The sequence below is a fragment of the Ostrinia furnacalis genome, unplaced genomic scaffold (genome assembly GCF_004193835.3).
Source record: "Ostrinia furnacalis isolate ACB-3 unplaced genomic scaffold, ASM419383v2 OfSCF2106, whole genome shotgun sequence".
NCBI lineage: Eukaryota > Metazoa > Arthropoda > Insecta > Lepidoptera > Crambidae > Ostrinia > Ostrinia furnacalis.
This window is the reverse complement of record NW_021132345.1, coordinates 411,791-483,879: the sequence shown is the minus strand read 5'-3', so window position 1 is coordinate 483,879 and position 72,089 is coordinate 411,791. Positions and strand designations below refer to the sequence as shown.

At 36.1% G+C, this 72,089-nt stretch overlaps 4 protein-coding genes across 4 annotated transcripts; 3 read left to right on the top strand and 1 right to left on the bottom strand.

The window, feature by feature from the left end:
- Positions 1-40,453: 40,453 nt before the first annotated feature.
- On the top strand, positions 40,454-49,282 carry LOC114354681 (gamma-taxilin). Its single transcript, XM_028307189.1, has 7 exons — positions 40,454-40,619; positions 41,359-41,694; positions 42,020-42,217; positions 43,005-43,289; positions 45,256-45,429; positions 46,726-46,857; positions 48,105-49,282. The coding sequence occupies exons 1-7, from the start codon at positions 40,551-40,553 to the stop codon at positions 48,954-48,956; spliced, it is 2,046 nt and encodes a 681-aa protein (XP_028162990.1). The 5' UTR covers positions 40,454-40,550; the 3' UTR covers positions 48,957-49,282.
- A 1,549-nt stretch (positions 49,283-50,831) lies between these two features.
- Positions 50,832-54,252, top strand: LOC114354690 (probable serine/threonine-protein kinase DDB_G0281745). The gene is made up of 2 exons (XM_028307202.1): positions 50,832-52,334; positions 52,588-54,252. Exons 1-2 carry the CDS (start codon positions 52,318-52,320, stop codon positions 52,862-52,864), a joined length of 294 nt encoding a protein of 97 aa, XP_028163003.1. The 5' UTR covers positions 50,832-52,317; the 3' UTR covers positions 52,865-54,252.
- A 197-nt stretch (positions 54,253-54,449) lies between these two features.
- Positions 54,450-56,699, bottom strand: LOC114354687 (piggyBac transposable element-derived protein 4-like). Its single transcript, XM_028307198.1, has 2 exons — positions 56,165-56,699; positions 54,450-55,984 (listed from the first exon to the last, which is right to left on the bottom strand). Exons 1-2 carry the CDS (start codon positions 56,332-56,334, stop codon positions 54,520-54,522), a joined length of 1,635 nt encoding a protein of 544 aa, XP_028162999.1. The 5' UTR covers positions 56,335-56,699; the 3' UTR covers positions 54,450-54,519.
- A 673-nt stretch (positions 56,700-57,372) lies between these two features.
- Positions 57,373-58,928, top strand: LOC114354698 (uncharacterized). The gene is made up of 4 exons (XM_028307211.1): positions 57,373-57,600; positions 57,846-57,959; positions 58,014-58,172; positions 58,504-58,928. Exons 1-4 carry the CDS (start codon positions 57,579-57,581, stop codon positions 58,875-58,877), a joined length of 669 nt encoding a protein of 222 aa, XP_028163012.1. The 5' UTR covers positions 57,373-57,578; the 3' UTR covers positions 58,878-58,928.
- The last annotated feature ends 13,161 nt before the right edge of the window (positions 58,929-72,089 follow it).

Below are 72,089 nucleotides of genomic sequence, written 5' to 3'. Positions count from 1 at the left end.
CAATAATATTGAGTTCTCATTGGAAGTAGAGTTGTTGTCTTAGGCCCGCTTGGCCGACTTTGAAGAAAGGAGTTATGCTCATTACATCTACTTACTTGTTTGACTTGAGTATTTTTGTTTGTGTTTTTATAACCAGTTTTTAGTAAGAATTTAAGCTCTCTTAGGTTGGGTTGCACCATCTTACTTTGATTTTAACAAACCTGTTATTGTTAAAGTTACGGTTAAAGTAAGTTGGTGCAACTCAGCCTTCAAGTTTATTTACTAAGGCTGGGTTGCACCATCTTACTATAACTTTGACAAAGGTCAAAAATCTGTCAAACTCCATACAAAAAACACCGGTTATAGTCAAAGTTGCGGTCAAAATAAGGTGGTGCGCAACTCAAATGTATCAATTTGTGAAAAAAAAAATATTTAGATTCTAGAAAATTATAAATGTAGTTTACCAGATATAGTGGGTTTATTTTACTTTAACCCATGATAAGGCCCAAGAATAAAAAAAAATCAACAAATAACATTGTGCGTTTGCAAGATGAGAAGACAGATTTAGATTAAGGTAAATTACAATCATTACCATTGCGTGCATATTTATTGTTTCGAACTATTTTGAATTTGAATTACGAATTCATTTTTTTTCTAGCTTACGCGAGCGCAGCCAGTATCGAATTCAATTTGAATATTATTTTTTCTCCACGCGTCGAACGAGCATAGAGTTTACCAACCAGCGTGTAAAGCGATACCTCCTTCTACGTGATGTCTATGCGTTGTTTTGTGTGTCGGATAATATTTTTATTTTTTGTCATCGAGACTGCGTGGAGCCTCGTTTGTTTATGGTTAGATTGGGCTTGTGGTTTAGTTTTTTGTTTTATTGGCCAGACCGGTTTAGATGAATGATGATATTAAAATGCAATATTTTATAGAATGAACTTCGTTTGTTTCAGACAAATGACGTCTACTGCTGGACAAAGGCCTCCCCAAGGATTTCATTGACGACCGGTCCTGCGCTGCCCGCATCCAAGTATGTCCCGGACTTTCACCGGATCGTCGGTCCACCTAGTCGGAGGCCCATGTGTTAATATTTAGAATACATTTTGAGGATATAAAAGCAGTGCTATAACGAACTATCTGTTACCAACTTTATTGATTTTGCGCTCCAAAATGGCTTATTTTCTTAAATGCCCTTACATCTGCTACCCATAACTGAGCGGGGTATTTACCCCTAATATTGACCTGCTCACTGACGGAGCGGTCAAGCTGAAAATTGTCTCTATATTTGCGAATTTCAAGCACCGAGAATACAGGCTGTTAATTTTAATGTGCCATTTTTGTTGAAGTCGCGTTACAGTCGCGGAATTAAAAGGTTCGTCACCTTAGTGTCGTTTTTCGCTTGCACTAGGTACTGTAAGAGTCAAACCTGCCAACATAACAGTACAAGAAACAGTGCTGCTAACATTTAAATAAATATGACGTTTGCTAACGAATAAGGTTTTGCTTGTTTATTTTTCTATCCCATCAGTGCAATGCAATGATGACATTGACCAATTGACAATAGTTTTTTTTATTTAATAGAAATAATAATGACAGGTTGAACCAACAAGGTTAGTTTATTTGGGGCTAGCTGGCGCTGTGTGAAATTGTCCAAAGATTTATTTATTATGTATTATTATTTATTTATCAATCATAATATTCTTCTTGACAAGATAAATCGTCAAACAACTTTGATCTGAATAATTTTGAACTTTACTGACGAACAGGTAAAGATTATTTTCTCTAACTCGAGATTGTTCTGTAACATAGTTTCAAAAGGTAATATGTGCTCGCGATTCGTTGAAGGAATCAATTTGAAAACTGACGAACCTTTTCATTCCGTGACTGTACTTACTAAATTGATATTTCATATTATGCTTAACTCCAATAATTACAACTACGTATGATATAATAGTGCTCAACTTGATCTATTGGTGTCTGTACCTAAGCACAAATTTAGCTGCGGAAAACAATTGTTTTTTTTTTTATTAAACTCAGATTGAATAGGGCTCGATTTCCAGAACGACAATCAATCAATCATCTGGTGGATAGTGATGATCAGGCCGAAGGTGGAAGATTCAGAAAGGTCACAGGAGGAATTTGTGCTAAATAATGAACTACTGAAGAGAAGTAAGTACCTACTCGTAGTAAACAAAATTTAGTTCTGCTAAGTGTGTACTGTACATTTTCTAATACAGTGAGAATAAAGTTGATCAAAATTATTTTAAAATACCTAATAGGACTTACACACCCTGTATAAATTAATTGCTCGTACGAAGCCAGCAAATATTGGTCCAAGCTGGGAGTTCTCGGCGAATAAGTTTGTATTGACTGTACTTTAATGAGGTTTGCTTAAGTTTAACTTACTTTTTTGTGTCCTACTGTACGGCAAAGGCTTGCCTCCCCTTTTTACACCATTTTGACGATAATTTAAAAGTTATAGTTATACCCAGTCTGATTGTTAAAAATATATTGTCAAAATTATACAGCTTACCCGGGGATTTGAGCTATTCCATTACTTTTTGCTGAATTAAAAGATTTTTTTTTAAATTCTACATAAATTTTTGAGCTATTTCTATTTTAATGGCCATACAGCTTACCACTTTAAATTAAATAAAAGAAAAAAGTCGTAGTACTCAGAGGTCACGTGACCGTCATTATGTGTTGACAGGTGATTTGACGCGAATTTAGACGTTCGGCGGCCATGATGCCACAGACAAGATTATTTTTTTACTTGACTGTGTGCTCTTTATTCCTTAGTAACATCGAAATAAGGTTTATAATCGCTGATAAGTTATTGTAGGGGGTGAATACGATAGTTTAGAGTTGTTAAGGGGTAAGTACGGTAACAAAGAATAATGTAGGAAGCCACGCGACCGCCATTGTTGTTGGAAAGCCCTTAATTGAATGGGAAAAATTATCGCTATAATAGCGATTAGGCTTTGTAAGGGCGTAATAGGCTTGTCGGATTTTCTCTTGACACGCCCTTATTGTGACATTATGACAGATAAACAGAGCATTGTTACTTCTTTTGTCCTACGTAAGATGTGTTACTACTATTGCTACTATTTCTAGTACCTACAATTTTCAAGGGTGTTATGGGACTATTCCCACCTCTCGTTCCCACCGCTGCAACTCCTGTGTAGCCAGGTTCTACAGCTTGACCGCCATAAAAACCCAACCAATGAAGGTCAATTTGTCCCGGGGGGAAAGTTAAACTGTCATTGGACCCGCAACGAAATTAATCAGAAGAACATAGGAGTTCGAAAGTAAGGTTCGACCTCACTTCCCTCCATTGCAAAGCGGATAACATGTGACAAACAAAGGTTCAAGGGTGTTAGAGTGAGCATAACTATTATGTTGTAAAAAATGTTACATTTTATAGATAAAAATTTCAACCATCTCTCACACTCTCTCCCCATCTATCTTTTTTCTTTAAAAACTTGTGATACCCATCAATCATGGTTCAGGAGAGCATAACTATTTAAAGGTTTTTATTAGTAGTTGATTTGTAAGAGCAAATCATTCATTTATATTAGGTACGATACTTAGATACATTGTGTGAACTAAGTAAGTACTTTGTAAACGAAAAGTACACTTTTCCAGTCCTAAAAACGTTTTTCTTATTCATGAGCAAACTCAACTCAATAAATTGAGCACACATGTAAAACAAAGCATAAAAATAGACAAAAGAAACTAGGTAGGTACACTTGTAAACAAAGTCATAATTTACTAAAATCTCTTTTACATTTGCCAGCGTTCAATGCGCACCTAAAATCCGCATTTTAGTGGATGCTATCTTGTCAATAGGCAGAATGTTTTTCCTGTTGTCTTACACAGATAATGGGTATTGGTACGAAACCACATTCCACGATACATTGTAGGCATTGTAGCCCAACATCTCCATTACGCGAGCGTAGGCGCAGATAGTGTAATGTGGACCACAGTATATTTGTAATTCAGTAATTTCAGCCAAAATTGAAATACATTTCTCTATGACAACTTCTCTACAATATTATTTTATCACTTTTTATTCTTTTTGACTTTCTATTACTTAATCCAATCCAAAAATCCATAGTTTTCATTGAATTTAGAAAGGATTTAGCACATTCATTGAAACATTTAATAATAAATTTCAAGACATCGAAACAACGCGATAAATTAGCTATACTTAATTGCATCTTAGAACTCCTTCGGGAGCAATTTATATTATATCCATGTGTATTGTACACCTTTATCTCCGCCATTAGATTATTATTTGGCTCGCCTACGCACACAGCACGACCTGCCCGCACCACGGTCGGACGCCGAATGCCCCCACCGCTGACTGGGCTGTGACGTATGCGCTCGAGACAAATGTCTATACACTACATCCCTTCCTTGTTTTAATTTGAAATAAATACAATTTATTATTTAATTAACTTTTGAGGCGCTTCTTTATTAGGCGCTTTGTTTTAATCATTTGATCATTATTGCTTCACTGTTTTACTATTTTCAGTATCCATAATATTGCTATTAGCTTCTGATTAATCACCCTCATTCTGGTCCATCACTTTCCATTGTCCTAGTACTCTTATTTTTTTTTTTTTATAGTTTTGTATGTATTTGAATATCCTCCTATACTTTTAGTTACTGTGTGTAATGTCGCGATTCAAACTCAATTTATTTTCTCTAGTCATATTTTTAACACGCTTTTATTAGGTCGACTTGCAAGTCTTTTAACGATCTATGTAATAAAGTCTAAGAATCTGAATTACACGCACTTCTGATGATACATCATGAAAATTGGCAATTAAATGTACATTTATATGACAATATAATACTATGGTTCCATCGAGCTGATCCGATGATGGGACTAAAAAGTGGCTGATGGAACCTTGGATTGCCTTTTAGTCAACATATCGAGTTTGGCCTCATTAGATTCGTCTTAAGATATTCAGTTTATCTACAAGCGTGTTTTTAGTTTTTTGAAACAATTATTTATGTAAACTTTATCCCCTGGTTTTAACTCGCATTTCTTTTTCTTTTCTCTTCCTATCTGTATATACCTTACATTATTCCTTCATTTCCTTGTCCCTATGCTTTGCCTCCACTGAGTCACTTGAGATGATAGCATAGATATAATACATCATTATGCTATAGACACTACAACCCTTTCCTTGTTTTAAAGAAAATAATTATTTCATGGAATAATAATTTAAATAAAATAAAAATAATCCACTTTAAAGTACCGTATTTAGTAATTAACGTTTTTTGCGATTTCATGCTATCAAAATCTAAAGGTAAGTTGATAGTTGAAAGTGGATAAAATATAGTTGGTAAATGTGTAATTATGCTCTATCACATTTTGTTAGTTTGCAAAGTGCTAGGTCTGCTTGAATTATTCCTTTCAAGGCTGCACTTTACTTTATCCCATAAAACCTCAATTTTAACACCTATCTCTTATGTGGGCACCAGGTTTGAACCAGGAACCCAATATTATTTCCAACTGCTATTATTTTTAGTATAAAAATATATTATTGAGTAAGTGCTCGACCGCTCATACCACAGCACATTCTTTTCCGTCTGGCAACAACGGCGCTCACCAGTTTTATCCCCAAAACGATGTTTTGTGGTCCCTTGTCATTGCACTTTACTAATACAGCGTACACTACAGGACCTTTAACAGTCATCATCAATATTTTATATTCAGGGTTGTAATAATCCCATGGCTCATGGACGTCATGGCTGATGTTGCCGTGGCTGGCCCTGGCGGGTTGCGTTTAATTTATCACAAAAGCATGTTGTCGGCTACCCACAGCTTCTTTAATATCGGTTATATTATACCCTACCCTACTTCTGTCGCAACAGCCCCTATAATGGCCTCGTGATCGTTGCCAAGTGAGGAATCCATTTTCCTACCTCGCTGACCAGGCCAATAAAACTTTGTAGTTCTGTGATGTTAGTCGGTGCTCCAAAATCATTATTAACTACAATATTTTTTCAGAGGGATGACTCCATGTTCGTGTTCAAGAAACTGAACTTTCGTATTAAGATATTCACAGTTTTCTTTTGACCGACAACATTATCTATAGTAATACTCGTATGTGACAAGTGTAGAATCTCCATCCAGGGTTACCTACATGGAATATTGCAGGAGCACATGTAATTCCATACATCATCAGCATGTTTATGAATGAATAGTCCCTTTCGAGTTATGTATGAGCTCCAGGTGACTATTCAATCTCTCCTCTCTAACTTTAAACAGTGCCTGATTTATTGTGGGAAATGTATGATTTTCTCACTTGATAGCTGAACTTTCTCTACTGATATTATATTATAATACATAATATAATATGCTTACAATTATGTGCCTGGATGCCGGCGGCGCAGGCCCGGTCCTTCTGGAAATCCTTGGGGGAGGCCCCCGTCCAGCTGTGGACGTCCTTCGGCTGATCTAGAGAAATGCCAACCAATGCGCTGATTTCGAAACCCAGTGTCGCGTTAGGAATTCATACACACAAGGTAATCAAAACAAAAACAATACTTCGCGAAGAGTGTGTGTCATGCACAGAATGCACACGATGCATTCAATACGACTATTCGTTGCCATAGTAATGTACGTACATAGCATACAGCACCACTACATACGCAGTCAATTACGAATTTTTTTTTTTTTTTTTTTAGTTTGGTTGTGCTCATTATCCACTCAATGTACTCAACGTCAGTACGCAACACAATATCAGTAGATACTCATTGTGCGAATAATATTTTGTACTACGCAAGCAATAAGTATAAACTGTTTATTTATACATAAAACGTCAACTTCATGGCACATTGCTGTCGCGAGCAATGTGTTCTGTTTGGCATATTGCTGCGTCACTGGCCATGCCTCCTTGTCACATCTCGCTTTAATTTTTTTTTTTTGTGATCTGATGATCCGTGATAGGGACCATAGGTGAAAGCCAATTGGATGGACTTTCAAGGCTTCCGTCACTCGCTAAAGGTCACGCGATAAGTAAATATCTATCGCTAGTCATGTGGTTTATTCGTCCAAGGTTGGAACACACAAGTGACAGAAGAAGAGGACGCCTGAGAAGTCGCGCGGCATGCTCCTTACTACGTATTATCTCTTATAAATAGGTATACATAAGCGTTTTAACAATTATACGTATTAATATCAATATTATTTGTATCTCAGAAAGTGACACTTACTAATAATCTGCATTAACCTCCTTTTTATTTCGTGAGATTCAAATATTACCTCAGACAGGAGCAAACTTGCAATGTTTAAAAGTCGTTATAAGCGCATAGATGCTATTCGAAGTTAACATCATTTGTTCCACCTGTTTTTTTTTTTTTTTTACTATCCCACGTTTTTTATTGCCGCAGTAATTCTGCCAATGTCAAGTGTTTAGGGAGACACATTCATAAATTAGTCTGCTTCAGTACCCCCTATGTTAAAAGTCACAGTTGCGTTGAAAATATAACTGAAACGGAGACTGTCTCCCCATCACAATCTAACTCTTCCAAAGAATAACATTACATTTAACTTAAGCAGCATCGTTTGTGAATACGGGCGTAAGTCTACTTAGCCGTACTTACTCTTGAAAAGAATGATTTTTCCATGGTAGGTACACTGATACAACTAAAAATTGCAATCAAGTCCTATCTACCCACTTTATGATGTCTTCGCAATTAAATGCCTCACATCACAATTTAATATGTCATTGCACTTGAATGCACCATCGCAATTTAATGCGTCACAGCAATTTAATGCGTCATAGCAATTTAATGCCTCATTGCAATTTAATGCGTCATCGCAATTTAATGCGTCATAGCAATTTAATGCCTCATTGCAATTTAATGCGTCATTGCAATTTAATGCGTCATAGCAATTTAATGCCTCATTGCAATTTAATGCTTCATTGCAATTTAATGCCTAATCGCAATTTAATATTCCCTTGGCTGATTTCATCATCACTAAACCTTGTTTGGATAGTGTAGATTTTAATATGTTTTTTTTTTTAAATAGAATAGGTATATCGACATTATATTATATTGACTGAACAATATTATTCACTTCAGTATTCAACAGATTGTATTATATAATTAATTATACAATATTCAGTACAATTTCAGTATTTATCTACTCTAATGTAACAATTTAATGTTCAACATATACTGCTGTTAACAATTTAATGGTCAGCATATTATTATACTGCTGATAACAATTTAATGTTCAACATTATAATGCTCTTATGTGACAATTTAATGTTCAGCATATACTGTTGCTGACAATTTAATATTCAGCATATACTGCTGCTGACAATTTAATGTTCAGTTTTTTAACTGCTGTTAACAATTTAATATCCAGCAATAATGCTGCTAACAATTTATGTTCAGTTTATAACAGCTGTTAACAATTTAATGTCCAGCATATACTGCTACTAACAATTTAATGTTCAGTTTATAACTACTGTTAACAATTTAATGTCCAGCATATACTGCTGCTAACAATTTAATGTTCAGTTTATAACTGCTATTAACAATTTAATGTTCAGTTTATAACTACTGTTAACAATTTAATGTCCAGCATAATATACCGCTGCTATCAATTTAATGTTCAGTTTATAACTGCTATTAACAATTTAATGTCCAGCATATACTGCTGCTAACAATTTAATGTCCAGCATATTCTGCTGCTAACAATTTAATGTTCAGTTTATAACTGCTGTTAACAATTTAATGTCCAGCATATACTGCTGCTTACAATTTAATTTTCAGTTTATAACTGCTATTAACAATTTAATGTCCAGCATATTATACTGCTGCTAACAATTTAATGTTCAGTTTATAACTGCTGTTAACAATTTAATGTCCAGTTAACACTTTGTTGGACTGTACAATTTAAGAATTACTTCCCAAAGACACTACTTATTCATATACATTGCCTTTAGGAGCAGTTTCAATTTTAAACGAATCAAAACTATGACGTCTGTAAGCGTTCTGTCGTATCATCCTTTACTACCTGAACGCTCGTGAACGTTACTGTCCATTATTGTGTTAAATTTAATAATTGCGGTTATGTAACAATTTGATGTTTAGTACTGTTCTTATGTGTCCAGTATATAGCTGCTATGTTGCTTCTATAATTTGTGTGCATAGGTTGATGTGTGCGTAGGTTGGTGTTATAGTTTATAAACGTTTCAAAAATAAATGTAAATGTATAATCCTTGCGAATTATTTATTTTGTTAATTCATCATCATCATCATCATCAACAGCCCTTTACAGTCCACTGCTGGACTATGAGCCTCCTCCACTATGGTGGAGGGATTTGTTAATTCAATTTATTTTATTATGTGATGAGGTAACGACATTTTGCCGTTAGTAAGCACCTTTAGATAGGTAATGGTATTGTGAACATAATCGTTTACATGTTGTAAACTCAAAGTGCCAACAGACAAATCTTCGTATGTTTATTCTAAATATTGATATAACAAGATAATAATCAATAACAGTGAAACGAGTTTTATTTCAAATAAATATTTCCATTCATTCATTTCTCGATTAAAGTAAATAGATAGTACTAACACCTGGGTTATAATTATACACCTACGCTTATGGTAATTCAATAAATAAATTGCCATAACACTACGATTTATTTTTAATAGTGACTATAGTCACCATACGCCATCGAGCGGAAAAGGTAATTTATTTTATATTAAAATATCACCAACATGTTTATGTCATAGTCAAAGGTCGATATGCAGTCTCTTCGCGGAATGACTGGTCTATCCTAGGTTTGACCAAAGCCTTCGGGCCAACACCGAAGTGAATTCTTATTTCGGCCTTAAACTAAGTCAAACCTAGAAGTGCCTAAACTGTTCAGTCAAACGTCGAAACTAAAATAATATGTTTCGGGCTTTGCCTAGTCAATCCTAGAAACGACTGGCAGACTCGGTCAAAAGTAGACGCAGCGTCAGAGGCCGGCAGCAATTATAGAAAACCGACCAAGTTCGAATCGGATTCACGTACGAAGGGTTCCGTACGACTCTTTTATTGTTATATGGCGAATGGGGATGATTTTTTAAAGTGACTATCAAACTAAATATTTTAGGAAAGGCATGAGATACAGCCGGGTTCCGTTTTTACCCTTAATCCTTTAAGGTACAGAACCCTAAAAATAATAATTTCAAGATCGGTTTAGAAACACTGATAAACTACCGCAGTAAAGAAGTTTAGTTATTCGTACTCGTACCTTCACCTAAAGAGAAAACAGGTCGGTAAAGTCTATGTACTAATAAGTTCAATATCAAAATGAAGTGTAGTTTAGTTTAAAGTCTTAATTGAGGTTTGACTAGTCAAACCCCGATTTCATTAAATTCAGTTTCGACGTTTGACTGACCAAATTAGTCTCTCCTAGGTTTGACTAACATTCTTTAGTCAAAGGCCGAAATGTTTGGGCTTTGACTAAGACTTCTAGTCAGACCTGAGAATTGACTAGTCAAACCTAGGAGCGCCTGAGCATCGAGGTTTGACTATAACATTTATACTAATCTAGATTTGTACAACAATTAGTAATTAAATAATTCATTTCCATGGCATTAACCAATTTTAAGCATAGACAAAATGGGTACTGCTAATTTGGTTTGAGTGTATTGCATCAAACATTTTAATTCAATCAATAATTTAAAAATAAATACCGTTATTGGATAGTGATCGATCNATTGCTTCAAGGCTCCACATCTGCCGCCACCATCATCATCCAGAAGGTTGATGTTAAAGTCACCAGTCAGGACTAGTCCTCCATACCCAGTGAAAGAGGCAACAGACTCGGCGACGGCGTCCAGAAATATGTCAATATCCTGCCAGGGCGGCCTATAAGCAGTGCCAATAACGATGGCCTGCCCGTTCACGCGCACAGAGATCCACATCTGCTCGACCGATCCCACAGTGATAGGGTGAGGACATACTCTTACATTTAGACTCTTGCGAACATAAAAACCGACTCCGCCCCCCCGACCCCTCTTCACATGGGCCGGTCTGGGAGTATGTTTCAGGCGGTAGCCCGCCAGCTTAGGAGCTCGCTCCTCCTCCCCCGGTCTCAACCAAGTCTCATTTATGGCCATAACATCTGGGCTCAAATCCTCCATAGCCGCTAGGAATTCATCATGCCTTGTGCACAGTGACCCAGCATTGAACAGTCCCACCATTAAGTTTTTCAACCCAAGGCCTGTAAAGGTTGTGGAATAATCAAACACCAATAGGTCAATGTAACTGTAGCAATCCCAAAACCAATGCCTCCACTGTACTTATATAGTGACTTACCATAAGTAATAAAAATGTGATTTGTAATAAAATAAAAATTAAATTGATANNNNATATACTGCTGCTAACAATTTAATTTTCAGTTTATAACTGCTATTAACAATTTAATGTCCAGCATATTATACTGCTGCTAACAATTTAATGTTCAGTTTATAACTGCTATTAACAATTTAATGTTCAGTTTATAACTACTGTTAACAATTTAATGTCCAGCATAATATACTGCTGCTATCAATTTAATTTTCAGTTTATAACTGCTATTAACAATTTAATGTCCAGCATATACTGCTGCTAACAATTTAATGTCCAGCATATTCTGCTGCTAACAATTTAATGTTCAGTTTATAACTGCTGTTAACAATTTAATGTCCAGCATATAGCTGCCATGTTGCTTCTATAATTTGTGTGCATAGGTTGATGTGTGCGTAGGTTGGTGTTATAGTTTATAAACGTTTCAAAAATAAATGTAAATGTATAATCCTTATGAATTATTTATTTTGTTAATTCAATTTATTTTATTATGTGATGAGGTAACGACATTTTGCCGTTAGTAAGCACCTTTAGATAGGTAATGGTATTGTGAACATAATCGTTTACATGTTGTAAACTCAAAGTGCCAACAGACAAATCTTCGTATGTTTATTCTAAATATTGATATAACAAGATAAAAATCAATAACAGTGAAACGAGTGTTATTTCAAATAAATATTTCCATTAATTCATTTCTCGATTAAATAGATAGTACTAACACCTGGGTTATAATTATACACCTACGCTTATGGTAAGTCAATAAATAAATTGCCATAACACTACGATTTATTTTTAATAGTGACTATAGTCACCATACGCCATCGAGCGGAAAAGGTAATTTATTTTATATTAAAATATCACCAACATGTTTATACTAATCTAAATTTGTACAACAATTATATAATTCATTTCCATGGCATTAACCAATTTTAAGCATAGACAAAATGGGTACTGCTAATTTGGTTTGAGTGTATTGCATCAAACATTTTAATTCAATCAATAATTTAAAAATAAATACCGGTATTGGATAGTGATCGATCCCAGCATTCCTCTAGTTAATTACGTTGCATGTATCTGCTGTATTTTACGTAATTGTATTACTGGATAGGTAATTAAACTTTTGCTGGTAATTTGATTGTTAAAATAGATATTTACCTAGCCCATAACATATTTTATGACTATGTCATAAATTCCTGTCATATTTCTATGCGCAGACCAGATTAACTTTCAGTATAAAATAAATTATTTTAATATTTTACTGATTATTACTTTTCCGCTTACTTTCGTGAGTGTGTTATATTAGCCACTTCTTAATGTAGGTACATGTTACTAACGTAAAATATTAAGAATCGTTTTACTGCAAAACACACACACAACAAAAAGTATTTTCGTTATTTCCGATCGATAAATTAATTTTAAAAACACCATCACTTATCTTTATTATTACAACGGGAATATCACTCTTCACACATTTACACTTTGGTGGCTGAGAAAATATAAAGTAAACACTTCATATTTAAGCACAATCTAAATAGATACTTTGTTTGAAATTAATAATGTTCCGTGAGTTAATTTATAACTTTAACTTATACGTGTACCTACTCACTTCTTTTTTTTTTATACACTCCTTTTTAATCCTCGTCGCCATTGTATTGTACACCTTTATCTCCGCCATTAGATTATTATTTGGCTCGCCTACGCACACAGCACGACCTGCCCGCACCACGGTCGGACGCCGAATCCCCCCACCGCTGACTGGGCTGTGACGTATGCGCTCGAGACAAATGTCTATACACTACACTTACCAACTTCAAAGGTTTCGGTTTTTTGATATTAAAATCTATTAAAACCATTGCATGATCACTAGTCCCAGTACTGTGTACTACTTGAGTAGCTTTACATCGTTCTGGAGTATCGGTCATAACTAAATCTAAAATGGTTTCCGTCGACTCTGTTACTCTTGTGGGCTCTTTAACTAGTTGGGTAAGATTATGCTGACGGCAAAAAGCGAAGAGGTCATTAGCTTGCGAGGAGCTATTGCTAAGGTCAATATTCAGATCTCCCAAGACACATGTGTAGTCACATCGTGCCATAGCTGTGGTGGATTCACTAAGGGAGTTGAGAGCATCAGCTACTCGAACACTTTCTGGCCTGTAGGCTGTCCCAATTGCAAGAGAAGCTCCAGGCAACCTGATTTCGAGCCACATCTGTTCAAGCAGTGAGGGTGGGTGCTGTCGCATTTTGCTATGAATATTTTTTTTAACATAGAAACCGACACCGCCACCAGACCTACCCTGACGCGCTCTGTGCATAAATTTGTAACCCGGTAGTGATGGTGCCAGACACTCATCTCCCTCCTTCGGCCAAGTCTCGTTGAGAGCTAGAACATCAGGTTGATGGCTCAAAATAGCCACCATAAAATTATCTTGTCCTGTATTTAGAGATCTAACATTCCACAACCCAAGTCGCAAACTGTGTTGCTTAGTGTTAGACATTTTCATTCGAATTAAAATGAAGTTTATTGTAAAAATTGTGTAGTGTGTTTATGTGTGCGTTTTGTGTAAGTTTGGTTATGTGTTGTATAGTTTGCTTGAAAGTCAACGTACATACAGTAATATGTGTTTCTGCAGGAGTACCGTAATCAAATTTCTTTACAAAGTACAGATAAAAAAGCGTTCCAAATGTATACATTGAAAAATAGCATATTTCTAGATCAAACATGAACTTTACCAAAAACCTTTAACAAATCCGATTCCGAGCGCAATAGATGTCGTGTTTTACCTTGGTCTTGTCTAGTAAATATCTTTCCATCTCTTGTCCAAGTAAATTTAAAATTTGCATCTCGCGCCAATGAACGAGTCCGTTGAAATAGTGCCCTATTGTGTTTAGTTAGTCGCTCATTAATATAAATAGGTGTCACAGGACTTGGCAGCTGCAGACCTTCGGTGTTGAGATCACGGCGCACACGGGCCGCATGCAGCAGGGAATCCCGCGTTGCACGGTGTACCAGCCGAACAGCTAAAGGTCGAGGTCGTGAACTATCAGTCATTAATCTTATTGGTCCAGCTCGTTCTACGCTTACAACGTCTCTCTCATCGAGGCTTACGCCTATTTTCTTCGCGATAGCCAATACTAAACCGAGACAATTCTCGTTACCCGTTTCTGGGCAGCCGGCTATCTCGACATCATTTGATAGCAAAGCTTGGTCGCGGATTGATATTTCGGTTTGCAAGTGAACTATCTTTTCCTCCAGAATGCCTACATCTGGCCTGCCCTCCAACTCCAGTACCTTTCCTTCAAGCTGTTCAATACGTGAGTTTTGTGCTTTGATGGTGTCTGTTAGAGAAGTGATAGCTTCACGCAGGCTTTTTGTCTGGCTACAAATTAGTTCGCTCATGTAACGTTTCAGTTCTTCAAGCATTGCGTTGTCACCGACTGGGGTTTCAGTATTATCTGTATACAGATGATCTTCTGTAGGGTCCGCAGGCAGGCGCGCTGTTTTTGAACGGAAAGTCACATTATTAGCATCACTGTCTATGTGACCCCTTGTGTTCCCGGAGGGTATCGCGGAAGAAGATGCCTGTTGTTCCTTTTCTGTGTTTCGAATTGGTGTGTTTGTGTTTCCAGTCTTTGGTTGTTTACTCATACATAGAGGACACTTCCATCTATCCTTGCGTTCCATTAGGTCAAATAGTTTTTGACTGATATTAGCACACTCCAAGTCGTACGTCAACCTGCAGCTCATGCACTGTATAACGTTTCTCCTGGGCAACGTGTTCTTGCACCCACCACATATTTTCTGTGCAGTACTCATGATGAATCAGTGAAAATACAAAAAGATTGATAGAAGTATTGATCTTATCTCTCTGTACCCACAACGTGAGCAATGGTTCGACGTGTGACTGTGTGGGATTCTGCTGCAGGCGTTTCCTCCTTGTCAAAGAAAAAAAATTTTTTTTTTCTTTCTTCATGCAGGTACTAGTTTGGTTTCCCTTAGGTACTTATTAATTATCACAAAAAATTAAAAAACATAATTAAAAAAAAAGCAAAAACAAAAATAAAGTTCATCAAGGCTCGAACCGGCAATCGTTGCGTACAGTGCGGGCAAAAAATCCAATCAGCCACGCGCCGTGTAACTTGAATGACGAATTGTCTGTACCTTATCGAGTAGTGAAGGCTATCCGTAGTTTTTGTAAACAAGTTCGCTTTGCACTGTCACTACAAGATGAGACACTGTCCGTTGAATCGACGAGTTGGAAGTTTTGATTGCAATTTTTACACACAATTCACACTACAGCTTGGAGCCAATTTCACAGTTCGCAGGCACGATTATTCCTGCTTCTAATGGTGTATAATTTAAAGCGTAACTCAGACTTTTTACTACATTTTGCAATAATAAATCACGGAGACTCTAATACACGTCTATTTTTGACGAGGGCTACCCTCCTCCTCCATAAAATCACAAAATCGAATATTTCTTCGAAACTAAACAAATACAACTAATAATAATAATAATAATAATAAAAATAAAATAACTTTTATTAACACACATTATACAATACAATACAACACATTTAAAAGAAAGAGACGAATGCATGTTAATAGGGCGCCTGCTCAGTTTTAGTTGGGACACCTTAATAGGGTATCCCGACACTGATTTTCAGCAGGAAGCCCTATCAGTTACTGCGCATCCCTACTGGCGAGCCTGGTGTAAAAAGAAAATAATTATGTTAATTTATAATATTTATATTTAAAATGATAACAGCACAGAGGGGATACGCAGCAACTATTAGTCGCGGGGTACGTGGACACGAATATTTAAAGTAATACTAATAATAAAATAACACAGACAATACGATAATTAGCAGGAATAATTATTTAAAACATTTAACATAAAATTTACAATAAAAAGTTATTTCCATTACAAAACAATACATAAAAGTCCCTGTTCATCATCATTCAAACGAACGAATCCTATGCCTTCTCCACTTCACGCGAGGTAACTCAAGGAAGATAGATAGTGCGGGGAAAAAAAAATGAAAGAAAAAGAACTGACTCATGTCAAACGTGATAGTTTGTCGTTCAAATAACGATTGAACAAAAATAACCTCCTACCACCGACAGAGTGAAAAATCACTTTCTTTGGCTACCACGGATTTAATTGTGAATTGTGATTGCTACCTTCCAAGCGGTAAATGGAAAAAATCAAGATGGTCCACGTAGTAATGATGTGGCAAGCATGTGTCCTGAGGATTACACCCAATGTATTACTTTCCTCTATGGGATTGACGTTCTCACACTAATAACGATAACAACCCTTTAATGCGTGGCTGGGAACTATATACGACTGCGTCAATCAAAGATTATAATATTATATTTGGATTGCGCACTAACTATAACAAGATGAGGCCGCCAGTGACGCTCAACGACCGTTCGCGCAGGAATTAATGGTATGTGAAGTTCATCAGTTATTCCACCGTTTAGTATCTATGCCAATAAATTCTCGTGCAAATAAACCGAACGGAGAAAGAAATTGGTTTGAAAATACTTCCAGCGCGCGACCGGGGTGATGGCGGCCCATCTAATCGGCCACAGAGACACCCACCCAACGCGAGTGCGATCCTCACTGGTGCCGGGACGACGCAGACAGGCCAGCTGCTGCCAATACACGCGACGCGCATGCACTCAAGGTAAGTGAAACACGTTCACTATCCGCCTTCTGCAGAATTAACATGATTCTTTTTAGTGTGAGTCTAAAAGTGTTTTTAAATTGCAGGGCGCGCAACGGCGGTGGCAGGTCGTTCCAGCACCGCGAGGCCGCATACCTGAAGGATCCACGGAATGCCATGGTGCGATGTTTCGGAGTTGCAAATATGCGGGTGCAAGATCTTTTTTGATATCTGCTATGACTCTGAGCCCATTCCAGCTTATTAAGCAGGTAACTAGGTCTCATTTTAGTAATGACTCCGAACAACATTACTGCAAGGTGTAGCTTTCTACGTGCCTCCATTTTGAGCATGTTAGCGGCATTGAGAAAAGGGGTTATATGAGATCGGGGGGGAACCATGAAGCAAAAACGGGCACATGCATTTTGCACCCTCTGTATAAGGCGAGCAGATCTGGACAGCAGGCATGACCCATACACTGTGTCGCAGTAGTTTAGTCTACTTAAGACCAGCGATTCACACAATGTTACTCTAATTCTTTCACTGAGGTATGGTCTCAGCCTGTAAAGAAGCTTTAGTCGGTAAAAGCAATTACGGGCGCACTCAGCAACATGATTTTCGAACCTCAATTGACTGTCAAAGGTTAATCCAAGGTTTTTTGCTCTATCAACCAACTCCAACGGCTCACCATTTATCATTACTCTGCTACTACCATTAACATTAATTTGGATTTTTAACTTCTCAATATTTTTAGTGGTTCCAATTAACATTAATTTAGATTTTTGGGGATTGAGAACAAGGCAATTTGAGTTACACCAATCAGATATCATATTTAGCTCTTCATTGGCCTTAGCTACAGCATTAACGTAGTCATATGGTGCAAAAGACAGATATAACTGTAAGTCATCCGCATATAAGTGGTAATGGCAGGTAGCAATACAATTTGTTATATCAGCACTGTACAATATGTATAAAATTGGTCCTAGTATTGATCCCTGTGGGACACCACGACGCAGGGGCTCCAACCGTGACCTCAATATAGTGCCATCTTTTTTTTTTAGTTCTACTATTTGAGATCTCCCCGTTAGGTAACTATGGAACCACTTAGTTGTACTATTATCCAGGCCGTAGTAGCTTAACTTAGACAATAGGAGCGGTATATTTATTGAATCAAACGCTCTGGAGAAGTCAAGTAGCATCAACATAGAGACTTGTCCCTTGTCCTGAGCCGTGAGAAGATTGTCGATCACATCAGCCAGAGCAGTCGCCGTACCATGTCCCCCTCGGAAGCCAGATTGATAGTTGGGAAGGATGTCATTATTTTCAAGATACTTTGTCAGTTGATCGCAAACTATTTTTTCCAGAATCTTTGAGAGACACGGCAGAATGCTGATGGGCCGGAGGTCCCGAACCGTGGTAGGGTGACTGGTTTTAGGCAGAGGTTTGACGACTGCCACCTTCCAGCACTCAGGAAACACGCTCCCTTGAATAGACATGTTCACCATATCTGTAATAGACTCAAGAGAGTAAGGAAGCGTCATCAACACCATGTCCAATGTAATACCATCGATACCCTGAGCATGTGATTTCAGTGACTTAATAGTTTTTAACACAACATCACTGTCCACAGAACGTAACGAGAAACCGCCAGAGGCATTAAATCTATGATGCTCATAGTAGGTTAGTTGGGAGATGTTAACCCCATTCTCGCCCGGCACATCTAGAAAGTGTGAATTTATTGTGTTTGGGTCAGTGAAAGTCTGTGAGAGGTCAGCTGTGTCCTTTTTACTTGTTAAAACTGAATTCTTTAAGTTTTTCCACAGTGTCCCTGAGTCTGATATTTTACTATTGATGTGTTGTGTAAAGTAGCAAGACTTTTCCCTATGAATAGCCTTTATCACCAGGTTTTTCATCCGTCCATAAGCATCCCTGAGGGCTGCGGTCCCGATCCTTTTATATTTTCTGTGATAGTTGTCCCTGATGCGCATCATATCCCTAATCGTGTCCGTCAGCCATGGATGGGGAGGGTGTTTAAATTTGCGTGTTTTTAAGGGTGCATGAAGGTCCATGAGGCCTGTGACACAACCGGTGAAGGCAACGACAAGACTGTTTACAGTATCACAACGTTTTAGGCTGTGCCAATCTATAGCGCAGAGATCTCGATCAAGTAGTTCCTGGACCACATCACCAAGCGGCCTGTAGGTGACCCAGAGTGGGGTCGGCCTTTCTGTCTTAATCCTAAGCTCCGCCACCAGCATGGCATGACCACCCAAATCAGGCGAGTGCTTCACCGTGACGCGCAGGGCCTTTACATCGGTACATATGAGGTCGATCAGGGTACTACTGTGGTCCGTGAAGTGCGTAGGTTCCGTAACTAATTGCTTGAGATTAAGACCATGTATATATTGCTTCAAGGCTCCACATCTGCCGCCACCATCATCATCCAGAAGGTTGATGTTAAAGTCACCAGTCAGGACTAGTCCTCCATACCCAGTGAAAGAGGCAACAGACTCGGCGACGGCGTCCAGAAATATGTCAATATCCTGCCAGGGCGGCCTATAAGCAGTGCCAATAACGATGGCCTGCCCGTTCACGCGCACAGAGATCCACATCTGCTCGACCGATCCCACAGTGATAGGGTGAGGACATACTCTTACATTTAGACTCTTGCGAACATAAAAACCGACTCCGCCCCCCCGACCCCTCTTCACATGGGCCGGTCTGGGAGTATGTTTCAGGCGGTAGCCCGCCAGCTTAGGAGCTCGCTCCTCCTCCCCCGGTCTCAACCAAGTCTCATTTATGGCCATAACATCTGGGCTCAAATCCTCCATAGCCGCTAGGAATTCATCATGCCTTGTGCACAGTGACCCAGCATTGAACAGTCCCACCATTAAGTTTTTCAACCCAAGGCCTGTAAAGGTTGTGGAATAATCAAACACCAATAGGTCAATGTAACTGTAGCAATCCCAAAACCAATGCCTCCACTGTACTTATATAGTGACTTACCATAAGTAATAAAAATGTGATTTGTAATAAAATAAAAATTAAATTGATACAACCAATGATTTTTTCCTTTAAATGTTATCCCCATATTAACAGTATTAAATAAAGTGCAAATCGATATCAAAACAATTAATGTTGCGTGAATGACCACATTGACATTGTGTACTGTACAGAATATTTGACAAATATGCATAAAATATATGAGCCCTAATTTCACCTTCCAGAAATCTAAAAGTCATAAACCAGGAGCTCCAAATACTCTAGCGAAATCATCAAGGGATCGAAGATGGAAGACCTGCGATCCGTCACTCTTACGAACGAAGACACGCCCTCGTCTCGTCCAAGAGTATCTCCACTGCTGCTTGCGACACTCCTCACGCACCCGGTAGAACAGCTGCCGATTGGAGCGGGTCAGGCGCTCGTTGATGTACACCCGGCCGCCGCCCTCGCCCGTAGCGCCGCGACGCACGCGCGCGGCCCGCAGCAGGTCGTCGCGCAGCTGGCGGCGCGCCAGGCGCACCACCACGCGGCGCGGGCGGGCCCCGCCGGTCTCGGCCGGGGGCGCACCCACGCGCTCCGCGAACACGACGTCCCGCTCCTCCAGGGTCACCCCGAGGCGGCCGGCGAGCACGGCGACGTCGTGAAAGACGTTCCCGCCCTTCTCGTCCGGGAGGCCTCCGATCTCCAGGTCCGCGAGGAGCGCGTCCTGGTCGCGGTCGTTGAGCTCCAGCTTGAGCTCGGCGACGGTCCGCTCCAGCGCCGCGACGACTCCCGACCCGGCGCCGGTGCCCGCCTCCGTCTGCACGCGCCCCACCGCCTCCAGCCTCTTCTCGACCTCGTCCAGGCGCTCCGCGTTCGCGTGCCCGACGCCCGTGAGGCAGACCTCGATGGTGTCCATCCGCTTGTCCAGAGCGCTCGTGCGGCTCTCGCAGCGGTCCAATCTGCCGGACAGCGCCGACACCTCATCTTTGAGCGCGCCCATCTGCTCCCTCAACGCCTGAAGCTCGGATGTGAAGACCTCCCTGAAGTGCCTGATCTCCAGTGTGAGCGCCTGGATGTCCGACACCTCGACGGTCATATTTAGCGCGGTGTCATTTTGGTCGTCGAGCCCCTGCTCCGGCAAGGTGGTGTCCAGCTGCATGGGGCTGAGATCAGAGGCGCCGCGTCGCTGCGTGACGTACTCAGGCGAAATTCGGACCGGCGTGTTAGTGTTGTCGGTCTTGGGCTGCTTGCTTTTACACGAGACGCACCTCCAGTTAGCCCGGTGGTCCCCGGTCAGCGTATTATAGAAGCGCTGCTCCGAAACTCCGGCGCATTCCAGGTCATAAGAGTCCCGGCATAGGCTGCACACCAAGAACCTCCGGTCCTCAATTTTCTTTAAACAGCCACTGCAGTTTTTAATGTTCCTCTTTCCCTTAGGCGACATTTTGCAAGAGAAAAAAAAATAAGTAAAAAAAAAAATGAAAAATAAAAAACAAAAAATATTTTGATGTTGAGAATTGAACCCACAGTTCCTGCGTTATAGTTCGCTAGTCCAACGGCTATCCAACCGCGCCACCGTGTCACTTACGCTGTCGGTCCAATTTGACACCTATGTAAATAGTGGCGCGAAAGGTCGTTGAGCCGGTCAGCTGTTGAGTTCGATGTACCCGACACAAAACACAAAACAGATGTTTGCACCGATCACTTCACAGCTTTTGGTCCGATCACAATTATAGTTTTACACAGTTATTTCTTAGTTTTTCACGGAGATAATACTTTCACTAATGTGTCTTATTCACTGTATTCAATTAATATGGGTTTCGGAGAATAAAAATGATGTTTAGTATTTTTAAATTGAGTAAATACACGGAGCACGATACGAACGTGACGGCAGCGTCACGTACCCCCTTAATAAACTGTTAGTACTTAATAAACTGTTTAAAATTATCTTTTGTGTAAGAGCGAGAAATGAGAAGATACATTATTTACTTTGTAGATTTTAACGACTGCAAATATTTAACTCCCATACAAGAAGTTCCAAAGCTAACAAAAAGACAAAGAACTGGCTGAAAGAACAAAGCTTGTCTACAAAAAAATAAAAATAAAAGAGTCCTGAAGTAAGGTTTCGCATTTGGTTGTTTATTCTTTATTCCCTTTTGCGTGTGACATTTTCGGAGAAGGAAGAATATTATCAGCATACAGGAAAAGTACATTAAAATACAAAACCAACATTGTTTTCATGAACCGAATTGAACTGTGGTGACGCACTAAAACTTACACAACTAATTAGTTACTTACATACATTTTCTAGAGTGATTAACTAGGTGCTTTAAACTACTGAATTGTTTGATAGCACACCCTGAGAAATAACTGCAGGTGTGAATGTTTTGGCTAAGAGAGTAAATACACTTTAGTCATTACTAAAATAAACATGGAAACGGTAATGCCACCCTATACAAAACATAAACAAACTAAATATTACCCTGGGAATGGTGTACGACAATTTGGCATTATTTTCACAATATCCTCAAGGAAAATAAACAATTGCAAATAAGCCTGTTCTATCCTCCCTCCTAAGCTACTGTTCTTCTAGTAGGAAAGATATTCCAACAAAGCCTCAAGTTTTCTTTTAAAGATGTTGGATATAAAAAAATTCTTCCATTCACTCACCTGGATATTATCAGTGAACGCAAAATTAAATATTTAGTTTTGACCAACAAAAACCACTCAAACTCTTGGAAATGGTTTGGTCTCGTATTGGTCGAATATCTGACTACTTACCTGAGGTTTAAGCGATCAACAATAAAATTTATCGATGTCGATGTTAAAAACAATCACAATTTATAATATGTGAATAACCGGCGACGATGTCTCTACTTAGAATGAGACATGCCTCACTGAATAACGGCGATTCATGCCAGTAATTACTATAGATAACTTTTTCGTTCAAACCCACTGTAAATAAAATAAATGCCCGGTTGACAAAGGAAAAACATTAAGACCATTTTAGAACATAGTCGTCAGAATTCGGGGCGTAGATCGAGGTCAGAGATTCAGGGCATGACAGAGTGATATAAACTTATAATTTGTCCATTACACGCATGACAATATATTTTCCGAGCCTTTTTTTGTAGCACAAAAGATGCGTGCGGTAGGCTCGGTTCGAAAAAACTAACTACTACCTACTCATATGGATGCTGCTTACAATACAATCGAAGGACCGTATTTCAAAGACTCTTGTCGTGTGTGTCCTTCCTTATTAATTTCATTCTTTTACGAGACATAAGCCCCAAATCCAAATCGCAACGCATCTTGTATTATTAAACCTTACAGAGTCAAAAATCCATTGAGGAAACTGTTTTTTTAACTATAAGGCTGCAAGCAAAACTTGCAAGAGTTTAATGCCATTAAATGGTGAATTTGTGACTGCATTGTCTGCATTTTAAATCAGAAACCTTATTCTCAGACATTCGCGTAGCGTCTTTCCATTCTATACATAGCCAGAACGCAAGGGTGTGAAACTAATCGAGTATAGTTTGGATATGACTTTTTCTACTAAGCTCCTCCAAACTATACACGACCAGTACGCATACGCTGCGTACTGCTCGCGTATACTTTGTAGTGACTTAGGTCAATTATCTTCCTCCAAAATATACATCGCCAGTACGCATACGGACTAATCATGTATGTATTGTAATAAGTGCGTGATTACAATTTATACGCGAGTAGTTGCATGCTAGTCATTTTGACTTATTGACCTCTCTTTCTATTACATACTAGCTTTCCGCCCGCGGCTTCGCTCGCGTGGAATTTTGTCTGTTACAGAAAAACAATATCGCGCGCGTATTTGCTCACCGTTTAGACCTACCCTGGACTACGACAAACATTTTAAAACCAAAATCAGCTCAATCGGCCCAGCCGTTCTCGAGTTTTAATCAGACTAACGAACATCAATTCATTTTTATTTATATAGATAGATTAATTCATATCTGCGTGTCTACTTTAAACATTGAATCATCTTACGACACGTGTCATTGTTTTGATAAAGGATTTTTTGGTGTTTCTTATTCTGCCATAGAAAAGATATTTGTTTTGGGGCTGATATTTCACCAATTGTAGGTATGGAAATATGTCAAAATGATTTTGTTCTTGAGATAAAAGTTAATAAATAAAATAAATAATAAATAAATATCCTTAGACATTTTATACTGCGCTTCTAGTCCCAAACTAAGCAAAGCTTGTACTATGGGTACTAGACAACGGATATAAACATAATTAAATACTTTTTTTTGTAAATACATACTTATTATACATAGAAAACACCCAGTCCAATACAAACAAATATGTTCATGCACACAAATGTTTGTACTGTGCGGGAATCGAACCCGCTACCACTTCGAACCACTACACCAAACGGCCGACAATACAAACCTAGCATTTAAAGTCTCGCATAATATTGTATTTAAGGCGCGTTGAACTTTCTCCTCTCACTCTCTCTCATATTAATTAAATTGTTATTTAATTTGAAATCTACCTAATCAATTTAATTTCAAAAACCACTTACAATAGTTTTAAAAATCTAGATTTATTATAGATTTAGTAAAATAATAATATTTTATGTAATAATATCAAATAAATGTAATTTTAAATATAGTTCCATATTTTACTGAATTTTACTAAATCAATATCAACTAAACACACTCTAGTCAAGTGTAAGTGGTGTAGTAGAAACTAATCGAGTATAGTTTGGAGATGACTTTTTTTACTAAGCTCCTCCAAACTATACACGATCAGTACGCAAAATTCGTGTATAGTTTGGAGTCACAGATTTACAAACAGGCACTCCGAAATATACACGAGCAGTTTCCTATGGGTGCGTTCTGGCCATGTATAGAACGGAAAGACGCATTCGCGTAACCCGTGGGTGTACTGTACTACATTTGTATTGTGGCAACGTGAAGTATGATTGATGTTTTTGTTCTTCTGCCTTTTTTATGGATTCTGAAAGTGGCACACGGTCCTTTCTCGCGTCGTTACTTTCGTACAAGCTAATTATAAACGCCTACGGATAATCTAAAAAGGCAACATAAACCGATTATTTACTCAAGCTACTACTTATGTAACGGCAGTTACATTTAGCCTTTTCTTGTACACAATAAGGTATGAAATTGAGTAACTTGTGTTCATATTGTCATTTTTGGGTCTTAGTGCCTTTTCACACGTTCCGGTTGCTGGCTATCCGGCGCCGGGTACCCGGTGGTGAAGTGTATGGGCATGGTACGGAGCTTTCACATGTTCCGGCGTAAATTAATCCGGCAGGCGGTCGCCGGGTGCGCGCCGGATCCACCACTATTCAGGGTCGGACTGGGCCGGAAGGGCCCGGGTGGCTGATCGCAATCCCGAGGCCCGAGACTAGATCATGGTGATGGGATACTATCGAAAAATACTGAGATACACAAATTGAGATAAACAAACTGTAAAAAATTTATTACAATACTAAAATAAAGTAAAATAATAAGTAGGTATTTACTAATAACAAATAATAATATAAAGCTAGCCAATCAACATGTTTTTTAAAACAGGAGAACTTTCAGCTAAGCAGTTAATGACTCGATCGTAAAAGGTGCTGTTTTCGTAATCCTTGATTAGATCCAATTCTATATAAATTTAATACAGTGTGAGTTACGATAAAGTGCACATATGAAATTAGGTGAAACTAGATCTATTTTTATCGACAAAAAACAGGTCAAAATTTTTTTGAGATTTTTTTTTAATTTGTTATAGATTTTTTTTCTTCCAATTACTTATTGTAAAGAAAACGTAATAACTTTTAAACTAAGAGGTATATCCTGTAAAAACAGTAATAATGCTAAATAACAGACGATACTAAAAAAATACATAAAATACTCAGAAAATGCCAACAAATAATAAAAAAATGATACTTTTTGAAAAAAATCTGCTTTTAAATTCGTGTTTTTTTTGTTATTTGATAAATTTCTCCAAAAAATGCCCCTATAACAGGTGGTTTTTATTACTTTGTATTATTCTCTATCGTATTACCTTTGTAAAACCAAAAATCGCATGTCTCTATCCCTATCACAACATTTGCTATGATCGTTTGAACTAAGCCTCTCCGGGCGATTTCGAAAGATTTCGAAGTAAAATAAGCATTTTAGTTAAAATTAAAATTGTCCCTACCTGTAGCGGAGAATAATGTTGTGGTAGGCCTTTGTTCAAACTATCATAGAAAATGTTGTGATAGGGATAGAGACATGCGATTTTTGGTTTTACAAAGGTAATACAATAGAGAATAATACAAAACAATAAAAACTACCTGTTATAGGGGCATTTTTTGGAGAAAACAAAAAAAACACGAATTTATAAGCAGATTTTATTCAAAAAGTATCATTTTTTATTATTTGTTGGCATTTTCTTAGTATTTTTTTAGTATCGTCTGTTATTTAGCATTATTACTGTTTTTATTTTATCAGGATATACCTCTTAGTTTAAAAGTTATTACGTTTTCTTTACAATAAGTAATTTTAAGAAAAAAAATATATAAAAAATTAAATAAAAATCTCAAAAAAAATTTGACCTCTTTTTTGTCGATAAAAATAGGTCTAGTTTCACCTAATAGGGTATTTGACACCACCAATCAATTGACGTACTTTTTAAAACTGTCAAAACGACACTCGCCCATAGATTTTGTACGGCAATACTAGCATGTGACGTCACAATTTTATCAACTCAATGAAAATACTTTTTTCAATTATAATGCAACCAAAAATCGTAATTTACAGGTAATTAAAAATTAATTAAGTTTTTAAGACCAGAAAGAAGTGTCTTTTAAAAAAAGTTGTGCTTTAGAATTATTGGGAAATGGTGTCAAATACCCAATTTCATGTGACTCACACTGTATAAAATTAACGAATCTAACAGTTTTTGCCCCAGTAGAGAACGAAGTCTCGTTTTTATGCGCTTTAATGCTGAAATTCGTCTCTCACAAGTCACTTGCATGAATGAAATTGTGAGAATTAAACACTGTAATACATAAAAAAAGCTAAATAAAACTCCCATCATTTTCCGGCAATTTTCCGAGTATTGCATTTATTAGAGAACGCAATTTTATTTTTGGGACATGTGTGGGTCAATGTGGTCAATAGAAGCTTAACCTCAAGTTTTTGGGGTCGCCACCCTTGTCCCCCAACCGCCATCTTGAAAAAAGGGGTGAAAACACTTTTTTAAGCGTCTTACAAAAAATTCGCTATGTCATAATTTGTAGCAAATTGTTTTGCCTACAAATATGTTTACACAGGCCCCTCTTTCCCACTGGGCACTTTGGGCACGTGCCCAGGGCCCCACGACGGAAGGGGCCCCCGTCTGCTCAAAAGACCTTTTTCCAGTTGATAAGACCCCCCTTGATCCTTAAGTGCCCAGGGCATATCGAAGACGAAAATATCTGCGCCGGAAAGAAATATCAAGAAATTATTGGGTTCATACAATTAATATGAAAAGAGAAGCATTAGGTGCATTCTATACATTATTCCCAGATCTACGAGCACATGAAGACAGGTTTTTCAAGTACAACTACTTTTGATGAATTACATAACCGTTTGAAGAACTCTTTGCAACGTCAGGATACAAAAATGAGAAACTGCAACTCTCGCAGACTGTACCTGGACGACTGACCGGCCGGCGCGTGTGAAAGCTAGTTGCGTGTTCCATACACCACTGTCAGTTCGGCCGCCGGCTAACCGGTGCCCGGCGACCGGACGTACAGTGGTGGATCCGGCGCGCACCCGGCGACCGCTAGCCGGATTAATTTAGGCCGGAACATGTGAAAGCTCCGTACCATGCCCATACACTTCACCACCGGGTACCCGGCGCCGGATAGCCGGCAACCGGAACGTGTGAAAAGGCACTTAGTGCCTTTTCACACGTTCCGGCATGGTACGTACATGGTACGGGCATGGTACGTAGCTTTCACATGTTCCGGCGTAATTAATCCGGCATGCCCATACATTCACGACCGGGTACCCGGCGCCGGATAGCCGGCAACCGGAACGTGTGAAAAGGCACTAACGGTGTCGCCGTACAGTCAGCCAAATATTTCAGTACGTTATTGCGAATTAGGGACGTGCGAGAAAAAAATAGAAGAATAAAGTGAAAAAACGTGTGAAAATGGGACAAAATAATGAGTACCTCACGATTTTAGGCTGTTAGGAAGATACATTGTAATGAACTGTGAAACATAACTTTCTAAAATTTATAATAGCTAAAATATGGATCCATTAGCGTGTCTGACAATGTACCTACGTTGAATATTGTATTAGATAATGACGACACGCCAGGAACGCGTAATAAAAGCAAATTGCTATGTCTACAGTCTAGACAATCCCAACCCCAACGAAAGAGGGCAACAACACCGAAGCAAACATTACGAATTGTTATTGAAACTGGCATTTTGTGGAAGATAAACACTTTGTGATAACGTATCACAAATATTTATGAGAATTGTATTTATTTTTAGAAGGGCAAGTTTTGGTTTTCATGTAATCCTGACGAATTAGTCACCACAACAACCATCGGTCATTTTTTATTAATCGAATTTTTTTTCTCTCCATCAAAAAAGACAAATGATAAAAAATCTACTGGGACTATTTGAAAAGGAAGATTTCGCAATAAAATGCATTATAATGGTGTTCCATCAGTGTCTGAAGGCCACTCTTTCCGGAACCAATTGTTTAATCGGCCGAAGCCCAGAAACTGAATGATGCATAAAAATGCTAAATGATTTGCAACAATAGTTAGTCAACTAGGTAAATACCATACGCGTTCATTTTGTCTGACACCAGGGAGAATTTTGTGACCTCATTGTTACAAACTTACAACAACCCACACGATAGAAGACCAGATACGAAACAAAATTTAACCGAGCCCAAACACGCTAGTTCTGCAATAATTCATGCAAAATAGCTCTATTATGACACCCGGTGACACATTTCACCAAAACCACTGCATTGCGATGTCGGTAATTAAAACAGAAAGTCTATTTAGCATACATTTATTGTTCGCATCCTCCCATGGTGAGGCAGAACAATAATTAATGGCACATTGTCTTTTGAACAATATCAGTCAACTCGTCAGTCGGTCGACTAAGGAGGCGATTGTAAGCATCTGATTTTAAATAGCTCCAAAATATTAACCGCATCATGACGATTTTACGACAATAATTTGGTATGGTCCTAAAAAACAGATTTATTCGAGTCCGACTGTACCAGACGAATGTTTGCTAATAAATTAGGTAATTAACAACTTTGCATCAATAAATAATGATTAGAAAATTGGATTGAATAGATGTGCAGTGATGTGGCATGAGGAACACGATTTGAAATCCTTCAACCGGAACGAAAGACTGAGTCATAGAGACTGTAAGCTATGTTTCAGTTTTGACTCACGATTTTCTTCTTACGAAAATGAGTGACACTGTAAATACTTCCTTTGATTAGGTACTTAAATAGAATCTATTATGGACAGAAATAGAGATAACATTAGTGCTAGTAGCACTGTGCTACCCTACTCAAGTCATTGACCGTATCTCTCATTCATTTTGAGTTGTAAGTTGTAAGACATGACTTCCAAAAGCAACTAATTTGCATTTTTTTTTTAATTTACAATTTAACTCCACCTGTATTGTTATATCATACCAAATTACTATGATTTTTCAGTGTGATTTCCACTAAATGAATGGTCATTTCATGTTTTAATTAGGAAATGATTGTCACAAACCTTATCTAATGAAAGAAGCAGAAATAAGTATAGAAGAGACAACGAATTGCTGGAAATACTGAGTAAACAATTACTTTTACTCACAGCTAATAATACATGTAAATAACTTTTTTTTTTTTTTTTTATCCACAACGAGGAAGCTCTTGGCCTGTATCTCACCTGATGGTAAGTGACGATCAGGCCGAAGGTGGAAGCGAGCTTCACCCGAATCCTCAACCACGGAGGAACTGGCTATCTTACCTCTAACTGCCGGAACACAATAATGCTGTTAACATTGTTGTTATGGCGACAGACTTAGGTAAGATGGTGGTTGCTAGCCAGGCGGACTTAGAACAAGCCCTACCACCAACCAAACCGAACAGAAAAATCTGCCCCCACTGGGAATCGAACCCGGGACCTCTGCGTCTGAAGCAGGTGGTCTTACCACTAGACCACAGAGGCGGTAGGTATTTCCCTAGAATTTTGCTACCACCAAATACCTATAGAAGGAGTAAAATACACATAATAATACTAAAATCAATCAGCTTCACACATAAAAAAATGATGCAAATCAATCTAATACCCAGACACCATCCTAAAATCAACGACAATAGAATCCAACAATCATGCAAACATCACTCAATCATTTGGTTTGTATGTTTATAATATGCTGATGACTGTACCCAGTGGTGTGAAATGTAAGTCAATACTTAAAGAAATCAATAAACGCCAATAATGTAGGTAGGTATCATAATTACAAAATTATTGGATTCCATTAGTGCCATCTGAAGACAAAAGATACTTACATGCAAAAAGAAAGTTGACTAATGGCATAGAAGAATGAGTGCAAAAAATTGATTGGACGTATTTTCTAATCAAAAGAGTTCAATTTCGTATACAAAAGCGCACAAATTCTATATTATATCTATAATAATATGTTCTATCTTACCGTTCCGCGTGCGTGTATGCGATTAAGAATTCTATTGGTTCTAAAATACGTCCCCAAAATGATGTGATATGATTGATAATCCTATAATTTACTAGGTACCTACATTTTATTTTCATTCTATTATAGCAATATCTGCAAACGTGCTTATACAATTCTCTTGCCATAAACAATAATAGCATTGTTTTAATGTTTTCTCAGAATATGTTTTAAAAGATCATGAAATAATTTTGAAAAAACATCAAAAATTAGGGTACTTTACCCTGTTGAGGTCAGCTTCGGAAGTCATTTCTTACGAATGTATAGAAATAAAAGTTGCTGCGGTCAAGGTGCGGTCACGACACTGAATTGCGGTCGATGTCTGCGGTCAGCTTCCAACTTTCACCTTAAATCCAAGGAAATAAGGCTTAGTTTGCATTACATTTAGCACTAACAGCACATCATTTTTGCAAATTAATTAGTAAAATAAAAATCATGATATTTAAAAGATAAAAATAATGAGAAAGAAGCTTGTGAAATTTTGTTAATACCGTAAATTAATTATGAACCGAACAAAAAATAACCAACTTATCAAGATCAATAAATTATCATTTCCATTGTAAATAAAATGACAATAAAATACAGGATGTGATAACCATTTGCACGTTTTAGTAATGAGCTACATCCTACATTGCTTGGACGTAAAGATTATTCGACCACCACCCTTTATTATCCAGTATAGTCCAGTCATTTAAGCTTAAATTAGGTAAGAATCTCGGAATAAGAGATACCCAGCTGTAAGTCTGTAAATACTTGTATATTGACACCCTAAAAGTTGTCTCAAAACCTACATATGGTAGGGTGTAAGCAACTATTAAATTTTAAGGTCAAAGGTCACAAAAATCGGTTTTTTGCGCTTTTTTTGGAAATATCTCATTTCCTATGGGTTTTTTGCTATTTGTATTTATTAACAATATTGTAGAATACTAAATTCTCTACAAATTATGTTTAAAAAATTTTTTTATACGGTGAACCGTTTTCGAGATAGAGGGCGGAGAGCGCGCGGTCACTGCATCACTTCAGGTCAACTTAAGCGGTTTAGGTTTTTCATACAAAAGGATTTTCCCGCTAATTCCCGTGGGAATTTCGGTAATTACTTGTTGTAAATAAGCTTTAAGTTTACTAAGGTACCTACATGCCAAATTTCAAGCGTCTAACTTCCGTTAAGCGTTTAGATTTTTCATACAAAAGGATTTTCCCGCTAATTCCTGTTCCCGTGGGAATTCCTAAGTAAACTATAACCTGCCCAGGTGTATGAAGAATAATTGTACCAAGTTTCGTTAAAATCCGTCGAGTAGTTTTTGTTTCTATAAGGAACATACAGACGGACAGACAGACAGACAAAAATTTTACTGATTGCATTTTTGGCATCAGTATCGATCACTAATCACCCCCTGATAGTTATTTTGAAAATATATTTCATGTATAGAATTCTGTCCGTCTGTATGTTCCTTATAGAAACAAAAACTACTCGACGGATTTTAACGAAACTTGGTACAATTATTCTTCATACACCTGGGCAGGTTATAGTTTACTTAGGAATTCCCACGGGAACAGGAATTAGCGGGAAAATCCTTTTGTATGAAAAATCTAAACGCTTAACGGAAGTTAGACGCTTGAAATTTGGCATGTAGGTACCTTAGTAAACTCAAAGCTTAGTTACAACAAGGAATTCCCGAAATTCCCACAGGAATTAGCGGGAAAATCCTTTTGTATGAAAAATCTAAACCGCTTAAGTAGACCTGAAGTGATGCAGTGACCGCGCGCTCTCCGCCCTCTATCTCGAAAACGGTTCACCGTATAAAAAAAGTTTTTAAACAAAATTTGTAGAGAATTTAGTATTCTACAATATTGATAATAAATACAAATAGCAAAAAACCCACAGGAAATGAGATATTTCTAAAAAAAGCGCAAAAAAAACGATTTTTGTTGACCTTGAAATTTAATAGTTGCTTACACCCTACCATATGTAGGTTTTGAGACAACTTTTAGGGTGTCAATATACACGTATTTACAGACTTACAGCTGGGTATCTCGAATTCCGAGGTGAACTTACTATAATGACTGGACTAGTAATATTGATTTAGTTATAAACCCTAATTCAATTGCAGAAAGTTCAAAGCCCAATGACAATAAATTTGCAATTAATGTCAAGATAACATTTTAATTAATTAAAATGTTATCTTGACATTAATTGCAATCAAGAGAGAAACAGTCAATCAAGAGAGAAACAGTCAAGTAGTATAATTTTATTTAACTCAAGACATCTGATAGCCATTTGCATCGTGTTGTAGGAGTACAGTAGTCTTCACATGGTCAGATGCAAAATAAACCCTAATACAAGTACATAAAATGTAGTGTTTATCGTCAAGTGCCACCATCCGTACATACTTTACATTTCTACATATGGCCACAGTACCACACTATATTCTATATCAGGAAATGTATCGATAATGTTCCATCTACTTGCAAATATGGGCACAACGGGCATTCAATATCATTGCCCGTATAAATACTAAGGCGGTTGCATCTGTTTGGCCCTGAATTAGACTTCTTGACCTTGCGAACCAAATTGGTTTTTAGATGTTTTATTTTGTAATGCCAAATTAGTTCGTTTATTTAACCTGATGTTTATTCTATTCTTTGAACTGTACTGAGATATATGGTGCTTTATGTTATTTTTAACTAATTGGCTATAGATTGATCTAACTGCTGGGAGTAAAGCCACCATTCCTGAATAGGTAACATACTCTTGGCTCAATACAAAATGTTTCATGTGCCATTTTTATTTATTTTTCATGAAGAAGGATAAAACCTAAGCTTATTCCACTGATTCCTCAACACAATTCCATGCAAAATAAAGATGTTCAGGAAAAAAAAATATGGATCCTATGAAATTAAATCCTACCAATCTCTCCCAGAAACAATAAATTATAACAACAAACAATAATTATCTACATCTACAGAGGACAGCTGGGAGAGAATGCCATATAATAATAATAATAGATTAATAATAATATAATAATAGCATTAAGCTCGCCTTTTTGTACGGATCATTTTTGTGTGTGCAATTAAGTCTTAAAATAAATAAATGTCACAGATGAAATTCATTAGATTAGGCGTAAGTAGAAATGAAAATTATTAGCAAAGTAAAATGACATTAGTGTCCTATAGAAACAGTAAAATTGTGAGATAAAGCAGATATAATATTATTGATTAATGTGATTTTGGTTAAGTTTTCTATTGATAAAAGAACAAAAATAAATAGTACGGGTAAATGGTTTCCAGAACAATATCTCTGTAATTGGAAAGATTCTAATAATAAACCAATAGCAATGTTCAATGAAACTATACTCAAGTGCAATCGAAATAGAAAGTGCATTCTTATTAATGTTTCGGTTGAGATATTATGTTTTGTATAAATATTATACTGTTCTAGTTTTATACTATGATTGGAAGTAGACCATTGCCATCTCATAGAGCATCTGCGTGAAGTTAATCATCCAACTAAAATGCAGAATAAATTAAAAGCCTGTTACAAATAGTAAGTAGTACAACAAAGGAAATAAAGATCGAATATTTAAGAGGAATTATAACAAATAAAAAATGGGGGTTAGAACGAAACTGGACCACGCTACGGCCATAAAAAAACAACAATACGGTTGAAACCGGTAATTATATGTAGTTTTAAACTCATAACTGTAAAAATGTTCATCTATCGGACAGTGCGGTCAGGCCATTCATGCGGGACTTGTAACGGTGACTCTTTTGTCTGCCCATTGCGCATTAGAATCGCCTGCATTTCCAGAAAAAATGCAGGGTTTTCCCAACAAATGTGCTACAAAATACCCACACGCCCATCCAGACGACTTAGCAGCTTTCGTCCTACGGCATCAGAGCACATTGACCTTAGCAAAATCTTGAAAAATAACGGCTTGCAATATTCACACTGCAACCGGTAAACCCAAATAACACTTGCAATACAAATAAACTCACCTCACTGGTAATACACTGAGCGAATAATAAACGCGTATTAAGCCACAATTAGAGGAATTTCGCGATAGAGACAACTTGTTTTATGAAAATTTTATCAGGAAAAGAAAGATTACTCACCGCCGTTCGCTACGCTTCTTTTTGAACGAATGCGCGAAAAAGAGATAGCGATATTTTTTTTTTATTTCTAGGGTTACAAGAGCTAAGCATTTAAAAAACTTCTATTGATTTATATTACCATTTTTTACCACAATCAGCCAGCTGCCAGCAGTTCATCACCACACACCGACTTCACCCCATAGATCGGTTTTAGTATACATATCTTACTCATGCTAATAATTAAATGAATATGACTGTCAGAGAAATCTTGTCATTCAGATAGACAGTGCCCCGAATCCCCGATTGCGCTAATTTTTAACATCTCCAACTCCAATAACATTGGCGCTTCTTCTCCAGTTGCGCTCCATTTTTCATTCCAGCTGAGGTGCAAATTCGGTATCACGATAATGGACGTTACTGTTCACGTACCTTCCTAGTATTTTCATTGTCACATGAGATATTAAGCTTTAATCGAAGGTCAATTTCGAAGTTCAGTGTTGGTTGCACTACTTTTGACAGAAAATAATGACGTTTACTTTGTTTTGAAGAATTTTCTAACATTACTCGAAGGCGCAGCTACTTTCTGTTTATATTTATCGGAACTATACGTCTATGCTTCGTTTCAACTAGCTGTCAAAGTTATTGATATTAGAACTTCTTTGTAACAAAATATGTATTGTTTATGGTAGCATGTGAAAGAAATAAAACACAGTCGTTGCAAAAATCTACGTTTGTTTCAATAGGTTATGGGCCTAAACAATTTTATCAGATTTATTTTAGTACAAAATAGATAAATTGTGTTACGTTATTTTTGCGGAAACAGAATGGCTACGAACTATATTGCAAATGTGCCAAAATTGAAAGGCAGGGAGAATTACGACGAGTGGTGTTTTGCGGCAGAAAACCTACTGGTTTTAGAAGGCATGGTTATGTATATAAAGCCAACGGATGACTTTGAACTAAAACCGATAGACGACGCAAAAACGAAGGCAAAGCTAATATTGACGATTGACCCAGCATTGTACGTGCACATAAAGAACACTAAGAGCTCGGCAGAATTATGGAATACACTGAAGACCATGTTCGATGACTCTGGTTTCTCAAGGAAAATAACCCTACTTCGACATTTGATATCTATACGACTCGAAAATTGCGACTCAATGGCTACCTACATAACGCAAATAGTCGAAACGGCTCAACGGTTAAATGGCACGGGTTTTACAATTACTGATGAATGGGTTGGGTCATTATTAATGGCAGGATTGTCTGAACGTTATACTCCAATGATCATGGCAATTGAACATTCGGGGATTTCGATAACTGCAGATGTCATCAAAACAAAATTGCTCGACATGGAAGTTGCAAGTGACTTTGAAGGCAGTACTAGTGGAACAGCATTTGCAGCGAAAAACAAAATTTTCTCTGGCAACACTAAGCCGAAAAAATATGGTGATACGTCATGTGTCAACAGAAAGACAGTGACAGATAATATTTCATCAACAAAGAAAATCACTTGTTACAAATGCAAACAAGAGGGGCATTATCGAAATCAGTGTCCGTTGTTGAAGAAAAAGGAAACCAATGCATTCAGTGTGGTATTTCTGAATGGTACATACGATAAAACTGAATGGTACGTTGACTCTGGTGCCAGCGCACATATGACAGCTAACAAGGATTGGATAAACAACGCGAATTTTTCTCCAAGTTTATCAGAAATAACTGTTGCAAATGATACGAAAGTGCCAGTTGTGTGCTCCGGAGACGTACAGATAACTACCAGTTATGATTACGATGTGACAATCAAAGATGTGCTATGTGTGCCAAGTTTAACTACAAATTTGCTATCAGTAAGTGCATTGATTAACAATGGGAACAAAGTTAACTTCAATGAAAGCCATTGTTACATCAGAAACAAGAAAAATGTACTGGTTGCAACTGCAGAATTGACTAATGGAGTCTACAAGCTTATGACAAAGGAAGCAGATTGTGGATTAGCGGCATCAGCAGTAGCAGACGCAGAGTTATGGCACAGGCGACTAGCTCATATCAACGGTAGTGTTAAACGCTTGAAAAATATGACACCATATGAAGCGTGGCATGGCAAAAAACCTGACTTAAGTCACATTCGTTTATTTGGAAGTCCCGTAATGGTCCACATCCCAAAAGAACGCAGATTGAAATGGGATAGAAAAGCGGAGAGACAGATACTTGTGGGATTTTCCGAGAATGTGAAAGGATACCGCATCTATGATCCAAAAAGGAATGCAGTAACCACCAGCAGAGATATTATTGTGATGGAAGGAGAGACAGGACTGACAGATTCAGATGAAGATTCCAACAATATCTGGGTCCTGAATAATGATGAAGCTGTGGTGTGTGCAGAGGATAGGGATTCAGTGGGGGATGTGAAACAGCAAGAATCCCTGAACTGTCCAACCACAGCAACTACAGTCTCACAATCTTCAGAAAGTGCAGATGGTGGAGAAGCAACAAATACTTCAAATGTGAATCCAGTTACTCAGACTCCAAATACCAGGCCGAAGAGACAGAGGAGACCACCACAAAAGTACGGTTTCACAAATCTATGCACTAGCAGTGCAGCAGGTATGGAGGAGATAGGTTTTGTGGAAGCCATAAGTCATAATCTTCATTAGCATGGTATGAAAGAGTAAAAGATTGTTTAGTTAACATAGGTTTCAAGGTTAGTAAGTTTGAATCTTGCTTGTTTACAAAATTTGATGATGATGTTAAAATCATAATTTGCTTGTATTAATATGTTGATGATTTTCTTATATTTTCTAATAATAGCTTGCAAACTGAACAACTAAAAAATATGTTGGGTTCAGAATTTAAGTTGAAAGACTTAGGACCTGTCAAACGTTATTTGGGCATGAATGTTAATGTTGATAGAGAAAATAATGTAATAACTGTAGATCAGCTTCAATATCTATAGCAGTTATTGTCTAAGTTCCAAATGTCAGATTGTAAAACTATAAATATAGATAGGCTGCTAGAGAGGCTATATATTTATGAGCTTACAGGCAAGTTAGAAGTAATAACTTTGTATTGTGATAAGTTTGGCAACAAGTCACCAATGTCATAATAGGTCAAAGCATATTGATGTCAGACATCATTTTATTAGAGATTATATTAAAGATGTGATTATTGAAATTAAATATTTGTGTTCAAATGAGATGCCTGCTGACTTGTTGACAAAGGGATTAATGTCGTGTAAGCATTATAGGTTTCTTCATTTATTAGGCATTACAACTGACTAATGTAATAGGTTTTGTCATGATTAATTAAATGAAACACAGTTTGAATTTAATAAGTTTATTTTGTTAAGTGGGGGTATTGATATTAGAACTTCTTTGTAACAAAATATGTATTGTTTATGGTAGCATGTGAAAGAAATAAAACACAGTCGTTGCAAAAATCTACGTTTGTTTCAATAAAAGTGACACCGCGATAGGTACGGATATGTCAAAAAAACAGCTGATGTTCGTTCGTCGTCCGGTCCGGCGCGTTGAAGACGAAAATTTTTAGCGCAATCGGGGCCCAGGAAGTTATCAGCCCAGTTAGCACAGCGCAGCGCGGCGAGCATGCATGATTGTATTGATCCACATTGATCGCATAACTCTCGCTTCGTAACTATCACAGTATTTTTTTTAATTCATCAGTGAACTGTCCTAACCGTGACATTGACAGCGGGGCACCACCGTCAATACCGGATCGCTGGTTCTGACTTTTGCCATCATTTGCCATGTTGGAATGTTTAAAGTTGAACGATGGTGGCGTCCCCTTGTCTTGTCAATGAGTTAGGTGGGACAGTTCAGTTATGGTCATAATTATTATGGATTTCTACTAAAAAAAATATTCCTTTTCTTACATGGCAGCATTATTTCCGAAAAAACTAGTTTTGGCTGGTTTTGTTTAGAAATTAATCTTAAGCTGATAGATTTGTTTGGTATTTCTAGGAAATTAATTTTCGCATTAAATTTATTAATTAGTGTTATTTATAAAGTACAGAAACAATAGTTTAAATTTTAAGTAATAAAATATTTGTAAGCCATAGTATTTATAATCTGTATACTCCACAATAGTGTCGTTCTTATAACGTGAATTTATTTGAATGTAATAAATTTATTGATTGTTCAATTAAATCGATATAATTAACTAAAAACATTGAATTTATTAAATAAGTAGATATGCATTTACCTTTATTCGTTAGCTTCAGTCAATGCGGGAAAAAAGCCATCCCAAGGATTCTATAACGAGCGTTCCTAAACCTCGTTAAACAATTTTAAAACTTAATAATAATATTACAAGGGCTTTTTTAAAAGCAATGTCAGCGAAAGATTAAAATTTTCATCACTGATTTAAGAATCTAACATTGGATGATGAATATTGAAACAAAATATTATCCATAACAAAAAGATCAACCAGTTCACAAAATACATGACATGCAAAGGGTTATGCCCACTTAGTATGGGACCTTTGGCCTGAGGTGGACAGACATTACAGCATGTAATTTGTTATTTATTAAGTAGTCTATACCAGTAAGAAACAGAATATAAATATCATTTTGTATCCAAGTCCTTAAAAAAAATTTTTTTTGCTTAAGACTAGAAAGGTTAGGAGCAAAATAAAACACCATTTTTTATTATTATTATTATTTTAATCTGATTGGTTGAGTGAGATTCGTAGTTCGAGAGTATGCCAGGGTCATCGGGAAGGGAAGCATCGAGGACCATGGTCAAAAAAATAAAGTCGTCAAAAGGGAAACTTATACAACACTCTTCTGCTTTTATTTTGGCAAAGACTTGGTTTTGAGAAATAAACAACACTCACGATGAAAAATACAAAACAAAGCGAATGACAGATAACAGCTGTGACAATATTTTCAGTGTTGCCAATGTTGCCATGCTAATAATGTGGAGATGAATAAAAATAATCGATATAAAAATCGATTGTATTTTTGATGACTCGAAATAAGGTGTGTGTGAAATAAGGTTTCATTTAGTTATTTAAATATTTTGGTAGTGTTATTGGAACATTAAAAAGGTTTTATAAATGTCATTTTAATGAATACGTATTTAAAAAAAATACTACTTGTCATAGTCGAAAAACAATCGATATGAATCGATTCTTACCGATAAGATTCATTTTGGCAACACTGAATTGAGTTAAAGACAGGAAGTTGTAATTATCACATAAAGTACTATTAATATTGGATTTTTATAAAGGCAAATTGATACAAAGTTACACTAAGTGAATACTTTAAAAAATAATTAAAAATTTTTGGCAAATTCATATTTTCATTAGCAGCTTGTCCACGCCAGGCCAGAAATGAACATTGTCCTTTAAATTCAATAAAGTATTACAGAAAATTAAAAGAAAATATTTATAATTTTTAACACGAACTACTCTAATAATATTTATTATCGTATTATTTAGCGTCCGAACGGGCCGCGCGGTGCACTGGTTAAATAAAGTCACAACAACACAACATTGAATCTTAACGTTTGTCGATCGATTCTTTTCAATTTACTTTTGCAACGGTACATCACTAAATTAAGCCTGTTTGTGCTGCTGTCGCTGTCTGTTTTTTCTTTCTTTCTTGTGTCTCTTTTCTTTCTGTGTCTCCGGATTGTTTGTGATATTTTTCAGGAACCACAGTTGTTTTAAAATGGAAGCAGCAGTAAAAGAAAATCCTAATGAATCTGCTGTAAAAGCAGCACCTGAAGCCGCAGCTAACGTAAGTATTGAACCTATTATTTTCACGAAAGTTTTAAAAATAGATTCCGATCAAATGTCGGTAAACATTTTGCGAAAAAACACGAAATATATTGGTTTTTGAAGGTCTTCTGCTGTATTTTTAAGGTTGTTTTGAATTAATATACTTAATTAATACCATTGAAGATCAAATTATGAGTTTTAATTGCATAAAATCAGGTAGATTAGTTAACCTGAAACTAGTTTGGCGATTTGCCAAAATTCGAAATGTTTATGATATTTCTGTTCGAAGCACGTTTCTCGCGCTTTCTTCTTTTATGGCCGATGACAACGTATTGCCAAATATCTTACATTTGTATTATTGCATCACTGATAATGGTTACCATGGTGTTTATCAAGAGTGTGGTATTTGTTCTTAAAACCACGCAGTATCTCAAAAGGTCAATAGTTACTCATCTAAAAAATAGATTCTGCTAACTTGAATTCTATCGTTTTTCTTATTTCAAGGCTCTTTCATCAGTTACACAAGGCTCATAAGAATCACATTTTTTGTGTACCTACCAATAAACTAACTGCAAATCGCTTTAAATCTACATTAATTAACATTGCATTTAAATTAAAAAGGTTAAAAAGCAAGTTCATTGCAATATTGTCAGTGACAATAATATTCAGGATCAATTTCTAAAAATAAGAAGAATATTCTGAATACAATCTTAAAAACAGTCCAGAATTCGTTTAAAATATCCGGTGTCAAATTACAGGAAGAACCACCGGCTCCACCACCTCAAGATCCTCCGAAGAAATCCAAAAAAGAAGACAGAGTCAAAAAGGATGACAAAAATGTTGAGCAGTTCATGAAATCGTTGAACTCTGTGCCATCGTACGAGGAGAAATTTGCCACCGTCTGCAAGAAGTACGTACAGACTGCAGATGAGAATAAAAAGCTTCAGTTTTACATCAAACAGTCCGACAAGCGTTATGCGCTGTTGTTGAAAGAGAAAGAACAGTTACAACATGAGTTCAACAAGACAATACTTGTTAAATCAAAATTGGAGAATCTCTGCCGTGAATTGCAGAAACAGAATAAAGCCATCAAGGTATGTTTTTTACTTGTTTCTTATTTTTGTCATTTTCAAGAGAGAATCTCCAGTCGTAGCCCAAAAGTTTATTACTCTTTTCACAATATTAAATTATTATTACTTTTGTCTTGACTTGTATGTAAATTCAAACTTAACTCGTAAAATTAAACCTAATCTTACCTTTAAATATTCAATAGGGTATTTTTAAATTACAGGCAAAAAAGTATTCAATTACTTAAGTATTAAAAGTATTTGACATGAAGCAGCAGAATTCAATGCCAAACATCTCTCCTACCGTTTACTTTATACAAAACCTAACGTTACACATTATTTTGCATTCCAGGAAGAATCTCTCCTCAAGATTCGTGAAGAGGAAGAGCGTCGTAAGGAAACACAGGCCAAGTTCCAGAACACGTTGATGGAGATCACCACACTACTGAACCAAAACAATGAAAAGAACGCCAAGTTGAGGGACGACAACATCAGCATGAGTGAGAAGTTCAAGAGTGTTGTACAGCAGTACCAATTGAGAGAACAACAGGTATTTTTCTGTTAATTTATTCATTAAGGGCCGATTTTTCAATCGTCTGATAACTTTTAACTGAAGAATAAGTTTGGCATATTGACAGTTTCAGTATGAGAAATATTTCAAAAGTTTATTCTTAGTGAAAAGATATCTGATGATTGAAAAATCAGTCCTAAACAATATAAATAAAAGTAGGACAGTCAAAAAATAAATTCTTACTTGTCTCTTAGCCATTACATGACATGGCAGTATTTTCTATTTTGGTACCACTATCATGTAATTAGGGCTATCGTTTTAGCGCTCACCAGTTAGCGCCACTGTAGAGTAAGGTCCTGTCACTTGCTAGTAGCGAAGACAGTGGCACCAACTGGTGAGCGCGAAAGTGGTAGGAGGACTATCGCATTTGCACTCATCAAGATGGCGCCACTGTAGAGTAAGGTCCTGTCAATCGCCAGGGGTGCCAACTGTTAAGTATAAAAACGATAGCCCTCATTGTGGGATCAATCGCTGTAGAGATCATAATGCTGCATGGTCTTATTTCAAGTAGAGTTCCAATAGTGTGTACTGCCTTTGTCATTCTGACAATATTTGGCCAAGTAACCGATGTGGTGTTCTTCCTTTGGTGTATATTTAAAGTTTGGTGGTTCCTGTTTACACATTAAAATCTATGTTAGTTAGATTTTGGTAATCATAACATTTGAGCATCAACTTCACAGACTAAAATATCACAAAAGAAAATAATGTAAACTTAATTGATAACTTTTTATTTTTAATTATACAATAATCAACTATCTATTTACAGGTGGACAAAATGGCCAAACAAATGGCACTCGAGAGTCAATTATCAGATGCTAAAATGCAAAAAGCCAGTCTCGAACACCAAGCAGAGAGAGAACGGATCGTCGCTGAAATGGAACAGCTTAAAGTGTCCGTAGCGCAGTACCGAGCTAAGATACTCGAGCTGCAAGGCACCGAGACAGCGTTGAGAGGGCAGCTAGCGGTTTACACGGACAAGTATGACGAATTCCAAAATGCGTTGGTGAAGAGCAACCAGGTGTTTGGTGGATTCAAAGAACAGATGGAGAAGGTAAATATTGTTCGGTTTCTAATTATTTGCTGTTTCACGAATACTAGAATCTGGGCCTTTTCAAGGCGAGAGTGAATAGGTACTTCCCACTACTTACAGGGACATCTCTACGATGTCTTATTAACTAATATTAGGCTGTCAAATACCTGCCTTGTTCTGCATAAAAAATAACCATTGTACAAAATTTTTACAAGCTGATTTAAGCGAGACTTGTAGACATATTTTAAACAATGTACTATTAGTCACAGTATAATGTGAAACTAGAGACCCGCCCTGACTTCGCATGGGTGCTAATAAACCTTCCTCTTAAATCACTCTGTCTATTAAAAAAAAACACATCAAAATCCGTTGCGTAGTTTTAAAGATTTAAACATACTCATACATAGTTACATAGGGACAGATAGATAGGAAAACTACTTTGTTTTGTAGGAAAACTACCAATTGCATCATAATGTACTGAATCTACCTGTGGTTGTAAGTTCACATTCTGCAGGGAGCATATCGCACCTACGGTGCAACAACGTCACTTATGCAATTTTTTCAAAACTTAACATAATCAAAATAAACCAAGTAAAGAGGTCGATTTTCTCATAATCAGTAAGTTTTGAAAAAAAATATGCATAAGTGACGTTATTGCACCGTAGGTGCGATATATTGCTCTGATTCATGTCAAGCTATGTAATGGACATTTTATTTATGTTTATGAAAATAATACAGTTAAGTTTATGAATGCATAATCTGCCTATTTATTTAATTCAAAGAACATTGATGTAGGTAACATTTGAAATGATTTATTTGATTCATTCTATGAGCATTGCGCTGACATGATTTATTATTATTAAGTACAATTTAGTAATTAGGTCTGTATATTTGATTGTTTGCTTTGTTCAATCATCAAGGAGTTTAATTGTTTATTATCTAATTAGGTAAAGTTATAAGTGTTGAAATAAAATTATGATAGTGATTTGTTGATTAATGTGATTACATATTTTTTTTATATCAATTATAATTAGTGGAACTGATTCTTTAGTTGTGTTTAAAAAAATATTTTTTTAACAATATTTTGTTTAGCATCTTTTTCTGAACAAAAAGCTTTTTTTTCACTATCATAGCAATCAGGTTCAACAAATATGTCTTCAAAGTCACCAGATATAGGTCGTATCATCCACGAAGACGCGCCCTACCAATTTTCGGTCGAGGGAAGCGCGGGGTGCGGGGAGTTTGATCCGAGCAATCCGAGCGGCATTATTGTAGTGTGCGTGTGCACTCATGGATGATGTAGCGTATACCGATAACACTCAAACATTAGCGGAAGAATGGTAGGGCGCGTCCTCGTGGATGAAACGATCTATGTCATGCAGATTTTACCAAGAATTCATAGGTATTTTTTTTAGAAAGTGTGAATAAATATTTTAGTGTAGACAAATCAGATTACTAAGTTTAAAACAATATAAATAACATCCAAACAACATAATTTTATATGGACAGTACCAAAACTACATACTCTGTCCCCTGGGCCACTCACACCGCGGTAACCCGAAGATTCTAGTAGCCAAGTATTCGCATATAGTTCCTTGCTCTTTTGCATACTATCCAGGACTTCTGTCGCCCGAATGTTATCGCGATGTATGTGCCCCAGGGATATAGCATCTTATTGATTACATAGACGTAACATACCTACACATTGCTTGATTTTGACGTAAAATCACCGCTGTCAATACTTTTTGACAAAAATGCACAACTTTATTTACGAGCAAAAGTATGGATTCACCCTCTTTTTCCCAGCGATCTGAAGAACTCGATGATTATCAAGTAAAAGTTTATAATGTAACCTTTAAACTGGTACAATTTTTTATTTAATATTTATAGTCATTTAGTTCCAAAGATTACTCGAAACGAATGGGGTGATTCCATATTTTTGCTCGCGAGTGTATATTGGCATCTTAACAGCCCAAACCCTTTGCAGATGTCAAAGAAAATCAAGAAGCTAGAGAAAGAATCTCTATCCTGGAAGAGTCGATGGGAGACGTCTCAGACCGCTCTCTTGGATATGTGCGGGGAGAGACAAGCCAGCGAGGAGAAGGTGGCCAATACTGCGAGGCAGCTGCACCATATGCAGAGCTTGTGTCGTACTCTACAGGTATGTTTTGATCATTATCAGCAGGTCATTTAGTATTTATTGCAGGAAGACGCTCTGAAGACCAGAGGCAAATAGAGAATTGGGATTGGAACTGCATTCCCTAAGCAGGCGTTATTAAATAATTAATCTTACATAGTGTTAGATAGTCTCTGGGGATAAATAAATTAATAAAATTCAATAAAATTCATTTATTTTTGCAAATAGGCTTTTAGAAAGCACTTTTACACGTCCCAATATTAACCCTACCACTGCTTCTTGATGAAATTAGACTTTCTGGAGGGGAGATTCTGTTGAATAAATTGCCTTTTTGTTAGAACTAAAAGGGAACATTTTAAAAAGGTTTATTTCGTATGATATACCTCGACTACATAATCAAAATTGTACTTTTTCTATGAAAAAAGCGTTGTAGTTTAGTTCACTGCGCACGCTGTAAGATGGCGCTATTTAAAACATAATTTCGTATTGTGATAGTCTTCTTATCACTAGACAGTCAGCGTTCGCTGCTACTCAATAGTGTAGCAGTGCTGACACAGATGTTTACAGATCGCGACTATTAGTCCAGTCGATCGTGGCAAGGCAAAAATACTAGGTACATGATTGTGTACTAAACTATGCTGTTTCATTTAAGATTTCAAGAAGTATGTTTAGTGGTAGATCGCCCAGGGTTTCGTTAGTAAACAGTAGATCTTATGTCTAATCAAGTTGGCCACCCCTGGTATAGAGAATGTCTATCTTTACAAAATAATTAATTCGGTTATAGACACCCCTTACTTGCTTTCTCAAATATCATTTAACATCAAACATAGTGCTAGAAGATCCAACAAAACTAACCTTTTTTCATTACAGATTTTTAAAAACAATACCTCCTTTTACAGTCCCTTAGTTAGAATGGCTCGTCAGTATAATGAATTGGCAAAGCATAACCCGGAGCTCGATATTTTTGCTTCCAGACTCACACATTATATCAAATCACTCCAGGATGTCCTCTACGCCGCGCCTGACGGGCTCGGTGATGACTTTGAGTCGGCTCGACGTCGTCGCTGAGTCTCGCCTGATTAACCTACCTACTTATTTGTTTGCTCGCGTCCGTACGTTACGTGCATGGCTGCGGTGACTTTTGAACTGTACTGACCTACCCACCTTGCTTTTCTAATAACACATACTTCTGAATTACAATCTAGATCTAAGCAAAACAATTTTGTTAAAATATTTTTTTGAAAATTGTAATTTGTCATGTGTTTTATAAAATAAAATAAAATAAATAAATAAAATATAATATTACATTTGTTCCACCAGGCCGAACGCACGCTACTCCTGGGCACGCTCAAGGAGAACAACATCGAACGGCCGCCGCTGCCGCCCATCTCGCCCGTGCCCGTGCCTGTCGCTGTGCCGTCCAACGCTGCCCTGCCCAACAACAACGCCAAGGTAACCTCGACTTTATCCCACACTCATAAGGTCGCTTCTCGGTGCCTGTGCTTATATTGTTAGGCATTAGGGCAGGGATGGCAAACCTTTAAGTATCAACGTGCCACTATTCTAAAAAAATGTTTGAAGTAATCATAGACACGTGCCATTAAATTAACACCTAATGCCATCAAGTAGCACCGCTGGTGAGTTACACGACCTTACTCTACAGTGGCACTAACTGATGAGGGCAAATACGATAGCCCATAATCAAAACACATTATTTACTATTGAATTACTGAATTTGTGATTGGTGGCGTGCCCAAAATTTATGTCGCGTGCCATCATTGGCACGCGTGCCATTGGTTCGCCAACCCTGCATTAGGGCATCCTGGAAGGAGGATTTACAAGCTACATCTGCTGAACTTCTATACGGACAGAGCTTGCGCCTCTCAGGTGAGTTTTTGTGTAAAAGTGTTACGCCCAACCCAGTGCCTAGCGATTACGATCTGTGTCGCCCGAAGATACTTTGCCCACCACCAGCGCCAAAGTATTTTAAACCCTATATCTACACGCACATAGGGCTGTTGCCCGTCGCTGTGCCGTCCAACGCAGCCTTGCCCAACAACAATGCCAAGATAACCTCGACTTTATCCCACACTCATAAGGTCGCTTTTCAGTGCCTGTGCCCATATCTGTGTCGCCTGAAGATACTTTGCCCACCACCAGCGCCAAAGCAAATTCAAGTTTCAACCCTATCTACACACACATAGGACTGTAAATCCGTATATTAATCGAACAATCTTAAAAAAACATGATGTGGAGAATCGACTGAGAAGTCGCTCTGCCCGCTTTTATAGTTATTTAAACAAAAAATATATTTTTGGACATTTTACGTCTCACTAAGTAATTTCGGATTGCAATATTATATGTACATAAAAATACTGACACCATCGAACATAAATTCGTTGTCAGTAATTTTGACAATACATTTTAAAATAAATCATAAACATTGACAATAATATTATTCAATGCATTTATCTGAAATATTTCTAAAACTAAGACTTAACTGATTTCAATTAATGATGCAAAACAAACCAAACCAAAACCTTTTCTCGCATTGTTCTCACCATACTAAAAACGCCGTCAATCATATCATAACTAACTTTCCAATACCGTACAATTCTTTCAAACGTAACGTCCAATTATCCACGCACGACTCGATTATCGCTACAATTGTAAAAGAATCATGAAATTGAATGTTTTAGGTCGACGCAATGGCCGCCAACTGTGTCCAGCTGAGACAAAGTTTAGCGCACCTACAATCACAACTCAACAGCCTAACTAAAAAGAATGAGACTAAAGAAGAATCACCTAAACCAGAGAAAGCCAAAAAGTCTAAAGCCAAAAAGAACAAAGCTAAAGCTGGAGAGAAATCAACAGAAAAAGAAGAGACAAACGGTGGTCAAGAGCAAGAAGAAGAAAAGCCAGTAGAAAAAGTAGAAAAGAAACAAAATAAAGCACAAAAGGTAGAAAAACAAGCGCAAAATGAAGAAAAAGAAACAAAAGAAGATAGCAAGGAATCTCCTAAAGAAGAGGCTTCTGCTACAGAAGTAGCAAAGGAAATTGAAACAACCACCAATGGAGATAACGCTCAACTTGATATAGGAGATGAGAAAGTGGACGACAAAACACTAGAAAGTCTAATACAAGCAATCAATAATGCCAACATCAATCTCTGCGACTTAGAAGTCGGCGATGATGAAAACGATCTTGACAGTGCAATAGTCGATAGCATGTTAGCAGTCGAAATGAATGAAAACAACGAAAGCACTGCAAATACAAACGGCGACAACAAACCAGCCGAAACCAAAACAAATGAAGTCGTAGAACCCAAAGTATCTGAAGTGACGGCTGATAAATTAACAGTAGAAGCTAAAGAAAAACAAGTGCCGAAAGAAAAAACAAATGCAGTAGAACCTAAACAAAACAAAGTGCCAGAAGGAAAAGTAAATGTAGTTTCAAACACAGAGGTGAAGCAGATTTTAAATGAAGCAAATTCTAATGACGAAGTTTCACACATACCCGAAGTGAAGCCAATCTCAGTTGAGACCGCGTAAATGCAAATTCAACTGTAAAAACTGTTTGAACTAATTTTTTACGTTCATATAGTGAAAAAAGTGTTTTTGTAAGTGTTCTAGTATTTTTTGTTGGTCTCAAAGTTTTGTACCTCGTGTGTTTTGTTATGAAGACGGCAATTAAACGAATCTTTTGAAATTATGTAAAGTGCCTATGTATTTCTAGATCTTTCTAGTCAGATATCGGTATTGTTTCTTATGTAATAAAGTCCATTTTCGCAATCTTTAGTTTGACTGTAAACTATTCACAAAAGTTCTTATACGTCTACATTTAATACAATTTTTTTGTTCTGAAATATGATTTTATTTCACATAACATTATTAGTACAAAATTCGGACTTTAGTATCCTAATACTTCAAAGTTCAATTGTTTACTTTAAACGTCAAATTACCTGGCTTCAGTAACTATATCAATTGTAGGTATTTTATTATCATTCTTACGATTCCTATTTAATATACATAGAAATGATTAAGAGTGATGTCAATTTAAAAATTCGGTGCATATGTGTAAAGGCCAGGGCATTTGCGAATATGTGTACTTAACTTTACTATCTTTGTTGTCATTTTGTTAGAAAATCCACTATCTTTTTTGGAGTAAGGGTAACTTATAGTAGAATAAAAATTATCTTGTAACAATATCAAATATTACTGTCAGTCAAATATTATGTAACGATGTATATTAATCGACCATTGTATTACAATTTGTGAACTGTTTCAACTTCTTTTTGTAGTATGTATAAATGTGACTTTTGAGTTTTTTTTACAATAAAAATAGATTTTGTAACTATGATACATGCCTTTTATTTTGTGAAACTTCAATGTTAATTTTGGATTCCACCTACACTTCATTTCAATGAAAAGAGAAGTTTAATGATTGACAAAAGTTTGTATTTTTTATTTGATTACTAATTACTTTTAAAAGTGTAAGAATAATAATTATTTAATTAACTATTCAATAATAACAATTCATAAAAAATGACACATAAATCTTAATTTTATTTTAAAGATCGCATTAGAGAGAAGAATTATCGCTTTCACCACATCTCTAAAAAGTATTTCAAATCATTATTTCTTAATTTTCAGTTACACTAAGTTATTTTTAAGTATAGGCATCATTGGTCTTTTATCAATTTAGACCTGACAACATTTTCTATTTACCAACTTTCAGTTTGCAGTCGTAACATTTTTAAACCTTTTGCTCTGTTTAGAGCTAAACAGTTTCTATTATTATTTTTAGTATAGAAACCTAACCCGGAACAAAATACTGAAAAAGAGTCAGTTTTGTAGTAATTATAACAGAAAATTCAATTGTTTTTCTTTTACTCCATACCAAAACAGCAACGAAGTGCACTCTCGTTGTGGCCATAGAATTGGCGAGAATAACACCCGTATTCACGAACGATGCTTGCTTAAGTGAAGCAGAAAATTGAATGCACAGCATTGAATAGAATTCTGTGATTGGTTCGTGTATGACCCTGTCCACGCGTTCACGCGCACCTCATAGTAATGTTTGTGAATAGGTACGGGCGTCACACTTACAAGAGTGGACAATGGACAATCTATTTGGTTAGTATGAGGTTAACCCGCCAGGTGGAGCTTATGGTGATTGATAGGGTGTAATAAAGGATACGTTGGTAAAAAAAACATAAACACAGCTATAAATTGCTGTCAATTTCGCAGATATTTTAATAAAATACAAATCGACATCGTGAATTGGCGTATATCTACTTATTTTCACTATAGGCATTTCGGATTTAGTTGTTGCTAACGTCTTCCTAACATCCTGTATATCTTTGACTGAATCAATGTAGAAAGGGAAGAGCATGGATGCAGGCAGCGCAGAATCGGTCTTTAACACTTTTTATGCCGAAATCCCGATATCGGGATCATTACCGTCTCAATTAACTGCCTAACAAGTTACGACATGTTTTGTATAGGATCCGCAAGTGTCTACGGGGGAGGACACGTGGGGTCGTCCTTTGTGCAATTGTTTTTTGTCTGTTCGGACCTAACATTATGGATTAGGGTTGGGCAAAATTATGTGAGAGTTAGGTACTTTTTAATTAAAACTTGCCTACCTACTACTAAATTAATTAATTAGGTTTCTCTTATTTTATTATTTTGTAAAAGTCGCTATACACGTTAGTAGTTCACTAGTAGAAACAAAACTTAAGTACCTGCCCATATCATTCATCGCTTTCCGCAAGACGTATAAGTGGGCAACGCGAACACGTAAAGCTGCGTCCTCACTGAAAGCGATATTAACATTCAGACCGATTAGCGAAAGAAACGCAACAAATTTTGATCTTCTTTAAATATAATTAATCAATTGCTGTTCGTTTGTCTCGCTAAAACTCGAGAACGATTTAACTGATTTTGGTTTTGAATGTTTGTTGTAGTCCAGGGAAAATTTAAACTGTAAAATATAGGTAAATATTGCGAAAGAAGATAGTAAAATTTCATTTTCCCATAATTATAAACTGTAGTGTGTATCGATAGTGTATTTTACTCCACGCAAGAAAATATAAGAATGCATGTTTTTAATAGATTTAATAAAAAATAAACTGAAAACGTTGATATTTTTTCATAAAAGTGAAAATAGAATTTTAAAATTCGCTTTTATTAAATCATCTTTTTTAAATGTCTAAAACGCCTCCACCCTGACGAATTCCCTCGTGACGTCACTCCGTTAGTAAACAAGTAGATTTTGGCTTGATTTATGTTTAAAATGTTGGAATCGTTTGTGATAACATCACGTTAATGGACTTTAAAGTTTTATTTTACCTATTCAAATCGCGTCATGGAAGACGTGAAAGCAGAAAGTTAGAGTAAAGTTACAGAAACTATCGGAATGACGTCACGAGCCAAACAGCATGGCGGCTAGAGTTTCCGCGCGAAAAGTCAAAATCATATTTACATTTAAGTTTAGAAGGCATTTATAGGCTTTTTAAAATTCAAATTAAAATTAAGTATAAGCTCAAGATTGATTTACAACATATTTCAAAAGAAAGGTGTAAGACCCTATTCTAAGGCGGAACGAAGTTCGCTGAGCCAGCTAGTCGCCTATAAAATGTAGAAATCTCGGATTATGAATTGGTAATTTTGAATAATAAATAGAAGCAGCGAGTATTCTTCTGATTTGTTCCTTGTTTCCCTCCGATAAATATCGCTCCCAGCTCGCTTTCAATTGCTGAAGGTGTATATTTACACTTGACAAGGTTTAATTTGACACAAAGCCGGCTCTCAACATTAACAATTAAGAATAAACAATGGACCTAAAATATGATGACGGTGTTTGGTGGCGGGTCAAAAGCACAGCATTAAAAGCTCACAGGAAACAGCCATGGGAGCGTGTTTGCGGTAAGTTTATAATATCCCTTTTTTTAAAGAAATTTTATAGTCGCATAAAAAATAATAAGAAAGCACTCGATCAAATATTTTATACTTAAGTACACTAATTATTTTATTAAATATATTTTTAGTAAATTTTAAATGAAAATAACTAGTGGAAACCAATATGGTTTTTGCAATTCTAATAACTGTTCTGTTTCGTAAATAAATAAATAATTATAAAATGGTTTGTGCTAAATGGATATTTTATTTATTATTTCAGCTGTTCAAAAGCACCACCAGCCAATGCTGGGAGTAAAGATGTCGGCACCCAGACCGACGACTGCGGAATTCCGCAGCCGCAACAGCAGCAGCAGCCGCCGCAGCCGCAGCCGCAGCAGCAGCAGCAGCCGCAGCCGCAGCTTACCAGCCGGGCGGGGTGGTGGCGGGCTCCACCGCCTACACCCGTATCGGTGCAGAGCAGCGGGCGATCACGTCATGTCGATGTCGATTCAGATATCGACATGACGTGGAGCTCGACAAGCTCCATTTATTTTTAAGTAGTTATAAGTGTTTTTATTTTTATTTTATAAGTAGATTTATTAAAAGTTTATTTTGAACTTAATGTTATTATTTAACGACCTTACATGATTGTAAATGCAAAAACAGACTTACCGGTTAAAAACAGCTCAAATACTAAGGTGCGCAAACAGTGCACTCATCCGGCGTGTAGTGGTTATACACGCACGTCCTGCACGTTGCACACCAGAAACTGTCTTCGTACACCATATTAATTATATTTTCATAGTTCATGACCGTCACAAAATGATTTAAATTGTTAATCGGTGCTATTTCGAACACTTCACAGTTATTGATACATTGTTCTACTTTAACAAAGTGTGTAATTGGCCACGGCCACACTAAATTATTTATTAAGGCGTCCATAAAATCGTCTCTAGTTAAAAAGTCATCTACATCCATCAAAAAGTCATTTACATCTAATTCCATTTTTAAAATAAAAAAGTACTAAAACTACACTACACTAAAAAAACTAAAACTACACTACACTAAAAAAAGTTTATACTTATAACCTACACACACTAAGTACAATTATATTTTAAAAAGGCAAAGTTCTCCCACGACCTACACCATGGAGTCTTTAAGGGTATCTAAATAAAATGTGAAAATGAAAGATGATGTACATTTTAATTTTGTTTATTGAAATTAAAGAACCATCTTGGCAGAACTCTTTGTACCTTTGCCGCTTGGTCTACAGTATAATCTTAACTGAGCAGGGCTATTATGTTGGGACTACACCATTGATAAACATTGTTACAAATATTAATTTTTACAGTTACAAACATACTAATAAAAAAGAGTCTCCTAAGAAGTAAAAAAAAAACACTTACTAATAATAATAGTTTTATAATAATAATACAATTAAATGCGATTAAACGGCTATTTTAACCAGTTGGCTGCGAAATAAGTAATTTTACACTACATTATTATTTTTTTCAAACTTAAAATACGAATTACACTTTGTACATAAATACAAATAAAAATGCCGTTCATGATTTGCAAGACTACTGATTATTACTTATATTGTGAACCAAATATTATGATGTGTAAGCATCATTTCACTATTACAAGCTTATAACAAAGAAGATATGGATAAAACAGACGGCCGCTTTGTTTTCGACATGGTTCTAAACCTGAGCTAAATTAATTAGAATAATGTAAACACCTTAAAGTAATTTAGGGTCACCACACACAATAACTGTTCTGTTGTAACAAAATAATAACAGTTTTAAGCAGGGTTAGAAAATATCCGATATTTATTATAAAAGCGGGGGAAGCCGCAGGCGAAAAGCTAGTCAATAATTATAATGTTAATTTATATATATATATATATATACAGGGTGTTATGTAAATGGGTATATGAGCCGACACTAGCCCATGTTAACATGGTCATATAAATGGTATGGTGAAGTCATAAATTTGATATCATCATTTTAATTTTCTTAATTTTCATACAAAATAAATTTTATAAAATCCAATTTGCATGAAAATTAAAATAACTAACTTGAAGATATCAATTTTCTGACTTCACCATACCATTTATATGACCATGTTAACATGGGCTAGTGTCGGCTCATATACCCATTTACCTAACACCCTGTATTTACGTTAAACCCTATTTTTTTAATAAATAAATCTAATATTTGTGGTAATCTTTAAAGCAGTCTATACACAAACTTGGCTGATTTTCACAAAAATTACAGTAAAACAAAGTATTTTGGCGTTTCTGTTTTGTGTCCCAGCAATATTTGCACCTTCGCCTTTTGGTATGACCTTTGCTATCCCTTGGCAAATGCGTAGGTATATGAAATTTTTTATTTTTGGGAACTTTAGACGTACGTGTAGGACGCGGCAGGAGTATTTCTATAACAGATTCTCTAAATTTGTAGTAATCTATTTGAACGTTTTTGTGTAATTTATATAAATAGAAGGCATTTAACAACATCATTTGGAAAACATGTATACCCACTTTTTTATACCAACGCATAGTTTTGTGTTCGCAAGTATAATATGAAAGCATTTGATCTTGTCTATCAACACCGTTCATGAAATTATTATATTGTATTACAATTTCAGGCTTTAAAATTGTTTGGCCTCTCCTATTGGTTATCGCTTTTAATTCTGGCGTGTGCTTAGTGCTGATAGTAAGAACATCACGCTTGTCATGCCACTTACAAACGCAAACCCCATGGGTGTTGTAGCGGTAAATGCTTTCACCTTTCTTCAACTTGGTGTTACAAACTATACTCGGGTTACCTTTTCTTCTACTCCTTAGTGTTCCAGTCATATTTGTTTTGTTTCGTAACAAAAATTCTGCAAGGCCCACACTGTTGTAAAAATTATCCATGTATAAATGGTAGCCCGCATTTAAGTATTTAGACATTAATTTAGTTACAACTTTATCAACGTGACCCGGTCCCCCAACTTGCGAGTCTCTTTTACCTTGGTACATGTGTATTTGAAGTGACATACCAGTAGGTGTCGCTAAAATATACAATTTAATGCCATATTTATGTCGTTTGCCCTTGATATATTGTCGTATTCCACTACGACCACGATGTAATATCATGGACTCGTCTATACACAAGTTTTCGCCAGGAATAAATAAAGTTGGCATTATGTTATTAAAATGATCGATAAGATGATGAATATTGGCGTCACCAAATTTTAAACATCTAAAAATTAATAAAAATCGGTTTTTCGACATAAATTGGTGACTAAATAAATTATATAAATAATGTTTTCGCCAGTAGTCAGTATACTTATTAACTTTGATGTTACCCATATGAAATAGTATGCCTAAAAACACTAGTAACTCGGAAATATCTAATTCTTTCCATTGACTAATTCGGCTATGGACACATGTGCTTTGAATTAATATTTCGACAGCACTTTCATTTGTGGCCTTTACAATATCCCCAAGTATATCGTCACAAAAAAGAAGCCTAAAATAATCGAAAGGAGTGGAAGAATCCGGTGGAATTAGAAAAACATCACCATTATTACCATATTCAAAGGTATTCTCCGTCCTGCTATGTAGAGTCCACTCTTCACCTGGAGTCACTTCCGACTGGAATGCCTGGTTATCACCACGTTCATCACTAAAATAATAATAAAAAATATTGTATTATTAATTTTAACTGCGTCTGATATTTCTATTATTTTCTTTAATTATTTATACTCGTATATATATATATATGTTTAACATAAAGGACATACTTTAAATTATTTATATAATTAAAATTGTCTTCATTTGAATTAACAAAAGATAAAGGACTTACTTTAAATTATCTCCAAAATTGTCTTCATTTGAATTTACAGCTACATTTTCAGAATAATACTCCATATCAGCCTCCGACTCGTATCTGCTTCTACTCGATGGACCAAAATCTTCGCCGAATATTTCTAATATATCTCGTTCGATATCGTCACGAGTACGCGGAATTGCCATATTTTAATACCGTTCAGTTATGTTGCTTACAACCTTAAATACTATGTTGACTCAACGAAGTCAGAACACGGAATGAACTCTCCCTGCTTTGTCAAACCCTTGCATGCAATTCTATAAAATACTGCACAGTTATGGATATTCGTTACCCATGAAAAAATGTGCGAAACATCTGTTTAGAAAATTTATTTTCGAGGTGTATAACCATAAAATTATAGCTGTTTATGACAAAAATAGTAAATGTTTTTGATACTGCCAGTCCGGCACGTTTCTATTCTGTGTTCAGGTACCTATCTAATAAATTTAAGTACCGACAGTTGCAGGTAAAAAAAGTTTAGTAAAGGTAACGGTAATCTATTGTGATACATAATATCTATGACGCAAGGTTAAAATAATAAGTTGTATACTGATTATGTTTGGTTATCTCACTTAGTTATTTTAGAATAATAAAAATAACATTATTTTGTTTGTAAATTAAGTTTACTTTAGGTTTTAAAATTAAGTTTGAAAATAAATAATTCACAAAATTTGTAAGCACCTAAGTATTGAAAAGAAACAAAGTAAATACTCTTCCGTTTGTTCAACCCTAGCCTCAACTCGTAGCTATTCGACCCCATGCGGTGCCGTGTTGTATAGACACATGTGGATGTCAATATAGAGTTCATGAACATCCTGCTTTAGTTAAGAGAACCCGATATCGGGATTTTGGCAATAAAAACACGCCGATGATTACTTTGAGGCGCTAAAAGTGTTACCTTTAAGATTTTTATATTTTATAAGTATTCAAACATTTAGATAATAACGTTAAAAACATTTAAAAATCGTGTGAGAACGTTTTCGACTTCTCCGCGGACGAAGTCGCGGGCAAAAGCTATTTGTAAAATAATTAGACTAAATTATTAAAAGTGCCTACCCAAAGTCATTATTCCACGCGGACGAAGTCGCGGGCACAGCTAGTTACATAATAACAATTGTTTCCACTGATCCTTTAACAGTACATGTCCTTTTAATTTATTCGATGAATACCTTAATGGTTATTTGATTCTTATCCATAATTTTCAGGTGTTCCACTGCATCGCTTTCCTGACCCGGAAAAAAATGCAGAAAAGTTTAACACCTGGATTGCAAATATTGGTGGCGATCTAGCTACATTGGATGCAACAACAATTTATAATAATAGACGTGTATGTCGTAATCATTTCGAGGACGTTTATAAATATCCTAAGAACCGACTCAGTCAATTGGCAATGCCAGTACTGCATTTACCAGGTAATTTTATTTTATTTATTCAACAAATAACTTTGTTCATTATCTGAAATATGTACATAAAATATTATAGGTATCTACCTAGTTTTATTGATATTTGATTTTTTCATTTATTTTTAAAGTCGGTATCAGTGTAAAAAATACAAATGACAAATGCAGTTCGGCAAACACAATAAAACCTATGAAAATTGTGGGTAAATTAGCATTAATACATAATTTGAATAACATTCATGTCTTTATTTTTTCAGGTGTGCAAGCACAAAGGCTTAAAGAAATTGATCATATTTCTGGAAAATTTGATTTGCCAAATTTTGGTGATTCTCCAATGAATACAGAGCTGTCTGTTAACCCTGTAATAGAAGGTAATGACTATATAACATGTTTTGATAAAATTATATGCTATTGAGAGAGATTAGAGGACCAACCACAATCTCTTGTCGGAGTTAATGTCACTGGAGAAGCTCCTCTCAAACAGACTCTTGGTGACACACAAGACAATGTAGAGCAGTCCAGAGAAGCTCAAAATGTTAACAAAACTAACAAGAAGGCAAAAAATAAAACCAAAAAATCCAAAGGTTACTATTTTTAGTTTTTAGCATGCTCACGTGAAAACTTTGTTCGTGACAATTACGTCGTCTTGGTATTTTTAAGTAATCGATGTTCACCGATTACTTACAGATTTCTCGTCCGATTTGATTGATTCTTTATTTTTGTGATAGTAGATACTTGCCATTTGGTCCCATATTCAATTTAATGTATATAGTAATATTCGATTTTTGGATTGATAAATTATGACAAAAGTTAGTAAAAAGGTTGTTTGAGATACTCTTTTCACCGTTAAAAAAAATGTAATAAACATAACACATGCATTAGCAGGTACTAAAGTGTAACAATGGATTTTTTCAGGGTCTCGCCTATCATTCCTGCAAATGAAGCAATATAAGCGTGCTTTGAAGCAGTTACAGAGATGTGAAGATGAGAAAAAGAAGTTGAAATGCAAATACGTAGCTGCCAAAAAACTCATGAAAACGACAGCATTTCAAATAATGTGCAAGAATTTGTCACCGTCAGCAAAACTATTTTGCCAAATGCAAGTTACCCAAAGCGGGAAAAAAAAGCAAGGAAGGCGTTTTACAATTGACGAAAAAATTTTGGCATTATCTCTTTATAAACCTTCGCCAAAGGCATATCGACTATTAGGCACGAAGTGTATTATGCCGAGCAGAAAAACGCTGCAAAATTTACTGCGCAAAATTAATTTGAGACCTGGAATTAATTAAATTATTTTTGAAAATTTAAAAAACAGGGTTTCTAAGATGCCTGAAAACCATAATTATACTCGCACCTCGTCCTCGAGATAAGTATCCTGAAATTAATATATTATTATTCACAACATGTAGTAACGCATATTAGTTACCGATCTTGCACTATGGTTGAGAGATAAATAAAAAAAAAAGAACAAATTTTCCGCTATGGTCACCCCGGCCTCACCAATCCGCCATCTTATATTGTCATTCGCATTTTAGTGCTTAACCGTTCTGCACTTTTTTCTTTACATTCAAAATTAAGCAGTTAAAATGCCGAAACGTAAGCGTGAAAAGGATTTTGACTACATCAGTGATCAAATCAAGAAGTTAAAAAAGAAATTAAAGCGAGCACGGAAACAAAACACAATTTCTTCGGATAGTGATTCTGAATCTAAAAATAGCTATAACGGTACGTACCCACTGTTACCTTTTATTAAGTGTTAACAAATTATATGAAAAGCATCCGTTAATATTCACATTAGGTGCAATCGGGCTGATCTTTGGACTGTCCCACAGCACATAATAAATGTTCGGTTACCCTCAATTAGAAATTGTACGGGTTTACTTGGTGATTTAAATTATTATACGACACAATGCATTCGAGCTGATCATCGGACTGTCTCAACGCATTTACTGATCGTATCTATGCTAAAAATAATATTACATTAAATATTGTAATTTTTACGAAAAAAGCAAAAAATGCAACTCGAACTGTACTGTGGTCTGTTTCACTGCATTTATGCTTAAATCTCTTTTACATAAGAATGTAACCGGACTGATCTTTGGACTGCTCCACTACATTCTGCAAATATTGTTTTTTTTTTCCGACTTATTGCGCCAATTCTTTTTTCAAATCTCAATATGTTTTATTTAATTTTTTTACCCAACAATTTATAAAAATTCCAACATTTTTATAATTTAATAAAATACACTTAGGTACATCTATACGAAAGCATTTCAAAAACTATACGAGTAATTCTAATGACTTGACTGTAGACAACTTTTTTATTTCGATGATATTCCATTCCATCATTCTTCACATTCAAACAACCAAAATATTCAACATTTCACATTAATAAAAAAGGTAAGTATTTCCAAATTAAATTGATCTTTTGAAACATTTAAGTAAGCCAAATTAACGAGTGATGAACGCAATTAATTTCTTGTCAGCCATAAAATGGGATCCTTTTTAATTTTTGCTTTTGATACTGAATAAAGTTTGAAAAGCGATGGCGAGGTTTATTAATGACGCCCACACTTCATCTGTTCTATGGCGGACACAGTATAAACCGGAGCAGTAAGTAAACTCACACTGAAACATTTTATACAGGGTGTTTGGTAAATGGGTATATGAGCCGACACTAGCCCATGTTAACATGGGCATATAAATGGTATGGTGAAGTCAGAAAATTGATATCTTCATTTTAATTATTTTAATTTTCATATAAATCGGATTTTATAAAATTTATTTTGTATGAAAATTTAAATAATTAAAATGATGATATCAAATTTCTGACTTCACCATACCATTTATATGCCCATGTTAACATGGGCTAGTGTCGGCTCATATACCCATTTACCAAACACCCTGTATAAAATGTTTCAGTGTGAGTTTACTTACTGCTCCGGTTTATACTGTGTCCGCCATAGAACAGATGAAGTGTGGGCGTCATTAATAAACCTCGCCATCGCTTTTCAAACTTTATTCAGTATCAAAAGCAAAAATTAAAAAGGATCCCATTTTATGGCTGACAAGAAATTAATTGCGTTCATCACTCGTTAATTTGGCTTACTTAAATGTTTCAAAAGATCAATTTAATTTGGAAATACTTACCTTTTTTATTAATGTGAAATGTTGAATATTTTGGTTGTTTGAATGTGAAGAATGATGGAATGGAATATCATCGAAATAAAAAAGTTGTCTACAGTCAAGTCATTAGAATTACTCGTATAGTTTTTGAAATGCTTTCGTATAGATGTACCTAAGTGTATTTTATTAAATTATAAAAATGTTGGAATTTTTATAAATTGTTGGGTAAAAAAATTAAATAAAACATATTGAGATTTGAAAAAAGAATTGGCGCAATAAGTCGGAAAAAAAAAACTTTCTTTGTAAAACTTCTTCAATACTTATTAAACCAAGAATTAGAGATTGGGTGATGGACTTTGCACAGTTTTAATATCAGTAATGTTTTGAACCTATTGATGGTTAATTTATTAAAGTATCCAGTATCCGGCATCTGTTATAACGATATGAACTTTGTCTGGCGCTCAGATGTTTATTTTCTTCGCAACGTAAGCTTATTGTTTACGAAAATCAAATTACAACACTGACTTCGTGGAGGAACAAAGTCAAGTGCGCCATTAATAATGTTCATTGTTTATAAAGAAATGTTTTCGAGAGTCTTAAAGTTACTCAGAAATTTTGATTATTTAACTACGTCGTATCTAATGCATAAAATTAAGGCATTTGCAAAAACGGTCGGGTTTCATGATGGCGGTTAAGCGTGAATTCAATCAAATTACCCAAAATCGTTTACATGTAGCGTATAAAGGGAGGCCTTTTGAATACTACACTTTCAGTGTGCGAGGGGCTAAAAAATTTATAAATAAATTGAATTTCCATAGGGAAAGGCAACAAATGAGATACATAATTTTTCAACATTACAACATCATCAACTTTTATTATATTTGTGTCTACATATTTCCTGTTTATCTGGGTACATACTTAGTTTGTGAGAATGGAGCGATGGATATTGTAACTCCCTAACGTCAAAAAGTTTAAGAACTCAACAGAATTAATTAGCTCAAAGGCTATTTAATTATAATATAACTTTTAATTGAAAACTACCCTAACAAAGTCTAACTCTTGTCTTTACAACAACGTCACAATGAAAGATCAACCTCTATCAATAATTGAAACAATGAACAACTAATCGTTTATCGGAAAATAGTTTGGGTAATCGATTTAACACTGAAATGTCGGGTCCTTTGCGGGTTCCAGAATCACTCTCCGATTGCAAGTTGAATCACAATCGGTTATCCGAGGCTTGGACGTGACTGGAACGTTTATGGAACTGCGATGAATCATCCATTGGCACTATTCCAAGCTAATCGGTTCCAGGTCTGGAATATGGAATTTCCAAACATGTGTCGCCATATGGGTTCATTTGCCTGGTGAATGCACCCAAATTTTGTCTAAATTGGAAGGTTAAAAAAACTATGGTATTTTTCGTACGGCGCCGCATGGATTCAAACTTCTATACAGGGTGTTAGCACAGTAGATAAATTAAACAGTACGGAAGCTTCATACAAACGCTCGAAATCAGACTCACGCACCCAGACGCACGCTTTACACGAGCTCTAAGCGAACCTCGCAGTCCATCCGTCGCGAGTGTCGCGCGCGTTGTGTTTTTAATAATAATTTTATTGCATGCGCTGTCCGCTGTATTTTTAAAAACATGCCACGAGTGTATTGCGTAGTATACGGCTGCTTGAACTCGGCATCTTCAAAACCAGAACTTTCATTTTTTAAACTTCGTAATAATTCTGAATTGTAAAAATGATTAAATATTACTTTTTAAATAAAGTCCTTACATCTGATTTTGTAATAGTTCTTTTTAAATTACGTAATTACGCTTTTTAACAATTTATGTGTTCTATGTATTTGATAAAGTAATTTGCTCCGCGCACTTTTGTAGGTACTAAGTGATGAACTGTATTTAAAATGGGGCAATAGGTATGTGAAAGTAAGTATCCGGTATTTTATTTATGAGAATAGATCTTCTACCGGCCTCTAATAGTACTTAATCAATTTATTCGATTATGTATTCGATCATTATAGAACCTAATTAACGTTTTATATTTTTGTTAACTACTTAGTCAATTAATTTATTTCATTAGGTATTTGATAATTAAAAAACCTAAATAAACGTTTTAATAAATAAGTAAGTAAGAACCTTATTAATTTTATAAGGATTAAGAGTGCCAACCCTAACACTCAGTTGAAGTGTAGGTATTTAACTCGCCGAAAGGGCTAAGTTTCCGTACTGCTTTAGCTCATATATATACTGTGGTGTTAGGTAAATGGGTATATGAGCCGACACTAACCCATGTTAACATGGGCATATAAATGGTATGGTAAAGTCAGAAAATTGATATCTTCATTTTAATTATTTTAAATTTCATACAAATCGGATTTTATAATTTTATTTTTGTATGAAAAAAAAAAAAAAATGATGATATCGAATTTCTGACTTCACCATACCTTTAATATGCCCATGTTAACATGGGCTGGTGTCGGCTCATATACCCATTTACCTAACACCCTGTATAAGCTTCGGCGGTGTGAATGTGGTCTACGGTCATTTGTAATGTTTGGTAGCTGATGAAATTCGACTCTTCGCGAGTCATAAAAACATTAAACTCTAAAACGGGTCCTTAATGATTCAACGCTTCAATACAAAGTAAAACTACAAAGAAAATTATAAACTACGAAGTCCTTAATCCCAGCAGAAAACTCAAAACATTCAACTTTATATTAAAGTTAACGATCCTCTTTACAGAAATTAAACATCGCCATAACAACTTCGGAAAAGAAAGTGACTACGCAATTTTGTACGCAAGGGCGTTTATTTTAACAGCCTAACTTTTTCTCCGAGCTGAACTTATGGCCCAAATCAAAATACAGAGGTATTTACTAGATCATTTATTTATTATTATTGGTAAAGTTAAAAATAGGCCATATAGTATAGCATAGTAGCTTCAGAAAAAATATCTTGTAAGTATAAACACAATAGGTACAACTATAATACTATATAATTACTTCTCTTTATAATAGACTNAAAGTGTTAAGGAAATCCTTGGGAGAGGTCTTTGTCCAGCTGCGGACGTCATTTGATTGAAAGGAACGATTGAACGAAGTAGAGTAGCAATTAATTTATTTATCACAACACTGTGGTGTGTCGCGGTGGTCTGGTCTACGCTACATTGCACGTTGTCCCGTTTTCTCAAACGCGCACTCCCGCCGGTTTAGTGGCCGCACTCGTTGCGTTGATCTTAAAGATTTTACAGTTATCTAAGAATAAGAAATAACTTAGTTAACTGAAACTAGGCAACAGTTTTTGCGGTGCCTAGTTCTCGAATCATTGGATAACCGAATGCAGTCAGCCGAAGTGATCCTGCGTAAGACGATGCACTTTGCAATGTTCGTGATAAACTAGTTAAAAATTTGTGGCATTCTACTCTGAGACTTAAAATACAGTAGGTACCTTACTTAGCAAACTGAAAGAATTTACAGACACAATTATAGAATAAGTAATAAATGTATGTACAAATAATTTAATGAATATGAATAATAGGTTTATTTAATCATCAACATAAAATTATGGAACAGGGTAAACTCGAACTATAAATAATTAAGTAGGTAGGTTTTAATGGTAGAATCAAATTGAAAGACCACTCTACCTGTGGATGTCGTAAAAGGCGACTCAAGGATAAAGGTAGACCAAGCTCAGGCTTCTAAGGTACAACCAATCTGTAGTATAGGACAAATCCTTCAGTTGCCTCTGGTGCTCATGTTAAGTCATGCTCCTGCTGTGGAGACTAAGCGACAGCGCACATTGGGCGACAAAAACGGTGACAGACGAGGCCACATATTTAATTATGGTATATCTTTACCATATTTATAGCCACGATAGCCGAACGGTGAAGGGGTCGGACTGGCCGACTCGTGATCCGGGGAACGCGGGTTCGGTCCCCGCCGCCGCTCGACTATTGTGGTGAGCTCACTCGTGACACAAGCATATTTAGCTTAGTACGAGGGGCTAGCGGGAGTATTAGTAATTTGTGTAATAACAAATTACTAATAATCTTTTATTAAAAAAAAAAAAATACTAGCTTTTGCCCGCGGCTTCACCCGCGTGAAATTTAGTTTGTCACAGATCGTCATAAATTATAGCCTATTTGTTATTCTGGGTTATAAACAATAATACTGTAAAGTTTCATCAAAATCCGTTCAGTAGTTTTTGCGTGACCGAGTAACAAACATCCAGACATCCACACAAACTTTCGCATTTATAATAGTAGTAGGATTTTTATTAGTTTGTGGTCGCAACATGTCGCGGAGTCGCAACTACAGCTAAATGTGAAAAGACGCGCGTGCGTTTTGTGGCCGCGACTGTTCACCGCGTTTTGTCGCTCAATGTGCGCATCGCTTTTAAATTGATGTCATAAATTTAATATTACACTGTTGGTAAATACTTAGGTTCATTAATCATTACTTACCTACAATAAACCTACACAAAACACGTTCGACCGTCTTTAATTTGTAACAGGCAACAAAATAGTTTGGATAAATTGGTCGTTCATCCTCGCCCATACAAGCCTACTGCCTAATTATCAATTAGTAGAAAACAAGCTATTTCCTCTATTCCATAACATTTTCTCCACTCTATATCCTCTAAACTTTACTGTAAAAATTGTAAGCAACACGAAATTCAGTTCTTTGTTAAAGAAGTCCGGTTTAATTTATAAAAGAGGCCTCGAACTCAATCTTAATTAAACAAAAAATCTAAAACTGTTGTAATACCAACGAAATAAATATACCTACAACACAATCCGGTAAGTAAAGTGAATTTATTTAATACTAGCTGACCCGGCGAACTTTGTTCCGCCTTAATGGCAATAAATAAGCAGACTTTTTTTTTAATTTCGAACGGGATAAAAAGTATCCTATGTCCTTCTCCTGGCTCTAAACTACCTCCCTGATAATTTTCAGCTAAATCGGTTCAGCCGTTCTTGAGTTATAAGTGGAGTAACTAACACGACTTTCTTTTATATATATAGACTAGCTGTGCCCGCGACTTCGTCCGCGTGGAATAATGACTTTGGGTAGGCACTTTTAAATTTAATAATTTAGTCTAATTATTTTACAAATAGCTTTTGCCCGCGACTTCGTCCGTGGAGAAGTCGAAAACGTTCTCATACGATTATTTTTAAATGTTTTAACGTTATTATCTAAATGTTTGAATACTTTTAAAATATAAAAATCAGGTTAAATAAACATGAAAATATTTTTTTCTTATATTTTATTAATATGCAGCTCGGCCTTTGATCCGGTGAAAGTTACTCGGTGGTATTATTTTTTTACAACGAAATCGAAAACTACACCTACCGCAGTATTATTGGTAAACTTTTTTTTATATTTTCCTACGGGTGCTAGAATCACCAAGCTTCCAGCATGCCACTGGCCGTGGGAGAAGGAGCTTTTCCTCAAGACTACTCCCACTACCTCAAGGGCCTCCGCCAAAACTCTCGCGCGAAAATGAGTTTATGTATACAGCGCAAGCAGGTGCCCGCGGCATGACTTTCATGCATTACTATGCATTGTTGGGCGAGCGCACGCAGCGGCCTCACTTAACCACTCCGAGGTTAAGTGAGGCCCCTAGAGTATGGTAGTCGTTAACATGACGTCATGATTGTAAAAAAATGCACTAATGAGTAATTAATATCAACTTTGAAGCAAATCACCACTAAAATAACTTTCTACCCCTTTTTAACATAGTTAGGGGGTGCATTTCACTAAAATACGAAACACGTCTTCCATTAATTCTGTTATAGAATGCTTATGCAAAATTTTAAGTAGATTGGACGAAGGAATCTCGTTATTTCATACAAACTTTGCCCCTCCTTTTTACCTCCTTAGGGGTAGAATTTTGGAAAATCCTTTCTTATCAGATGCTTACGTCATACAAAGAACACACCGTCCAAGTTTCAGGTCTTTACGATCAGCGGTTTAGGCTGTGCATTGATCCATCAGTAGCGCGCGTAGTACTTGATCATTATTTTGCTGCGATGTGATTTTAAAACTGCGATATCTCCTAAGATATTTATTGAAATCGAATGGTGTAAAGGGCAAGAATGTTTAAAATTAAATACTTGTGGTGAATAATTTATTTATTTGGATAAGGATTAATATCATGTTTATAAAAACACCTTCGCAAATAATGCATTATTTTAAAACAGATTTTTTTTGCATAAAAATGGTTACTATGAGCCAACCTTAAAAGATAGACATATGCTACCGCGGACTTTTTTAAAGAACTTTTAAAGGGGAACAATCCTGTCATACATGATTTTTGCGAAACTTTAACCGTTTACGCAGCGTCAGCTCTCAAAAGGAAAAAAATCACTGATTTGAAATATTCTTGATTGGTGCTCCGCTCCTATTGGTCTTAGCGTGATGATAAATAGCCTAAAGCCTTCAGGAACTAACGGGCTATCCAACACAAAAAGAATTTTTCAAATCGGTCCAGTAGTTCCTGAGATTAGCGCGTTCAACCAAACAAACAAACAAACAAACAAACAAACAAACAAACAAACAAACTCTTCAGCTTTATAATATTAGTATAGATTTTAAGTTTAAGCCTACGCGCAGACCACCGATTTTTAGTTGGCCGATAGTTGGGTCCGGTTTTAATTTGTATGAAGAATCGGCCGATACCAAATCGGTGTAATGTGCGCACTTTTACATGTCCTAGCTTTGACAGCCCGACCCAACTATCGGCCGATTAAAAGTCCATAGTGTGCGTTATGCAAGTTACACAATTTCAAGAAACTAATTTGAAATTTGTTTGATTTTTTCTGCAATTTTGATGCAAGGATTCACTAATTAATTATTATATTTAATTTATTGATCAAGTAAAGCTATAAATTAAGTTACGCCAAAAAAATGTATGTTAAAACCGAAAATAAAATGAAAACTGACCAAATTAATTAAATAAGTATTTACAAGAGGACTCAACCACCAGAGCCACGTGAACGTCGAGCAAAGCTTTTTTGATGCGCACTTTATTGGATGTTATTTTGTATCAAAATACAATAAAATTAATTTAACTACTTAAATCAATACTATTTCTCGTCTAGTCTACAGACTATGCATTACAATGTATAGAGTTAAAAATATATAAACAAAACCGACTCTATCACAAGAATAAGAAACTCTTAAGAAATTTCAATAAAGGAAAAAAAATGTGTTAATTCTAATCCAAAAATGTATATTTCTTATTGACTATCACAATGTATGATGGTGAGATAAGTTTACCATTATCATTAGGCCATCCATTTAATCTCTACCTGCTGCAGACGCACTACCCTCTATAATTTAGCTACCAGAGCCCTCGGAGGATTGAAATAAAAAGTAAGCTCATAAAAACAATAAAAATAATATCAATAAGAAATAAAAACCAACAATATAAAGCAATTGATGCTGTAGCCAATTCTTATCTACTTATTTCATAAACAACTCATTGGTCAACGATTTACCAGTCACGTGATTTGCAATATCGATTGTTACCAAATCTTATACGCCAGCGCCAGCCTTTTCTTGGACGTTATTTTTATTAAAATACAGATGAATTTCTTTCTTTAAAAGATTTCAGAAACGTGATGGAAAAATTGAAATAAATCGAATGATGAACACGGACAGGAAAGCGAGACATCATTGTCCGAAAACGTGTTTATTCTCAATCGATTTATTTCACAGACGATATTGTGCGAAAGGATTGCTTTCTATTGCTCTATAAAACGAGGAGATCACAAATAATGTCAAAACAATTGCGTAACGAATCATTTCAGCGCGTCTGAAACGGCCATCTTTGAAATCAACTCGATTGTAACAGATTGAGAATATTATTTTCACTAGGATGACCTACCTAATTCGTACCTAACAATTTTGTTGGGTAGGTAGTTCGCCTGTGTGTCTCAAACGCTTAAATTATCTCTCGTGGATTTTTAGGTTTTCACAAATTAAGATTATTAATCTTTATTTTTATATTTAAACCGCCTCTGTGGTCTAGTGGTAAGACCACCTGCTTCAGACGCAGAGGTCCCGGGTTCGATTCCCAGTGGGGGCAGATTTTTCTGTTCGGTTTGGTTGGTGGTAGGGCTTGTTCTAAGCCCGCCTGGCTAGCTACCACCATCTTACCTAAGTCTGTCGCCATAATAACAATGTTAACAGCATTGTTGTGTTCCGGCAGTTAGAGATAAGATAGCCAGTTCCTCCGTGGTTGAGGATTCCGGGTGAAGCTCGCTTCCACCTTCGGCCTGATCGTCACTTACCATCAGGTGAGATACAGGCCAAGAGCTTCCTCGTTGTGGATAAAAAAAAAAAAAATATGTTTTATATTTTTATTTTTTTATGATCACCGAATGAAAAGGAAAAGATTTAAAGGAAAATCTTGAATTTTCCGATAAGAAATTAGGTAACACTGATTAGCTCTATAGCATGATCTGAGGTCAATGTTTTACTGACTGTAGGGACCTTTTACTCTGTACTTACGTGTGCCCATTATCTAAAAGGTAATCAAAGAGTTTACTCTGATAATAAACACCATATTAATTTCAGATTAATATCTCGTCTATTACCGACATACTTACCCTTGAAATACCAAGATATAATTATTATGAATTAACTGATACTTACTGAACCAAAACTGAACGAAATGGCAACAATAAACTCAACAATCCTATGTGTAAAGTGTAACAGCTGTTTAGGTCAAGGTGCTAGGTTTTGTGCGACTTTCGCTCTTAATGTCGTGCTTTATTTAATTTTTATGCTAATGTAGGTTAAATAAGGTTGATTTTTAAAATGTCTATAAATATGTACAGTGGTTTTTGTGTGTCCAGATTGAGAGATACCCCGCATTCATGGCCCGCACTTTTCGAAGGTTCCAGAAGATTGGAGCACTAGACACGTATTTTATATTTCTAAAACATCTGGCATTTAAAAATCAATTTTCTATTATTGTAATGGGCTAGTAATTTTTCTGTAATATCACCAATATTTCGATATTAGATTTAGTCTAAGATGGTACATAAAAAGCTTCATACTATGAACGTAACCTGTGGTCTAGTACGATAAGATAGATAGATAGATAAGACTACCTGCTTCAGACGCAGAGGTCCCGGGCTCGATTCCCAGTGGGAGCAGATTTTTCTGTTCGGTTTGTGGTAGGGCTTGTTCTAAGTCCGCCTGGCTAGCTACCACCATCTTACCTAAGCCTGTCGCCATCATAACAATAATGTTAACAGCATTGCTGTGTTCCGGCAGTTAGAGGTAAGATAGCCAGTTCCTCCGTGGTTGAGGATTCCGGGTGAAGCTCGCTTCCACCTTCGGCCTGATCATCACTCCATCAGGTGAGCGGTGAGATACAGGCCAAGAGCTTCCTCGTTGTGGATAAAAAAAATATGAAGGTGCAGCCCGCGCGGTCTACCTAATCCTTAGCGGTTCGCAACATACTTAGTTCGTTCGTTTCAGCCAAATGACGTCCACTGTTGGACAAAGGCCTTCCCCAAGGTTTTCCACAATGAACGGTTCTTAGTAGCTGACATGATATACATACATGAATGAGTTGCATTGGAAAAACTTCAACGAAAACACTGAAAAAAGCTGTTTTTTTTTCAGTTGTTCTCGAGTTTTTCGCTGAGTAACATACCTACTCATTAATTATTAACACAGCCGTAGATACTTGTACGATTTAGTATGGGATTCGAAATCATAATACATATGTATGTCTCAAAAATAATTTAATGAAATATTTAAGTTATTATTATTGCTGACATTAAATTACTTGAGAAAATTAATAGTCTTCAAAGAAAATTAACATATTACATATTATAACATTTAATTTTATAAACGTACCAATTTGAATTCAATAATGATTATTCTTTAATTTATTGTGATTGGCTCTGCCTTTTAATTAAAGTGGAGGAAATCAATTTTAATAACAAACTCATGAAATTTATTTTTTTGCTGATAGGCAATTTAAAATCTTTATTGCGTATTAAGTTTATTTATTCTATTGTTTTCCATTATATTGTATACTTACTTACTTAGAACAAGAACTTTTGCACGTCGCATGCGACAGAATATGCTGGAATTAATCTAATTATCAATTGTGGTGAACCCACTCGTAACACAAGTTTATCATGAGGGGTTAGCGGGACTACGAGTACCTATTAGTAATTTGTGCAAACATCATCATCATTTCAGCCACAGGACGTCCACTGCTGAACATCCTCCAAAATGAGCAATGAAAATTCTAAAAAAACTTAAAACAAAAACTGAAATATGAATTATGATAACTTTTTTAAAGACATTACATAAATTGGTATAAAAGTATTGAAAAGATCTAAATGCAAATTTTTACTTTAAAAAATTTGTAAAGTGACAAACGTTGGCGTATCGGTTGTATGGTTGAGTCAAAGCTTTCGTAAGTTCAACACGATAAGTTGCAGGTTTACGATTAAAGTTATGACATTGGTCAGCAAACAAAAGCAATACTTTTCAATTCATACAACAATTGGTTTGATTTTGTAACTGAGCATAATAGCTTATTAAAGAGACAATATGGAAGTCTTGGAAGGCCTATGTTCAGCAGTGGACGTCCTGTGTCTGAAATGATGATGATGTGTATTATTAGACTTAATTGGTATAAAATAGGGATGTTTCCTGGGTCAAAAAGCAAGAGTTTTAATTAGTCCGTCAGTTAACTTATCAAAAATACTCTACACGTATTTTTCACTTTTTCAAACTAATGAAAATTTAAAGAGACAAAGCGCGCCAAAGTTCATAAGAAGAGGCCCGTGACGTCAATGCGTGCATAAAAGTGCCGCACGTTATGACGTCGTGCGGAACTTCAACGCACCATAACTATGTAATTATTTGTTAGATTGACAAATAAAAATATACGTGTCTAATATTTTTTGATATTAAACATGACGGACTAAAAAAATTTTTTTAGGAAACTAGCCTATTGTCATGAAAGTAAGGGCAAAAGGCTCAAAAAACCTTTTAGCTTTGTTCAAAATCATACCGATTGCTGAAACTATTGAGTCGACCTGCTTAAGTATAACGAAATAGAATCCAGTTAATGAATAAACGACTCTATCGAGTTAGTTAGGTAACAAATAGATTATGTACCTAAAATATAATTGAATTAAGAGTGAAAAACATTAGTTCCGGACTTAGTCAACGATACCTCGTAAAGTAATTCTGTATTAGGTGACAGAAAAGCCAGTTATTCCAATATAATATTACTTCAGAGCCATATAAAAAAAACTAGCAAGGAAATATAACAATAATAATTCTTTTTAACTGGCTATTATTAATTTTATTGACTAGTT

Bases quoted from the DNA above. Each gene is read 5' to 3' on its own strand.
- LOC114354681 (XM_028307189.1), top strand. From the start codon at position 40,551: ATGGAAGCAGCAGTAAAAGAAAATCCTAATGAATCTGCTGTAAAAGCA. The intron at 41,695-42,019 runs GTATGTTTTTTA...TTTGCATTCCAG, and splicing joins AACAGAATAAAGCCATCAAG to GAAGAATCTCTCCTCAAGAT. The intron at 46,858-48,104 runs GTAACCTCGACT...TGAATGTTTTAG, and splicing joins TGCCCAACAACAACGCCAAG to GTCGACGCAATGGCCGCCAA.
- LOC114354687 (XM_028307198.1), bottom strand. From the start codon at position 56,334: ATGGCAATTCCGCGTACTCGTGACGATATCGAACGAGATATATTAGAA. The intron at 55,985-56,164 runs GTAAGTCCTTTA...TTATTATTTTAG, and splicing joins AATTTTGGAGATAATTTAAA to TGATGAACGTGGTGATAACC.
- LOC114354698 (XM_028307211.1), top strand. From the start codon at position 57,579: ATGCCAGTACTGCATTTACCAG. The intron at 57,601-57,845 runs GTAATTTTATTT...TTATTTTTTCAG, and splicing joins GCCAGTACTGCATTTACCAG to GTGTGCAAGCACAAAGGCTT. The intron at 57,960-58,013 runs GTAATGACTATA...GAGAGAGATTAG, and splicing joins TGTTAACCCTGTAATAGAAG to AGGACCAACCACAATCTCTT.